Source organism: Myxine glutinosa, chromosome 5 (assembly GCF_964187855.1).
Source record: "Myxine glutinosa chromosome 5, kmMyxGlut1.1, whole genome shotgun sequence".
Taxonomy (NCBI): domain Eukaryota; kingdom Metazoa; phylum Chordata; class Myxini; order Myxiniformes; family Myxinidae; genus Myxine; species Myxine glutinosa.
The window spans coordinates 110,053,261-110,125,349 of record NC_136265.1 but is presented as its reverse complement, the minus strand read 5'-3'; the positions used below and the strand labels follow the sequence as shown (position 1 = coordinate 110,125,349).

Genomic DNA, 72,089 nt, shown 5'->3' with positions numbered 1-72,089 from the left:
AAGACCTCCGGAGGAGGATATAATTGGTGATGCAGAAACGGGTAGATTACACGGTAAGAGGTAAAGCACAGAAAAGATGGGCACTTAGACACAGTCTTATCTTATCCCCGACAGACCACAGACAAACGGGACAAGACTGACTTACACAGGGATTGATGGCAAGGAAGGGCAGGCAGTCGATAGCACAAGGTGCACCTTGGCTCAGGGGCAGAATCAACACGGTCCGGTCCAGAGATGCGGGGAGGTATTGTCGCGCTCGGAGGTGGCGTCCTTCTCTCTCCAAGCTGAGGCGCATCTCACGTCACCTCCCTCTTCCTGCGCATGCCCAGCGGGGAGGGACACGCCCTCGGCTCGTTAGCTCCGCCCCAGATGGAATCGGTCCGCCGCTTCTATTGGGTGCGGGGGGTTACCGGGCTCCGCCCTTGACGAGGAGCTGACAGCGAGCCCCTGCGTGGTAACCCCGTCGGAGCACATGTTCAATGGCGGCTAACCAAGCCGGAGTGAGGACGCACACTCCCCGCGCCGCTGTTGTTGTTGTTGTTGTTGTTGTTGTTGTACCATGAGGAAGAGCTGCGGGGAGGTATTGGGAGGTCCTAAACTTTCTAACGGTGCCATACAATCACATTCTGGTGCAACGAAGAGTCAGAATTAATGGAAACGAGTCCTTAACTGACATAGACTAAGAATAACTAGCAGGATGTCCTATAGTTGTCTACGTGAGATGCGGTGGACCTGGATGCGACATTTAATGGGGGAAATAGGGGGAGGTCGGGGCTACAGAGTGTTGTTTACAGAAAATGGGACTAGGGAATGGGGGATTGGGGATAGTTGGGAAGTATTGGGGAAATAGGGGAATATTTACAAGCGGATATGGATGGATCCAAATCCCATATCCGCAACAATATATATATATATACAGTGGGGAGAACAAGTATTTGATACACTGCCGATTTTGCAGGTTTTCCCACTTACAAAGCATGTCAAGGTCTGTAATTTTTATCATAGGTACACTTCAACTGTGGAAGACGGAATCTAAAACAAAAATCCTGAAAATCACATTGTATGATTTTTAAGTAATTAATTTGCATTTTATTGCATGAAATAAGTATTTGATACATCAGAAAAACAGAACTTAATATTTGGTACAGAAACCTTTGTTTGCAATTACAGAGATCAGACGTTTCCTGTAGTTCTTAACCAGGTTTGCACACACTGCAGCAGGGATTTTGGCCCACTCCTCCATACAGATCTTCACCAGATCCTTCAGGTTTCGGGGCTGTCGCTGCGCAACACAGACTTTCAGCTCCCTCCAAAGATTTTATATTGGGTTCAGGTCTGGAGACTGGCTAGGCCACTCCAGGACCTTGAGATGCTTCGTACGGAGCCACTCCTTAGTTGCCCTGGCTGTGTGTTTCGGGTCGTTGTCATGCTGGAAGACCCAGCCACGCCCCATCTTCAATGCTCTTATTGAGGGAAGGAGATTGTTGGCCAAGATCTCGCGATACATGGCCCCATCCATCCTCCCCTCAATACGGTGCAGTCGTCCTGTCCCCTTTGCAGAAAAGCATCCCCAAAGAATGATGTTTCCACCTCCATGCTTCACGGTTGGGATGGTGTTCTTGGGGTTGTACTCATCCTTCTTCTTCCTCCAAACACGGCGAGTGGAGTTTAAACCAAAAAGCTCTATTTTGGTCTCATCAGACCACATGACCTTCTCCCATTCCTCCTCTGGATCATCCAGATGGTCATTGGCAAACTTCAGACGGGCCTGGACATGCGCTGGCTTGAGCAGAGGGACCTTGCGTGCGCTGCAGGATTTTAATCCATGACGGCGTAGTGTGTTACTTATGGTTTTCTTTGATACTGTGGTCCCAGCTCTCTTCAGGTCATTGACCAGGTCCTGCCGTGTAGTTCTGGGCTGATCCCTCACCTTTCTCATGATCATTGAGGCTCCACGAGGTGAGATCTTGCATGGAGCCCCAGACCGAGGGAGATTGACTGTCATCTTGAACTTCTTCCATTTTCTAATAATTGCGCCAACAGTTGTTGCCTTCTCACCAAGCTGCTTGCCTATTGTCCTGTAGCCCATCCCAGCCTTGTGCAAGTCTACAAATTTGTCCCTGATGTCCTTAGACAGCTCTCTGGTCTTGCCCATTGTGGAGAGGTTGGAGTCTGATTGATTGAGTGTGGACAGGTCTGGAGACGGCTTTGCGGTCGGTCTTTGTGGTCGGAGACGGTCTGGAGACGTCTTTTATGCAGATAACGAGTTCAAACAGGTGCAGTTAATACAGGTAATGAGTGGAGAATGGGAGGGCTTCTTAAAGAACAAACTAACAGGTCTGTGAGAGCCGGAATTCTTACTGGTTGGTAGGTGATCAAATACTTATTTCATGCAATAAAATGCAAATTAATTACTTAAAAATCATACAATGTGATTTTCAGGATTTTTGTTTTAGATTCCGTCTTCCACAGTTGAAGTGTACCTATGATAAAAATTACAGACCTTTACGTGCTTTGTAAGTGGGAAAACCTGCAAAATCGGCAGTGTATCAAATACTTGTTCTCCCCACTGTATATATATATATATATATATATATATATATATATTGTTGAGGATTTGGGAATTGTGTGTGTAATTTGATGTAAAACTTGTTGTAAATATCACCCTCTGTAGTATCAAGGTCAAAGGTCGCCCTTAGTTAATCCATCGCACACACGTAGCAAATCATAGATTTCCCCTCGGTAGTTATGTCCTTAATATATGTCAGTATAAGGCTCTGTGGTCCACTAATTCATTGCGTTGCATCAATTAAATAAGATAGGTCCCTCCGATGCCCCGATGGCATCTTCAAAGTGCCAGGTTTGCTGGGTTTGCTGCATTCGCCCTCCATTAGCCACGAGGTAAGCTCGGAGAAGAAGGGGGAGGAGCCACCTTACGGGCGTAGCCCGCACCTCGTCATCAAGGGTGGGGCCCCGAACGACCAACGACAGGCTCGGTGGGTATGGCTTGGAAAGGCGTGGCATAAAACCCGCGACGACGCCCCCGACAAGAGAGATGCGGACACGAATGGTTACGTGCGCGGACTGCCTCGCCGTGCTGCCCCCTTGCTCTGGAGCTTGCGCCGCCTCGTGTCGTCTTGGGCCCTGCTGACTGCGGAATCGACGCGGGAGAAACCAGCATCACGCCACCGGCCCCGACACCTTCTCGAAGCAACCTCTCTGGACCGTGCCCCGTCCTACCGGCATTCAATCCCATCTGCAATTTCCCTATCGTGTGAGTCTGCCCGTTTGTCCGTCTTTCATGTTGTCTTGGGGTTACTAAGTAAGCTTGTATAGTTACGTTAATATTTGCACTGTGTCTCCTTGCTTCTTTCTGTCCAGTTATTTTCTTATCCTTCCTCCTCCTTGGTTCTTTTGATGATTTGTATATAATTAATAATAAACCATGTTATTCCCTACTTTGCCTTCTTCTTCTTCCTCTTCTTCTTCTTCTTCTTCTTCTTCTTCATGCTCGTTCGGTCGCTTTAGAGGTTTCCAAATTGAGTACGTGGCGTGATTCGGCCGACGCACAGGAATCGGGTTTAGTTGTGATAAACGGCTCACGCCGCAGTTCGCTTCGCTCGGCGCAAACAATCCATTACGCTGCGGCCGTGAGCGGGAGTATTTCCTCGCGTGCCGGGAGGCGCTGGTAATTAGGTCATAGGACAGTTGGGCCTAATACCCTACCCAGCGCCGACCGAGCGTGGCGTCATACCCCCGGGACCACGTCGGTCAGTCATAGGACGAGGGGATTAATCCCCCCTCGATAAGGGGGAAGAGGCCGACGTTGGGTTCCGTAACTATATACTGTATATATATATATATATATATATATATATATATATATATATATATATATATATATATATATATATATATACATACAGTGGAACCTTGACTTACGAGTGCCCCAACTTACGAGTTTTTCGAGATACGAGCCGTCGCTCGGGCGGTTTATTGCTTTGAGATGCGAGCCGAGATCTGAGTTACGAGCTTTCGCCACCCGGTCACGTGGTTAGCTTACCGTGCAAGTACAGTATCTCTGCCGTATAGCGCTGCATTTTTGTTTTCGCATGTTGGTTATTTTGAGTTTACGCCACCAGGTGGGTTCCGGTTACGTGGTTATCTTGCCGTGCAAGTACAGTATCTCTGCCGTATAGCGCTGCATTTTTGTTTTCGCATGTTGGTTATTTTGAGTTTACGCCACCAGGTGGGTTCCGGTCACGTGGTTATCTTGCCGTGCAAGTACAGTATCTCTGCCGTATAGCGCTGCATTTTTGTTTTCGCATGTTGGTTATTTTGAGTTTACGCCACCAGGTGGGTTCTGGTCACGTGGTTATCTTGCCATGCAAGTACAGTATCTCTGCCGTCAACTTGTTCAGAGTGCCGGCGATAGCTCGCCTTCTCTTTGTGGAAAACACGGTACTGAGAAGAAGAAGAAGAGGATGATGTGCTTGGATATAAAACACGCAATCGTCGAAAAACATGAGCGAGGTGTCGAGGAGGACGTATATAACGGCAGAGGAGAAGAGCATGCCAGGCCACAACTTGTGGATATAAAACACGCAATCGTCGTGTTTTATATAAAACTTGTGCTTGGATATAAAACACGCAATCGTCGAAAAACATGAGCGAGGTGCCGAGGAGGACGTATATAACGGCAGAGGAGAAGAGCATGCCAGGCCACAAGTTGTTCAGAGTGCCGGCGATAGCTCGCCTTCTCTTTGTGGAAAACACGGTACTGAGAAGAAGAAGAGGATGATGTGCTTGGATATAAAACACGCAATCGTCGAAAAACATGAGCGAGGTGTCGAGGAGGACGTATATAACGGCAGAGGAGAAGAGCATGCCAGGCCACAACTTGTGGATATAAAACACGCAATCGTCGAAAAACATGAGCGAGGTGCCGAGGAGGACGTATATAACGGCAGAGGAGAAGAGCATGCCAGGCCACAACTTGTTCAGAGTGCCGGCGATAGCTCGCCTTCTCTTTGTGGAAAACACGGTGAGATCCTTAACATCCAACAACTAATGGGACGCAAACGGGGCGCCCAGTTTAGCGGTACACACATTGATGAATCACCCTGCCTGTGATTCACCCATGACAGGTTATAGCTGGGTCGGGATTCAAACCCAGGCTGGACAGTTTAGACTTTAGAGTCAAGTGTGCGTACCTCCAGTCCAGGCCATCCTGCCAACTTGTATGCTGCATACAGGTGAAATATAAAGCGCGAGATATTTTTATATATACTGTATATTTTTTTAAAAATTGGTGTGGTTTTTGGCGGGCTGGAATGGATTAATAGCATTTCAATGCATTTTAATGGGGAAATTTGATTTGAGAAACGAGCAATTTGAGTTACGAGCTCGGTCACAGAACGAATTAAACTCGTAAGTCAAGGTTCCACTGTATATATATATATATATATATATATATATATATATATATATATATATATATATATATATATATATATATATTGCAGTGACCTCAATGGAATACTGTTCCCCCCTCTGGGCTGGTGCTCCTGCTCCTGCCTCACACCAAGCTCGTCTTCACGCTGTTGAAACCAAATCGTTCAGAATCATTGGAATCTCCCGCGATGAAGCTACCTCCGAGGGCCTTTCACTTACCGCAGGCAGGTTGGTGGTCTTTGTCTTCTACCGACTCCTCTCCGGCCTTGCTCCACCAGCTCTCTCTGGGCTCTGTCCCCCAAATATTCCTACAGGTCGCACAAGATCTGCCTGCAACCCTCTTATGGTTAAACTGCCAAAATCAAGACTCTCACCTTCACTCCTTCATTCCTCTTTTCTCCTGCCTCTGGAACAAACTCCCTCACTCTCTTCAATCCCACTCCTCCCTCCAGGTCTTTAAAACAGCTGTTCACCACCATCTCTTATCTTCCCACATCCAAAACCTTGATGTTTTCTACCCCTGCTAATTTCATCCAAAATCCACTTTTTTGAAATACCAACTTCTTTCCTGGAAGTTCCTGGTGTCCTTGTGTTTATACTTCTCCCCCCCCCCCCCCCCCTTCCCACGCCACCTCCCCCCAAGCCCTCTCCCTCCCACACAATCCCGATGTCCCTGCTCTCAAATGTTGTGTTTATGTGCTTCCCCTTCTCTCCCCATCTTGTCTACCGCTCCCCTTTTTATATATGTACTTTGTTTGTTTGTCTCTGATTTCTTTTTGTGATAAATGTTAGCTTTCACGAGCCTCGATTCTGTATACAAAATATATATATATATATATATATATATATATATATATATATATACATCTGTATCTGTGCAGCGTCTGTGTTGTGTTGTGTTGTGTTGTGTTGTCACTGAACTACTTTCTCAAACCTTTGTGAAATCCTAACCAAACTTCTGGTATGCACATATCTCTCCCGTCGGTATGTCCTAAGGGTATTTTTTTTGAAAAAGTTTTTCTTTTTTCTTCTTTTTTTTTTGGAAATCTTTTTTTTCCCAACTTCAATTGTTTATAAAATGTGATATCACGTATATTACAAATACAGTTGTGCAAAATAATTGTTTGAATTATGATTGGTTTAAACCATGACAAAACGGCAACTCGGTACAGTCATTTATCTCTATCTACACATCTGGGCAGTGTCTGTGTTGTCACCTAACGACTCCCTCAAACTTTTGTTTCCGTGGTTGTGAAGTGTTTTTAATAACGTTGTGGTGGTTTTGAATCACGTGGTGGTGAGGTATTTTGAATTATGTGGTGGTGAGGTGTTTTTAAATCACATGGTGGTGGGGTGTTTTGATTTACGTGGTGGTGAGGTATTTTTAATTATGTGGTGGTGAGGTGTTTTGAATTAGTTGGTGATGAGGTGTTTTGAATTAGTTGGTGATGAGGTGTTTTGAATTACATGGTGGTGAGGTGTTTCGAATTACTTGGTGCTGAGGTGTTTTTAAATGACGTGGTAGTGTGTTTTTAATTTTGTGGCTGTGAGGTGTTTTTATTTCGTGTTTTATGGCTGTGAGGTGTTTTTATTTCGTGTTTTATGGCTGTGAGGTGTTTTTATTACGTGTTTTATGGCAGTGAGGTGTTTTTATTACGTGTTTTATGGCTGTGAGGTGTTTTTATTTCGTGTTTTATGGCTGAGGTGTTTTTATTTCGTGTTTTATGGCTGTGAGGTGTTTTTAATTTTGTGGTGGTGAGGTATTTTTATTACGTGTTTTATGGCTGTGAGGTGTTTTTATTTCGTGTTTTATGGCTGTGAGGTGTTTTTATTACGTGTTTTATAGCAGTGAGGTGTTTTTATTACGTGTTTTATGGCTGTGAGGTGTTTTTATTTCGTGTTTTATGGCTGAGGTGTTTTTATTTCGTGTTTTATGGCTGTGAGGTGTTTTTAATTTTTTGGTGGTGAGGTATTTTTATTACGTGTTTTATGGCTGTGAGGTGTTTTTATTACGTGTTTGATGGCTGTGCGGTGTTTTTAATTTTGTGGTGGTGAGGTGTTTTTATTACGTGTTTTATGGCTGTGAGGTGTTTTTATTACGTGTTTTATGGCAGTGAGGTGTTTTTATTACGTGTTTTATGGCTGTGAGGTGTTTTTATTTCGTGTTTTATGGCTGAGGTGTTTTTATTTCGTGTTTTATGGCTGAGGTGTTTTTATTACGTGTTTTATGGCTGTGAGGTGTTTTTATTACGTGTTTTATGGCTGTGAGGTGTTTTTATTACGTGTTTTATGGCTGTGAGGTGTTTTTATTACGTGTTTTATGCCTGTGAGGTGTTTTTATTTCATGTTTGATGGCTGTCAGGTGTTTTTATTTCGTGTTTTATGGCTGAGGTGTTTTTATTTTTGTGGTAGTGAGGTGTTTTTATTACGTTTTATGGCTGTGAGGTGTTTTTATTACGTGTTTTATGGCTGTGAGGTGTTTTTATTACGTGTTTTATGGCTGTGAGGTGTTTTTAATTTTGTGGTGGTGAGGTATTTTTATTACGTGTTTTATGGCTGTGAGGTGTTTTTATTACGTGTTTGATGGCTGTGCGGTGTTTTTAATTTTGTGGTGGTGAGGTGTTTTTATTACGTGTTTTATGGCTGTGAGGTGTTTTTATTTCGTGTTTGATGGCTGTGAGGTGTTTTTAATTTCGTGGTGGTGAGGTGTTTTTATTTTGTGGTGGTGAGGTGTTTTTATTTCGTGTTTGATGGCTGTGAGGTGTTTTTAATTTTGTGGTGGTGAGGTGTTTTTATTTCATGTTTGATGGCTGAGGTTTTTTATTTTGTGCTGGTGAGATGTTTTTAATTTCGTGGTGGTGAGGTGTTTGATGGCTGTGAGGTGTTTTTAATTTCGTGGTGGTGAGGTGTTTTTATTTCGTGGTGGTGAGGTGTTTTTATTTCGTGTTTGATGGCTGTGAGGTGTTTTTAATTTCGTGGTGGTGAGGTATTTTGAATTACGTGGTGGTGAGGTGTTTTTATTTCGTGGTGGTGAGGTGTTTTTATTTCGTGTTTGATGGCTGTGGGGTGTTTTTAATTTCGTGGTGGTGAGGTGTTTTTATTTCGTGTTTGATGACTGTGGGGTGTTTTTAATTTCGTGGTGGTGAGGTGTTTTTATTTTGTGTTTGATGGCTGTGGGGTGTTTTTAATTTCGTGGTGGTGTGTTTTTATTTCGTGGTGGTGAGGTGTTTTTAATTTCGTGGTGGTTAGGTATTTTGAATTACGTGGTGGTGAGGTGTTTTAATTTCGTGGTGGTGAGGTGTTTTTATTTCGTGTTTGATGGCTGCGAGGTGTTTTTAATTTCGTGGTGGTGTGTTTTTATTTCGTGGTGGTGAGGTGTTTTTAATTTCGTGGTGGTGTGTTTTTATTTCGTGGTGGTGAGGTGTTTTTAATTTCGTGGTGGTGAGGTTTTTATTTCGTGGTGGTGAGGGATTTTTTATTTCGTGGTGGTGAGGTGTTTTTATTTTCGTGGTGGTGAGGTGTTTTTATTTCGTGTTTGATGGCTGTGGGGTGTTTTTAATTTCGTGGTGGTGAGGTATTTTGAATTTCGTGGTGGTGAGGTGTTTTTATTTCGTGTTTGATGGCTGTGGGGTGTTTTTAATTTCGTGGTGGTGAGGTGTTTTTATTTCGTGGTGGTGAGGTGTTTTTATTTCGTGTTTGATGGCTGTGGGGTGTTTTTAATTTCGTGGTGGTGAGGTGTTTTTATTTCGTGTTTGATGACTGTGGGGTGTTTTTAATTTCGTGGTGGTGAGGTGTTTTTATTTTGTGTTTGATGGCTGTGGGGTGTTTTTAATTTCGTGGTGGTGAGGTTTTAATTTCGTGGTGGTGAGGTGTTTTTATTTCGTGTTTGATGGCTGCGAGGTGTTTTTAATTTCGTGGTGGTGTGTTTTTATTTCGTGGTGGTGAGGTGTTTTTAATTTCGTGGTGGTGAGGTGTTTTTATTTCGTGGTGGTGAGGTGTTTTTAATTTCGTGGTGGTGAGGTGTTTTTATTTTGTGGTGGTGAGGGATTTTTTATTTCGTGGTGGTGAGGTGTTTTTATTTTCGTGGTGGTGAGGTGTTTTTATTTCGTGTTTGATGGCTGTGGGGTGTTTTTAATTTCGTGGTGGTGAGGTATTTTGAATTTCGTGGTGGTGAGGTGTTTTTATTTCGTGTTTGATGGCTGTGGGGTGTTTTTAATTTCGTGGTGGTGAGGTATTTTGAATTTCGTGGTGGTGAGGTGTTTTTATTTCGTGGTGGTGAGGTGTTTTTATTTCGTGTTTGATGGCTGTGGGGTGTTTTTAATTTCGTGGTGGTGAGGTATTTTGAATTTCGTGGTGGTGAGGTATTTTGAATTTCGTGGTGGTGAGGTTTTTATTTCGTGGTGGTGAGGTGTTTTTATTTCGTGTTTGATGGCTGTGGGGTGTTTTTAATTTCGTGGTGATGAGGTGTAATCGTCCCAAACTTCCAGTCTGCACCTACCCCTCCCCGATACTATGTGCTGAGCATGTCCCCTATACTATGTGCTGAGCATGTCCCCTATACTATGTGCTGAGCATGTCCCCTATACTATGTGCTGAGCATGTCCCCTATACTATGTGCTGAGCATGTCCCCTATACTATGTGCTGAGCATGTCCCCTATACTATGTGCTGAGCATGTCCCCTATACTATGTGCTGAGCATGTCCCCTATACTATGTGCTGAGCATGTCCCCTATACTATGTGCTGAGCATGTCCCCTATACTATGTGCTGAGCATGTCCCCTATACTATGTGCTGAGCATGTCCCCTATACTATGTGCTGAGCATGTCCCCTATACTATGTGCTGAGCATGTCCCCTATACTATGTGCTGAGCATGTCCCCTATACTATGTGCTGAGCATGTCCCCTATACTATGTGCTGAGCATGTCCCCTATACTATGTGCTGAGCATGTCCCCTATACTATGTGCTGAGCATGTCCCCTATACTATGTGCTGAGCATGTCCCCTATACTATGTGCTGAGCATGTCCCCTATACTATGTGCTGAGCATGTCCCCTATACTATGACAGGTGTAACAACAGAGACACACACACACAGAGACACACAGGCACACACACACACAGACCTATACTATGTGTGTGCTGAGGGGTTCTTTCTTGGAAAAATAAACATTCAACCTAAATTGCCTATAAAAATGTAATATCACAAACACAACAAATACATTTGTGCAAAATAATTGTTTGTATTATGATTGGTGTAAATCATGACAACACAGCAACTCAGGTACAATCATTATCCTCAGCTAAAATAAGCCCGTTCCACAGTAAAAACGCTTGGTGAGGCGAGCGCAGCGATCCGAGCCAAGCTAGTATGTATATATATATATATGTATATATACACGCGCTATTGTTCCTAACTTCGGGTACAAATATAACTTTGTGTGGGGGAAGCAGGCTCGGTGGCTGCAGCCTGTGGGGCTGTGGTGGGACAGAGGGGAGTAAATTCTCAATGTAAATGTGTACCGTGTAGCGCCACCTGGTGGTGGAGGCAGAGGGTATTACATTTTCGTATTTTACCTGGGCAATGCTGAGGTTATAAAGCACTCTTGGCATGGTTACATTTATCCCCCTCCCCTCACCCTTGCTCCCTTCCCATCTCTCCCTCGCTTCCTATCTCTCCCTGCCATCCCATCTCTCCCTGCCCTCCCATCTCTCCCTCGCTTCCTATCTCTCCCTGCCCTCCCATCTCTCCCTCCCTTCCTATCTCTCCCTCCCTTCCTATCTCTCCCTCCCTTCCTATCTCTCCCTCCCTTCCTATCTCTCCCTCCCTTCCTGTCTCTCCCTCCCTTCCTATGTCTCCCTCCCTTCCTATGTCTCCCTCCCTTCCGATGTCTCCCTCCCTTCCGATGTCTCCCTCCCTTCCGATGTCTCCCTCCCTTCCGATGTCTCCCTCCCTTCCTATCTCTTGCTCCCTTCCTATCTCTTCCCCTGCCCCCCCTTCCTATCTCTCCCTCCCTTCCTATCTCTCCCTCCCTTCCTATCTCTCCCTCACTTAGTCTCTCCCTCACTATCTCTCCCTCACTATCTCTCCCTCTCTTCCTATCTCTCCCTCCCATCCTATCTCTCCCTCCCTTCCTATCTCTCCCTCCCTTCCTGTCTCTCCCTCCCTTCCTGTCTCTCCCTCCCTTCCTATCTCTCCTTCCCTTCCTATCTCTCCCTCCCTTCCTATCTCTCCCTCCCTTCCTATCTCACCCTCCCTCACTATCTCTCCCTCCCTTCCTATCTCTCCCTCCCTTCCTTTCTCTCCCTCCCTTCCTATCTCTCCCTCCCTTCCTATCTCTCCCTCCCTTCCTGTCTCTCCCTCCCTTCCTATCTCTCCCTCCCTTCCTATCTCTCCCTCCCTTCCTATCTCACCCTCCCTTCCTATCTCTCCCTCCCTTCCTATCTCTCCCTCCCTTCCTATCTCACCCTCCCTTCCTATCTCTCCCTCCCTTCCTATCTCACCCTCCCTTCCTATCTCTCCCTCCCTTTCTATCTCTCCCTCCCTTCCTGTCTCTCCCTCCCTTCCTATCTCTCCCTCCCTTCCTATCTCTCCTTCCCTTCCTATCTCTCCCTCCCTTCCTATCTCACCCTCCCTTCCTATCTCTCCTTCAACAAATGATTGAATTACATTTTTTGTTTTCCTCCAAAGGTCTTCGCCCCCGATTAAGTTGACACTACGAGAGATGCAAAGCAAGGCAGAGAGCCATTCGCCGAGTCACCACACCACACTTGTGCCCACATCTGGCGTGGCGAGCCCCAGAAAGACGACCACAGATATTTCCCTGGCTAATGTTTTTGTGCCCCTTGAATCCATCAAACCAAGTCAGTTCTTCTTTAATTGTGCATTATTATAAACTCTCGCTGCAATGCCAACACGCACTGTACATTATTATAAACTCTCGCTGCAATGCCAACACGCACTGTACATTATTATAAACTCTCGCTGCAATGCCAACACGCACTGTGCATTATTATAAACTATTGCTGCAATGCCAACACGCTCTGTGCATTATTATAAACTATTGCTGCAATGCCAACACGCTCTGCATTATTATAAACTCTCGCTGCAATGCCAACACGCACTGTACATTATTATAAACTCTCGCTGCAATGCCAACACGCACTGTACATTATTATAAACTCTCGCTGCAATGCCAACACGCACTGTACATTATTATAAACTCTCGCTGCAATGCCAACACGCACTGTGCGTTATTATAAACTATTGCTGCAATGCCAACACGCTCTGTGCATTATTATAAACTATTGCTGCAATGCCAACACGCACTGTACATTATTATAAACTCTCGCTGCAATGCCAACACGCACTGTACATTATTATAAACTCTCGCTGCAATGCCAACACGCACTGTGCATTATTATAAACTATTGCTGCAATGCCAACATGCACTGTACATTATTATAAACTATTGCTGCAATGCCAACACGCTCTGTACATTATTATAAACTCTCGCTGCAATGCCAACACGCACTGTACATTATTATAAACTCTCGCTGCAATGCCAACACGCACTGTGCATTGTTATAAACTCTCGCTGCAATGCCAACACGCACTGTACATTATTATTAACTCTCGCTGCAATGCCAACACGCACTGTGCATTATTATAAACTCTTGCTGCAATGCCAACACGCACTGTACATTATTATAAACTCTCGCTGCAATGCCAACACGCTCTGTGCATTATTATAAACTCTCGCTGCAATGCCAACACGCACTGTACATTATTATAAACTCTTGCTGCAATGCCATCATGCACTGTACATTATTATAAACTCTCGCTGCAATGCCAACACGCACTGTGCATTATTATAAACTCTCGCTGCAATGCCAACACGCTCTGTGCATTATTATAAACTCTCGCTGCAATGCCAACATGCACTGTGCATTATTATAAACTCTCGCTGCAATGCCAACACGCTCTGTGCATTATTATAAACTCTCGCTGCAATGCCAACACGCTCTGTGCATTATTATAAACTCTCGCTGCAATGCCAACATGCACTGTGCATTATTATAAACTCTCGCTGCAATGCCAACACGCACTGTGCATTATTATAAACTCTTGCTGCAATGCCAACATGCACTGTGCATTATTATAAACTCTCGCTGCAATGCCAACACGCTCTGTACATTATTATAAACTCTCGCTGCAATGCCAACACGCTCTGTGCATTATTATAAACTCTCGCTGCAATGCCAACACGCACTGTGCATTATTATAAACTCTCGCTGCAATGCCAACACGCACTGTGCATTATTATAAACTCTCGCTGCAATGCCAACACGCTCTGTGCATTATTATAAACTCTCGCTGCAATGCCAACATGCACTGTACATTATTATTAACTCTCGCTGCAATGCCAACATGCACTGTACATTATTATTAACTCTCGCTGCAATGCCAACACGCTCTGTGCATTATTATAAACTCTCGCTGCAATGCCAACACGCTCTGTGCATTATTATAAACTCTCGCTGCAATGCCAACATGCACTGTACATTATTATTAACTCTCGCTGCAATGCCAACATGCACTGTACATTATTATAAACTCTCGCTGCAATGCCAACACGCACTGTGCATTATTATAAACTCTCGCTGCAATGCCAACATGCACTGTACATTATTATAAACTCTCGCTGCAATGCCAACATGCACTGTACATTATTATAAACTCTCGCTGCAATGCCAACACGCACTGTGCATTATTATAAACTCTCGCTGCAATGCCAACACGCACTGTGCATTATTATAAACTCTCGCTGCAATGCCAACATGCACTGTACATTATTATAAACTCTCGCTGCAATGCCAACACGCACTGTGCATTATTATAAACTCTCGCTGCAATGCCAACATGCACTGTACATTATTATAAACTCTCGCTGCAATGCCAACACGCTCTGTTCATTATTATAAACTCTCGCTGCAATGCCAACACTCATTGTGCATTATCTTTCTTGGAATGGTACGTGAGTCATTGCTTCATTTATGGCTACCGGGCGGGTCCGGTCAGTCTTGAATGCAAGTGGTACTCCCACCCCTTCATTGGCCTTCCCTTTGCAGGTAGCTCATTGCCGGTGACCGCATACGATGGTCACGGGCTCCGCGTGTTGCTGCATTTTGCGCGGGAACCTCCGCTCGGCCGGTCCGATGTTCTCGTTGTCGTCCTCTCCTTGCTCAGCACAGCGCCGCTCTCAGTCCAACGGCTTCTCTTCCAGGCTGCAGTTCCGAAGGTAGCCATGGATGTTCTGTTTGTTTGTTTTTTGCCTAGAGGTTTCCAGGTGTGCTTTAGTTTTAAATTCATTTTTCCTTGAAATTCCAAACTCATTTTGTCATTGTTTGTGGAACAATGGTTGATTGTGTTGATCATCCTTTTATTTTCTTTGAGTGATTTGAGTATTATGTCTGCTCGTTAAAATACTTTCCAATTCAATGTTTTTTGTCTTCTTTACACTTTTATAGTTGTCCAGTTTTTGTCTCAAACGCAAAGAACATTTTGATTTGGAATTTAAAATGTTATTCATATCCTAGATGACAAAAAGACAAAGGAAAAGGTGAATCTACCGAGTTCAAACGCACTGGCATTTGCTCCCGTATTTCCAGGACAAACTTCCCACTGATACCAAATGATAATGGCAGGTGTGCCTGGTATACAGTTGTGGCCAAACATATTGGCACCCTTGCACTTTTTTCAAATAATGCACCATTTCTTCCAGAAAATTGTTGAAATTTTAAAATCTTTTTGTATCCACATTTGTATTTTTTTGGTTTGCAATGGATCAAAACAAATAAAAGCTGAAAAAACAACAATCTTTGCTTATTCCACATAGAAATCCTAAAATGGCCCGGACAATATTATTGGCACTTTTTAGAAGTTGTTCGAAATAATTAAATTTCAAGCAGGTGATTCTCCTTTACTTTGGAAATGAACTCACCTGTGATGAGTTGCATGTGCCTGCAATATAAAAATAACTCATTCAACCAGTTTGAAAGGAGAAAAGGAGTCGTTCTGCTGTTTTGTGTCACTGTGTGCACCGCAATGAGCATGGAGAAAAGAAAGAAAACCAGAGAATTGTCTGAGGAGGTCAGACAAGATTGTAGCCAAGCATGGACCATCTCAAGGCTACAAGTCCATCTCCAGAGACCTTGATGTTCCTGTGTCCACCGTACACAATGTTATCAAGAAGTTTAAGGCGGCCCATCGCACTGTAGCCAACCTCCCTGGACGTGGCCGCAAGAGTAAACTTGATTGAAGATTGCAGCGAAGGATTGTTCGATTGGTGGAGAAAGCACCTTGATCAACTGCCAAACAGATTCAAGCTGACCTTCAGACACAAGGTATGACAGTTTCAACTCACACCATCCGTCGCCAACTCAAGGAAAGGGGGTTCTATGGTAGGAGACCCAGGACGACCCCATTGCTGAGAAAGCCCAACTGGAGTTTTCCAAAACACACCTGAACAAGCCAAACTCCTTCTGAGAGAATGTCCTGTGGACAGATGAGACCAAATTAGAGCTTTTTGGTAAAGCACATCATCTCCATGTTTACAGAAAACAAAATGAAGCCTTCCAAGAAAGGAACACCTTCCCTACAGTCAAACATTGAGGAGGTTCAGTGATGTTTTGGGGTTGCTGTGCTGCCTCTGACACTGGGTACCTTGAATGTGTGCATGGCATCATGAAATCAGGAGATTACCAAGGAATTTTGGAGCACAATGTTGAACCCAGTGTCGGAAAGCTGGGTCTCCATCAAAGGTCATGGGTCTTGCAGCAGGACAATGACCCCAAACACACTTCAAAAAGCACCCAGGAATGGTTCAAGACAAAACGCTGCACTGTTCTGAAGTGGCCAGCAATGAGTCCAGATCTAAATCCCATTGAACACCTGTGGGGAGATCTGAAAACAGAATTTGGGGGAAGGCAACCTTCACATCTGAGAGAACTGGAGCAGTTTGCACAAGAAGAGTGGGACAAACTGCCAGTAGAGAGGTGGAGGAAGCTCATTCATGGCTATAGGAAGCGCTCGACTGCCCTTATTTTGTCCAAAGGCTGTGATACCAAATATCAAGTCTGCGGTGTCGAAACAATTTTGTCAACGCCATTTTGTTATTTTCTGATTTAAAAGGATATATTGAGTTCTGAATCAAAAACAGGTTCTGTAATATTAACAGTGAAATAAAGAATTGTGGAGACCAAATACTTTTGTCATTTTCAACTTATTTTTAGAGAAAGTTGAGTTATTCGAAAAAAAGTGCAAAGGAGCCAATATCTTCAGCCGTGACTGTACATCTGAACAAGGTATTGCTACTGACGAGATGAATGGAGAATCTCTACCAATTTTGACCCAGGTGTTTCACATGCAGGGCGATACTTGGGTATGCCATCCCTCGGATAGACGTCAAACTGGACTTCCCTTCTGCTAGTATTTGTTTGTGGATGCTAAGGATTTCCATGGCATGTTTCATGAAGAGGAGACGAGTTATCGCCAACAACATGACCAAATTACAAGCTCCTGCACCATCGTTTGACTTTCGTCCATTGGAGTGGTAACCCATTCGCATCCGGAATTGTAACTGTGTGTGTGTGTGTGTGTGTGTGTGTGTGTGTGTGTGTGTGTGTGTGTGTGTGTGTGTGTGTGTGTGTGTGTGTGTGTGTGTGTGCGCGTGTGTGTCACAGAGCATGAGAGTGAAACTGCAACCTCCCTCGGGGACTGAGCTGCCTCCTTTCAACCCTCTTGTTCCTCCTTCTGCAATAACCCAGGTCATGCTCCTCGCTAACCCAAACAAGGTTTGTTGTTACTTACTATTTGAAGAAATGTGCCGACGCTCAAATATTTGTCACATTTGTGACGGAACGGTGACAATGCACTGCTCAGCCATTCATAAGGAGGAAACTTGGAGCTTTTGTTGTTATTGTTGTTTAATGTACAGTGTAAATTGGTCTGACGGAGAGGTGTGCAATTGGAGTAAATCAAATATCCACGTGAATATAAACTATGAAACATTCAACAGGTGTGAATGGCTCACAAAGGTTCTTCCCTTATTCACACCAAATTTGTGTCGTAAGGTAAAAGCAAGCGCCAAAATGAAGAATGTACGAAATGTAGCGCCTGGCGTGTACAGATCCGTGGGACAAAGTTGAAGATCAGCTTGCATTCTTTTTGCCAATACTTTCATTCTGTCCTCACATAGGAGAAAGTGCGATTGCGTTACAAGTTAACTTTCCTGCTTGGGGAAGAGTCGCACAGCGAGGTCGGTGAGGTCGACTCTTTCCCCGTCACGTCCGACGAAGGTTGAGTCCCATGAATGATGCGACCGTGCGTTGGTGCTCGATTCCTGCACTAGAATGACCCCACGATTGCTATGCGGAGCTCGATGGGGGGAGAGGGGGAGGTCTGTCGTGTGGAACCACGTGCTCGAGGACTCGAGCAAGGCTGATCTTGCTCCTGCTGCTGCGCTTCCTGGCTAAGTAGGGATCTGCTTCTGAGACCCATAAAGAAAACTGATTAATGAGATCTGCCTTCAATCCCCACCACATCCCCTCTGTTTGTTTTCAAGGTTTGTTTAACGCTTCTGCTTGCACTTCTTTCATTCTCGAGTGAATAGTTTCCTGTTTTAATTGGGAATTTTTTTGCCATATAAATATATATAAAGATGTATACGATAGTGAGCGGGAATTGGCTGTGAACGAATGGTAACGATGTTTCCGAACTCTCAACTCGTATACCCCGTTTGTCATTTCTGTGAAGGATGTTTGGATTGCTTTGCTTACCTGCTGTTGAAGCCTCCATTTGGAATGGCCAGGCCCAGATTGAAAGCTTATTTTTTGATTTGAATGTCCCTTTTTTTGTGAGTTCTGCATCCATTACAAGATGTTGCTGTTTACCTACGTTGGTGTAAATGTTGAGATGAGTTGATGACTTGTCGTCATCCGACTCGTTTTGGTAATATCAATCTCTGTGATCATAACTTAATCAATTGATGCATCTTTGTGCTTTGACTTAAACGTTTTTTGTCTTTATCTGGGTGCATACTTCAGGATATGTAATTATTTTGATTTTATTGTTTTGTTTTCGAAGAGAGAGAGCGAGAGATTTGCCATAAATTTGTGGAGTTGGTGGTTTGTACGTCAAATGAGTAAGTTTGCTTTTTTGACTCTTCGTAAGTCATTGTCCATGAACACTCACGAGATGCTGGAGAGGTTACTAGTAAGGCTCGAGATGCTGGAGAGGTTACTAGTAAGGCCCGAGATGCTGGAGAGGTTACTAGTAAGGCCCGAGATGCTGGAGAGGTTACTAGTAAGGCTTGAGATGCTGGAGAGGTTATGAGTAAGGCCCTAGATGCTGGAGAGGATACTAATAAGGCTCGACATGCTGGAGAGGTTACGAGTAAGGCTCGTGATGCTGGAGAGGTTACGAGTAAGGCTCGAGGTGCTGGAGAGGTTACTAGTAAGGCTCGAGATGCTGGAGAGGTTACGAGTAAGGCTCGAGATGCTGGAGAGGTTATGAGTAAGGCTCGAGGTGCTGGAGAGGTTACTAGTAAGGCTCGAGATGCTGGAGAGGATACTAGTAAGGCTCGAGATGCTGGAGAGGTTACGAGTAAGGCCCGAGATGCTGGAGAGGTTATGAGTAAGGCCCTAGATGCTGGAGAGGTTACGAGTAAGGCTCGAGATGCTGGAGAGGTTATGAGTAAGGCTCGAGGTGCTGGAGAGGTTACTAGTAAGGCTCGAGATGCTGGAGAGGATACTAGTAAGGCTCGAGATGCTGGAGAGGTTACGAGTAAGGCCCGAGATGCTGGAGAGGTTATGAGTAAGGCCCTAGATGCTGGAGAGGTTACTAGTAAGGCTCGAGATGCTGGAGAGGATACTAGTAAGGCCCGAGATGCTGGAGAGGTTACGAGTAAGGCTCGAGATGCTGGAGTGGTTACTAGTAAGGCTGTGTACATTGCACTCAAATAATTATATGGTCGTTTCTGTGATCCTTGATCGCCGTGACCGTTCCAGCATCGTTTGGTTCACTCCCGCATCCATCGACTTTTTCTCAGGCAATCCGGCAGAAGCCTTTGCTCTTTCTTGCATGGGTGAACCCACACTCTGACTATTGTCCTCTTCCTGGCAGCTCTGCTATGAAAGTGTACATATTGCATATCCCGTTAGGAGAAGCGGTGAATCTGTAGCACGATTGGAATATCCTCTTCAACTGGAATAACCTTTTTCTCTTTTCTCCCTCTATCCCTTTTTGTTCCACCACCTCTCTTTTTTGAAATGGGTTTAATATGCCGTGTACAAGTTCTTCCGGTTTTTTTTTTTTTTTCAATAAAGAGTATCGCAAGCTTTCTTGATGAGTTAACGGGTTTTGAGTTCAGATACACAATCCCACAGTAGTGACGGCTGGGTGTGCACGCCTTTGCAGTTGTGGGAATGGTCAAGCACTTGTCCCGGCTTTGCATAAGTAGTACGATTATTGGGCTTCTGGAAAAAGCACTTCTGAGACACTATACCAAAAATGGTACATTTTCTGCTCAAGGTACGTTTCTTCCCACAGTTTCTATGGTACTTTCACTTGTAATTACTAGTTTTCTGAGGCAAAATTCATTTAAATTTTTTTTTTAATACTGTCGCGTCCCTTGCGATTAAGATCAGCTGAGACGGATCATCGAACCAGCTTACTCCTGAGGTGACCTCCCGATTATGGCGGTTAATTTGTGCTAGCGAGATGGGAAGGGACACGAAGGCGTATTCTCACAAAACACGGGTTTATTCCGAAACCCACGAAATCGAAACGTGACAAATAAAATGCGACAATAATCTATCTATTGTTACGTGCTCCTCCCCAAACCCCCTGGTCACGGTGTACCTCCCTCCGAGCCCCGAGAGGAGTCACGGCAGAAAAATGTGTTATTCTGTATGTCAAAGATCAATGGAGAAGCCACACCAATTGTTACCAACAAACAAATATTGTATTAAGATTACACAAGAATAACAGTACAACAATAGTAATCAATATTGTACAACCACTATATATTTCCTATGGTGGTACCATCAGGTTTGTACAATATAACTCACCGTGCTCCAAGTGAGCGAAAAGAAGAACAATCCCCAATGTCTCTATTCCGGCATCAAGCCCAAGTCGATCTGCTCCAGCGATCGTCAGAACGATGTCCAATCGAGACCAGAGTCCCTTTCGGATGACAGTCAGTCACGCGGCCAAAGCTGCGCAAAGGTGCCCTCAAGGCGACGGGGAAATCCAAAGGCGCCCTCCAGGCGACTGGTAAATCACACCCTCGGGTCTGGACGTTTCCCGGCTCCAAACCGGCGAACCGCAGATTTACTTTCAAAATCCACGACGCACACACACCAGATAAACGTCTGGATGCGGTGAAAATGGTTGAAGCGAAGCGAAAAACCTTGCGCGAAGCGCAAAGCGCGCGAGTCAAAACGGCCGACGGCCCGTTCTCGAGGCGTAACGGCACGACGATGATTCTCCTTGGAATCGACCGCCAAAACCTGACACGCAGGTTGATCTGTCACAGCGATAACAACTCTGTCGCAAGAATCCCTTTCCCGGGAAACCCGAAGTTCGCTAGTGACCTCCGTTCGTCAACATTTGCTCCAGACCTCGAAGCAGCTCGGCTTCTTCCCCGACTCACTCGCTCCGCCTTCTTCTCCTCCTCTTCCTCTTCATCGTCGTCCGGTTCCGGTTTCATTTAAAACATTGACGTTTTATACCTTTTGAAAATAGTAATATCTATTTCCCTTGAACGACAACAATAATAGTACATGGAATCAAAAATGTTTACAGTGGATGAAAACTACAACAATGGAAGTGACGAATCCGTAACTATAGATATATATAATATAAAGTTTTTGTTTGTTTGTTTGTTTGTCTGCACGTGCTAATTTCCTGAATGGTGAAAGATAGGTGTAAACCTCTAAAACAAAAAATGTCGGGACGGGCCCCGGGAAGGTCATAGGCTAGGTGGTTAGGTTGGTCGAGGCCGCCTCGGCCAGGCTGGGCCCATTTCACAATTAAAAGCTGAGCTGAATTATAGTAGTCAATCTTCTATGGCCGTGAGTAAAAACTGAATTATAGTAGTAAATTCATTCAAAAAGAACCCAGGCAACGCCGGGTGCATTCGGCTAGTGTTATAATAAAAATAAGGCGTGGAATGAAAATATCGGAAATGAAACTGAGGTAAAATAGCTACTTCGAGGATCCTCCACACACTGACACAACCACAACAACGGGGAAAGAGTAATAAAATAAATCCCCCTGGCTGACACTTAGCTTCGGCCCAAAATGGGTCCTTTTTGGAAGGTTGGTGGCAGTGACGAAGCTTGGAGCCTTGTGCCACCAGTGTGGAAGTGCCCAAAATGGCGGCAGCACCACACCTCAAAAGCGCCCAGGCATGAGGCAAGTCGCGAAGACGGCCCTCTCGGTGTTCACTGTTGAGGGGGAGGGGGGGGGGGGACAGCGTGGCCTCCAGCTCCCCCAACGAAAAAGACAGCAGTCGCTGCTCATCCCGACCACCACAGAAAACAACACTCTCCTTCAAGTACGAACAAAATGGCCAGTGTGTCCTTCATCCTGTACCAACTACCTTCTTCCTCGCGAGCTCCCTCTTGACGTCACGCGGCTGCGTCACTCCAGGGGCGTGGCGTGCTGGCCTTCTTCTCCGCCTACTTCACCACTGTCAGCTCCGCCTCTTCTGGGCGGGTCCTTTGTGCAGCAAGTGTCCATAGGGCGGGCCTTAGCTTGACCGGCGGTTGTTATAATTGTTAGGGATGACCACAGAGGGTTGTTCACACCTTAAACTCAACTAATTAACATGTCATCATCCCTCCTATGATGAACATGTAAACACAACCTTAAGCTACATTTTCCCTGCTTATGGACATCGAAATGCTCCTATGCGTCACAGTCCATGCTATTTCTTTACAATTTTACCTTTCCTCCTGTATTCTCTTACCTACCCCCATAAACATAACAATACTTTATATAAATTCCTATATTTTCATTCAAAGAAGAAAGTATCATGATTTGCTGACATACATTGTTCATTTTTACAATTTGTTTATCCCCCATTAATTAACAAATAAATTATATTATAGACCATCTAATTAACAACGACCAGACCCTTTAGGACAAAGTTGGTGAAGGAATCACTCTTTTTTTTTTTACCTCATTGTTTACCTCTTTTTGCTTGTGTTGGCTGCTTTCCCAGAGCCTTGTTTTTATGTTGCTAAGCAATGTCCTTTGCTCAGCTAGACATATTAATGTGGCAAGAATTCCCATTGACTCATCCAAGGGAAACAAAGGGCGATTATTTTATTGTAAAACACAGTGCTATATTAAACTAGCAGGTACCCATGGAACGTCCGTGCAATATCAAAGGGAGGCGCAAAGCACCACTCCCTTTATATGGGACGGTTTCTCTGTTTGCAACTTTAATATGGGGACTGAAAATTTGTTTCTCGGCTTCTGGTATATTGTATATATAAATAAACATATATACACTTTGTAACCCTTTAAAACAGTGGTTCCAAACCTTTTTTCTGTCGTTTCCCCCTTCAACCAGTTCAACCGTCTGGATTTCCCCCCACCACTCCCCCCCACCCCCTTATATATATATATATATATATATATATATATATATATATATATATATATATATATATATATATATATATATATATATATATATATATATATATATCTAAGGATCCGGGGGACAGCACTCCCGTTAGCAAGGGGGGTTTAATCCCCTTGTCTTGTTAAGCTGGCTGTCCGACCGGTCCTGGGGGTATGACATCATGCCCGGTCAGCGCTGAATAGAGTAGTAGGCCAATCCTTCCTATGACCTAAGTACCAGCGCCTTCCGGTACGCGAGGAAATACTCCCGCCCGAGCCGCAGCATAATTGATGGATTGTGCCGAGCGAAGCGAGCCGCGACGCGGGCCGTTGACAGACTAAACCCGATTGTAAGCGGTTCTGCTGAAATCGCGCCACAGGTACTCAATCGGGAAATCACTAAAGCGATCGGACGAGAAAGAAGCCAAAGAATAATAAGGAACAGGGATTTATTAACTATTTACAAAACCAAAGAAACCAAAGGAGAAACAAAAGCAATATATGGAAGAAGAAGAAAGCGCAATTCTTAAACACTTACTTATTCCCAGGGACAAGACAAACAGAACAAACTCACGTACACTAATGGGGTTTTGCAGGCAGGAATGGCGGGAAGGATGAGAAGGGCAGACGGTCCACAGGGCTGGTGGCAGGGAGGTTCGGGAATCGCGGCACGCCATCGGTGCCCCGCGTGAGCGTCCATGCTCCGGTGCAGTGGCGAAAACCCGGTCGTCAGTGCTGGTTGGTAACGCGTCTCTCTCCAGTGCTCCTTTCTCATGAACCTCCTTCCGCGTCTCTCTCCAGTGCTCATTTCTCATGAACCTCCTCCCGCGTCTCTCTGGTGGGGGCCTCGCGCCCAGGGTTTTATAACCACGCCCGTGGAACTCTCTCGAACTCACCAGACGTTTATTGCCTCGCCCTTGGAACCCTCTCGAACTCTCAATGTTTCTTGCCACGCCCTATCAAGCCATGCCCACCGAACCCTGGTTGGTCGTTAGGGGCTCTCTGGCTCCACCTTTGATGACGAGGTGGGGCCACGCCCTTCTCAGATCCAGGCCTCGTGGGCAATGGAGTTTTGGCGGTGTAATGCCAACGAAACAGCCCAACTGTCACTGGCACTTGGCAGAGGCGATTGGGGAAAATTGAAAAGGGGACCTATCTTATTTGATTGATGCAACGTAGAGTCAACTATTGGAAACACAGCCTTACCTGAAACACATATTAATGACATAACTATTGAGAGGTCCGATGGTGTCCTACGTGTTGTACATGGACTAACTAAGGTGCAATCTTTAATTAACAGCCAATTAAGGGGAAATGTACACAGGGGTCTACTAAATTTACATGTGAAGGTTCTAAAAAGTGTAACACAGCACCCTCATTCCTCACGGCACGTCTCGGCCTGAAAAAAAACTAACTTCGTGTGATACGCAGGTGTAATATCCCTCTACTATTAACCTTGCCCTTGAGTGCGACCGTTTTAAAACACAATTAAGTATGTCCCGCCTGCTACGCTGCATCCTGCCTAACAGATTCGCACCCACAATTAACCGAATTGCGGAATTAATTCTCAAACTACACATTGACGGTGGGGAGCATTCTTTACAAGACACTATTTGTATTTACATGCAACCCAGGACCTGTCATTTGTTTTGGGAAACAAAAAGAACCCTGTGGGAGGGAGGAAAAAGCATGCACTGCATCGATACACCACCTCTACATGCCCGGGGATGCAGGATTGATATTGCAATGCATCCCCGAGCATGCGAGCACCAAAGAACCAATAAGCACCATCAAGCACCATCCAGTGCTACATTGCACACACAATAAAACAAACTGATGGTCTTCTCTCTTGTCAGCTCCTGCTCTGCTGGCCGATGTTTCCTCCAGATGTTGTCGTTCTTTCTTCAGGCTTGCTGCCTATTTGCAATAATAATAAAAAGGCACAGAAACGCGTCCATTTTTTATTTATGGCCCACAGGGGCCAACTATGGGTGGTCCACCTGTAGGGCAAAAGGGGCCACTTCTCCGTGGTCAGCAAGCAAGATCTTTTTCTGGCCAACCTGGCCGGTCCCAGCAGAGGGGTCAGGCCCCAACACGTGGGGTGCTCGGCCACAGTACCGTGGTCCATAGGGGTGTGGTGCTTAGTCACAAACGTGTGGTCCATAAAGTGGTGCATCGATCCAGGCAGCTGGCAGCGGGAATGCGGGCGCACAGATGCGGCTCCCGCACGCTCTCCCTCAGTGCCCAGAGAGCACGGTCCATGGATGGGGAGGAAGACAAAGCAGAGTCAGCGAGGGCAAGGGCGCAAGGGTACACATCAATAAAGGCAATGCAGAGGTGAGGTGCGTCTGGAGATCGAGCGGAGAAAGCTCGTCCCTAACGTACGTCACCCCCCCCCCCCCCGCCGCCTCCCCCCCCCCCCCCCCCCACCCGTCACCTACTCTACCCTCGCCCCTTACCCCGTATTTACACAACAATTTACATTTACAAATTCCGTCACTATCGTCTCATCTTCCCCACATCTCCCCTAATCCAAATTCGTACCAATCCCTCTAACCAAATTTGCCATCACCCAATTCATCATCAATCCCTCTTAAGGAGGAAGAGATGGAACAACAACACAATGTCACACCCACGTCATGATGCGTCTCACATTCCCAAAAACATCCGCACAAAAATATACCATGGCATGGTGTGGAGCACTGTCGTCACCTTAGGTGAGTGGGTGTAGATGGTGCGAGGAGATTTTTAATCCTAACTACTTTCGAAATGACATTAACACACTTTACACATACCTGGGGTCTTTCCCTGCAAAACCATTGGCCATCTTACTATATGCGGTTCTAAAAACCAAACTCCCATTGCACATACTGTGGCGCTCTCCAATTTGGGGTCTCACTCCCCCGATTCAACTCCCTGTGCCTTCGCACAATTTCGGGGCTGAGTCGTGTGGCTCCCCTAGCAGGTCTACTCACCTGCACACCTCCGCCACTGCAGTTGCCTCCGAGCTTACCTGCTCCTTATCCTAACCTATCTAACTGGGGAAGGCCCTCCCTGGCACTTACCCCCTCGGTGCCCTCTCTGGCACTGGGCTACCCGGGTCCGTCCTCCGGATCCTCAGGCCCCATACACAACTCTACCGGCTCCCAGAGCCCACCTGCGGCCTCACCTGGCCGACATCCTCTCAGTGGAGGAGTGCCCATCTAACCATACACACTAACAGGCCACACGTCCAGCCATTTCCACGTCACTAATGCACCCATCCAAACACCATTCTACCACACGCACCACAGATGCCAATGAATGAATGATCGTTTTAAAGGCCATTTTTCCCCGCTAGAGCGGGGGTTAGGTTTGCAGGCCCCATGACAATCATGGTTCCCTGTTTGAGGCAATGTTTTTATGGCCGGATGCCCTTCCTGATGCCAACCCTTGGTCGCCTCTTACGATGCGCAGGGATACGGTGTACCTATTCTGAATCGGGGTACACACCGTGATCATTCATCCCAGCAAGCTGGTACTCAATTTGCCGACCTCAGAAGGATGACAGGCTGAGTCGACCCCCCTGGCGTTAATTCAGCCATCGACCGGGATTCGAACCCAGGATCCTAGGATCCCAAGCCGGCGCACTAACCACTAAGCCAACACCAGGCTCACCATCACCAACACCAGGCACCACAGATGCCAATATCCACCACAATTTACCTACCCCCTCTACCTAACTCTTAAACTACCCTCCCCGGGTATTCGTGATAGGGGTCCATCTTTCCCATCCACTCCCTTCGCACCAACTACTCCACTCCACGTTTTCCACACTACTCACTCCACACCATCCATTCCGCACTCCATTCCATATTAGCTATTTCACACAACCATTCTTCATACACCTGTTCGTCACTTGCACACCTGTGCTCACACACACCTGGTGGCTCTTGCACCCTCCTTTCCTCCCAGGCTTCTTCATTCACTACAATGCCATTCACCCACACTCACAATACTCTGCTCAATACTTTTTCTACACACACATACACAGCATCATCTGATCTAACTACTCCCTTCTAAAACTCGCGCTTCCCATCGCCCCTTATACTATTGTGCTCCCTCGTCATTATCATCCAACTAATCTACCTACGTCCCCTACTACAGGTACATGTCGCTACTTAACCCTACAGTTACCTATTGTCATCTTTAGGTCCCTATACAATTATCCAAACCCTCCCTCGGCGAGCTTACACTGCCAAACCCCATAAACTATAGCTCATGTGCCCGGTTTGATGTGAGGGATGGTGGATTTGCCATCCCTCCACATCGGCTATCTCTCACTATTAATTTCGCCCATCCAATTCTTGCCAATTAAATTTGCCAATCATTACTGCCAATCATTTTTACTATTCCCAATTTCGAATCCAAACACTTATCATCACAGTCCACTCACTTGAGCCTCTCGGTGCGTCATTCCATTCTCAAAGCGCGGCTTCGCAAAGCCGAGCAATGAACGCGGGTGGTTCGTCCACCGCGGTTGGATCCGTCCGGCATTCGGTTCAGGGGAGGGGGTTTACTCGGGCCGAGATTCCCAGGTCCACCTCGGCGCAGAGCCTTCCGGTCTCCCGCCTGATGGACCAATCTTGCCCGGCCGGAACGCCGCAACCACAAGGGAGCGCCGTGCCGACCCTTCCTACCTTCCCTCGAACCGGGCCGCCCGCTCCACTTAGCAGAGCGCGGACGCGACCGTGCAGGGCTCGGCCCGGGTCGCGCACGGCGGTTCTTTTGAAACCGCCGTGATTACGACCCCCGCCAGTACCCGAAGCCCGGCACGGACCGAGGGCTCGCGTCGGCGAAACGTCGGTCTAACCGCTGCTCCGTTTAACGTCGATGCTTCACTTGCATGCTCACACCACGCGTTCCGTTCCTTAATCACACATCCAGGTGTCTCCATACACTTCGTTATTGTACTTTCTCTTACACACCACCCAGGTACACTCATTCCGCTCACAGACTTCATTACACACCTGACCACCGCACACCTTGGCACACACTCGTCGTTCGCACACTTCAACACACCTCCAACACCTCCTCGCGCCCACTCCTCAGTCACATCCTCTGTGACAACCATGGGTGTGCACTCGTTTGCACACCCAATCACGCGCTTCAATGTGCACTCCCACACCCGCGCCACCACCAACTCACTCTCCGTGTCACTCTCACCACCACACTCTGTCGTGCGTTCACTCTCACTCTCGACATCACACTCACTCCTCGGCGCACACTTTTTCCTCACACACACCTCTGTTCCACACCTTTCTTGCGCACTCTCTCCTGGTACATACTCCGTACCACTCATGGGGGTGCATTCTTGCACACACCCGATCACCGCCGCACACCCTGGCTCACAAATACTTTCCGCACTCCCCATAGTCGGACATCCTCGCACACCTCCTCTTTCCACGCACTCTGCACCAGTCGCACACCTCACCAGCGGCCTTTCACGAACGCCCGGGTCTAGACCAATACCCAAGCTCACTGAATCTCCCCTCACACCATATACATTCCCGAGCATATCGCCACTCACCTCGGCACCTCTTCTCTTCCGCTCCTCCTCCGCCACCTGCAAACTCTTTATTTTGTCAGTAAGCACATCATCACGCTGTGAGCACAAACCTTGCACCAACTCCATCACCTCCTCCTTTATCTCCTTCTTAGTCTCCCTCCGTCTCTTCTTAATTTCACTTACCCCCTCTTCCACTTCCTCTAATTTTTGTCTCACCTCCTTTATTTCCCGGTGCGCCCCTTCAATTTCTCCCTTTAAGGCCACCTTGGTCGTTTCTATGTGAGTCCTGACTTCCCGTTCCTTCGTCTCCATTGTCTGTCACCTCGTCCAACCTCTTTGTCAACCCCTCGTGTACCATCTGACATTCTTTCTTTGTCGCTATTAATTCCTTCTTTATCTCCTTTTGCGTCGCTTTCAACCCCCCTATTACCACCGTGTTCTTTTCCACCTGCTCCCCTAACTCCTTTTGTCCCACTGTCAGCTGCTCTACTCCCCGCGTCAGGTCTTCTATGCCCCTTGTAACCTAGCCATACTGTTCCTCACCTCTTTCTCCATGTTCTCCTCACCCCGCTTTACCTCCTCGCGTACCCCCGCGACCTCTTCGCTCACCCCGCGCCTTATATCCTCCCCCATCTCTCCTATTTCCTTTGTAGATGCCGCCCTCATCTGCTCCAAATCCCCCTTGTGGGTGTCCAATTTGGTTTCTAACCCGATTTTTACCTCCTCTATCTGATCCCCCATTTGTTTAATTTCCCGGCGGATTGCTCCCCTATTTCCCTCAATTTGCCTTCTATATTGGTCTCTAACCCATTCTTCACCCTTTCCATTTGGTCCTCCTGGACGGCCGTTCTATTTTCCAACCCCGTTAACCCATTCTTCATTTCCCCGATTTGGTTACCCACGTCCTCCAGTTGCCCCCCCCCAATTTACCTTCTAGCCCCCCAATTTTGCCGTCGAGCCCCCCGATTTGGCTTCCCATGTCGTTCCTCAATTCCCCAATTTGATTTTCTAACTTCCCAATTTGGTTGTTGGTACCCCTTGCTTCATCCCTCATTGCCCCAATTTGGCCTCCCAATTTCTCCCCCAGCTTATTACTCCGAGCATCCATTTTATTTTCCCTTTGCTCACCCATCTTGACCATAAGGGCCTCCATTTGCATCATGAAGAGGTTCAAATCCACCGGTGCTGCGGGTGTGGCTGCCGCAGCCACGTGTGAGGCGCCATTTTGTGCGCCTCTAACCTCATGCGCGAGGCCGCCATCTTGTGCACCTGAAATCCCCTCTACTGCATTCTCATTGCTCTCCTCCTCCAATTCCTCCCTGGGGTCCTGGGTTACCTCCAACTCTTCTTCTACCCCCACCGGCATCCGACCGCCTTGATCATCTATGGCACGATTTAAAAATTTAGATGTTTTAATAAAATTTCGGCCGCTCGTAAATTTTGACCAAATTTTTAGATGTTTTTAAAATTTGGTTCGGGTCCAAATCCCACTCCCAGACACCAATTGTTACGGAACCGGGGGACGGCACTCCCGTTAGCAAGGGGGGTTTAATCCCCTTGTCTTGTTAAGCTGGCCGTCCGACCGGTCCTGGGGGTATGATGTCACGCCCGGTCAGCACTGAATAGGGTAGTAGGCCAATCCTTCCTTTGACCTATGTACCAGCGCCTTCCGGTACGTGAGGAAATACTCCTGCCCGAGCCGCAGCGTAATTGATGGATTGCGCCGAGCGAAGCGAGCCGCAACGCGGGCTGTTAACAAAAGACTAAACCCGATTGTAAGTGGTTCTGCCAAAATCGCGCCACAGGTACTCAATCGGGAAATCACTAAAGCGATCGGACGAGAAAGAAGCCAAAGAATAAGAAGGAAGAGGGATTTATTAACTATTTACAAAACCAAAGAAACCAAAGGAGAAACGAAAGCAATATACGGAAGAAGAAGAAGACAGCACAATTCTTAAACACTCTGACTTATTCCCAGGGACAAGACAAACAGAACAAGCTCACGTACACTCATGGGGTTTTGCAGGCAGGAATGGCGGGAAGGATGAGAAGGGCAGACGGTCCACAGGGCTAGTGGCAGGGAGGTTCTGGAATCGCGGCACTCCGTCGGTGCCCCGCGTGAGCATCCACACTCCGGTGCAATGGTGAAAACCCGGTCGTCAGTGCTGGTTGGTAACGCGTCTCTCTCCAGTGCTCCTTTCTCATGAACCTCCTCCCGCGTCTCTCTCCAGTGCTTCTTTCTCATGAACCTCCTCCCGCGTCTCTCTGGTGGGGGGCCTCGCGCCCAGGGTTTTATAACCACGCCCGTGGAACTCTCTCGAACTCACCAGACGTTTCTTGCCACGCCCTTGGAACCCTCTCAAACTCTCTGGATGTTTCTTGCCACGCCCTATCAAGCCATGCCCACCGAGCCCTGGTTGGTCGTTAGGGGCTCTCTGGCTCCACCTTTGATGACGAGGTGGGGCCACGCCCTTCTTCTCCGATCCTGGCCTCGTGGGCAATGGAGTTTTGGCGGTGTCATGCCAACGAAACAGCCCAACTGTCACTGGCACTTGGCAGAGGCGATTGGGGAAAATTGAAAAGGGGACCTATCTTATTTGATTGATGCAACGTAGAGTCAACTATTGGAAACACAGCCTTACCTGAAACACATACTAATGACGTAACTATTGAGAGGTCCTATGGTGTCCTACGTGTTGTACATGGACTAACTAAGGTGCAATCTTTAATTAACAGCCAATTAAGGGGAAATGTACACAGGGGTCATTTATAAGGGAATTTACTACTAAATTTGCATGTGAAGGTTCTAAAAACCGTAACAATATATATATATAATATATGAACAAGGAAAAAAGTAGCCAAAACACAAAATTTATTCTCTTAATTACATAAATAACATAATAAATAAAATTAAAATATAGCAACACACCCACCCACTCCTACACATACATACAAACCTACAAGTTTCCCCCCTGGAATCCTAAAATTTCCCCCAGGTTGGGAAATGCTGCTTTAAAACATTAAAAAAATAATTCTAATGTGCTGGCTCAATGGCTGAATGGATAAAGCATCAGTCTCCCAAGCTGGAAAGTGTGGGTTCAAATCCCGTCTGGGTTGAGTATTTTTCTTTCCCCTTACTTTTTCCAAGTCTTTTATATCGTTTTGAATAAAGTCTTGTACAATAAACAAATGCATTTTGTTCGTATTTAAAATGTATCTTGTGAAAAATACCATAGAAAAGACCCCTTCATATGGGATGTGCCATGTGGCAAACTATAGAAAAGATGGGACATGCCATAGCTTGTAGAAAATGCCAAACAATACAAAATAAGGGGCATTCAAAAAATCTCGTGTGCATGCTGGACTACCCTTGTGTTCTTCGGAGGAACCACGTAATGCTCTCGAAACGTTCATATAAAGGCAAATAAAATACATTTACTTATTTTTTTTATCTGTATGAATCAAATTGTTGACCCTTTGTGAGGGGGTCATGACCGCCTCATTTGGGCACATTGGTTCATGACCTCCTCAAAATACCCTCATTGGGCACATTGGTTCATGACCTCATCATAACATCCTCATTGGGCACATTGGTTCATGACCTCATAACACCCTCATTGGCTCATGACCTACTCATAACATCCTCATTGGGCACATTGGTTCATGACCTCCTCATAACAACCTCATTGGCTCATGACCTACTCATAACATCCTCATTGGGCACATTGGTTCATGACCTCCTCATAACACCCTCATTGGGCACATTGGTTCATGACCTCCTCATAACACCCTCATTGGGCACATTGGTTCATGACCTCATAACATCCTCATTGGGCACATTGGTTCATGACCTCCTCATAACACCCTCATTGGGCACATTGGTTCATGACCTCCTCATAACACCCTCATTGGGCACATTGGTTCATGACCTCCTCATAACACCCTCATTGGGCACATTGGTTCATGACCTCATCATAACATCCTCATTGGGCACATTGGTTCATGACCTCCTCATAACACCCTCATTGGGCACATTGGTTCATGACCTCATAACACCCTCATTGGGCACATTGGTTCATGACCTCATAACACCCTCATTGGCTCATGACCTACTCATAACATCCTCATTGGGCACATTGGTTCATGACCTCCTCATAACACCCTCATTGGCTCATGACCTACTCATAACATCCTCATTGGGCACATTGGTTCATGACCTCCTCATAACACCCTCATTGGGCACATTGGTTCATGACCTCCTCATAACACCCTCATTGGGCACATTGGTTCATGACCTCATAACATCCTCATTGGGCACATTGGTTCATGACCTCCTCATAACACCCTCATTGGGCACATTGGTTCATGACCTCATAACACCCTCATTGGGCACATTGGTTCATGACCTCCTCATAACACCCTCATTGGGCACATTGGTTCATGACCTCCTCATAACACCCTCATTGGGCACATTGGTTCATGACCTCATAACACCCTCATTGGGCACATTGGTTCATGACCTCCTCATAACATCCTCATTGGGCACATTGGTTCATGACCTCATAACATCCTCATTGGGCACATTCGTTCATGACCTCCTCATAACACCCTCATTGGGCACATTCGTTCATGACCTCCTCATAACACCCTCATTGGGCACATTGGTTCATGACCTCATAACATCCTCATTGGGCACATTGGTTCATGACCTCCTCATAACACCCTCATTGGGCACATTGGTTCATGACCTCCTCATAACACCCTCATTGGGCACATTGGTTCATGACCTCCTCATAACACCCTCATTGGGCACATTGGTTCATGACCTCATCATAACATCCTCATTGGGCACATTGGTTCATGACCTCCTCATAACACCCTCATTGGGCACATTGGTTCATGACCTCATAACACCCTCATTGGGCACATTGGTTCATGACCTCATAACACCCTCATTGGCTCATGACCTACTCATAACATCCTCATTGGGCACATTGGTTCATGACCTCCTCATAACACCCTCATTGGCTCATGACCTACTCATAACATCCTCATTGGGCACATTGGTTCATGACCTCCTCATAACACCCTCATTGGGCACATTGGTTCATGACCTCCTCATAACACCCTCATTGGGCACATTGGTTCATGACCTCATAACATCCTCATTGGGCACATTGGTTCATGACCTCATAACACCCTCATTGGCTCATGACCTACTCATAACATCCTCATTGGGCACATTGGTTCATGACCTCCTCATAACAACCTCATTGGCTCATGACCTACTCATAACATCCTCATTGGGCACATTGGTTCATGACCTCCTCATAACACCCTCATTGGGCACATTGGTTCATGACCTCCTCATAACACCCTCATTGGGCACATTGGTTCATGACCTCATAACATCCTCATTGGGCACATTGGTTCATGACCTCCTCATAACACCCTCATTGGGCACATTGGTTCATGACCTCCTCATAACACCCTCATTGGGCACATTGGTTCATGACCTCATAACATCCTCATTGGGCACATTGGTTCATGACCTCCTCATAACACCCTCATTGGGCACATTGGTTCATGACCTCCTCATAACACCCTCATTGGGCACATTGGTTCATGACCTCCTCATAACACCCTCATTGGGCACATTGGTTCATGACCTCATCATAACATCCTCATTGGGCACATTGGTTCATGACCTCCTCATAACACCCTCATTGGGCACATTGGTTCATGACCTCATAACACCCTCATTGGGCACATTGGTTCATGACCTCATAACACCCTCATTGGCTCATGACCTACTCATAACATCCTCATTGGGCACATTGGTTCATGACCTCCTCATAACACCCTCATTGGCTCATGACCTACTCATAACATCCTCATTGGGCACATTGGTTCATGACCTCCTCATAACACCCTCATTGGGCACATTGGTTCATGACCTCCTCATAACACCCTCATTGGGCACATTGGTTCATGACCTCATAACATCCTCATTGGGCACATTGGTTCATGACCTCCTCATAACACCCTCATTGGGCACATTGGTTCATGACCTCATAACACCCTCATTGGGCACATTGGTTCATGACCTCCTCATAACACCCTCATTGGGCACATTGGTTCATGACCTCCTCATAACACCCTCATTGGGCACATTGGTTCATGACCTCATAACACCCTCATTGGGCACATTGGTTCATGACCTCCTCATAACATCCTCATTGGGCACATTGGTTCATGACCTCATAACATCCTCATTGGGCACATTCGTTCATGACCTCCTCATAACACCCTCATTGGGCACATTCGTTCATGACCTCCTCATAACACCCTCATTGGTTCATGACCTCCTCATAACATCCTCATTGGGCACATTGGTTCATGACCTCATAACACCCTCATTGGGCACATTCGTTGATGACCTCCTCATAACACCCTCATTGGGCACATTGGTTCATGACCTCCTCATAACACCCTCATTGGTTCATGACCTCCTCATAACATCCTCATTGGGCACATTGGTTCATGACCTCCTCATAACACCCTCATTGGGCACATTGGTTCATGACCTCCTCATAACACCCTCATTGGGCACATTGGTTCATGACCTCCTCATAACACCCTCATTGGGCACATTGGTTCATGACCTCATAACAGCCTCATTGGGCACATTGGTTCATGACCTCCTCATAACATCCTCATTGGGCACATTGTTTCATGACCTCCTCATAACACCCTCATTGGGCACATTGGTTCATGACCTCCTCATAACACCCTCATTGGGCACATTGGTTCATGACCTCCTCATAACACCCTCATTGGGCACATTGGTTCATGACCTCCTCATAACACCCTCATTGGGCACATTGGTTCATGACCTCCTCATAACACCCTCATTGGGCACATTGGTTCATGACCTCCTCATAACACCCTCATTGGGCACATTGGTTCATGACCTCCTCAAAATACCCTCATTGGGCACATTGGTTCATGACCTCTTCATAACACCCTCATTGGGCACATTGGCTCATGACCTCCACATAACACCCTCATTGGGCACATTGGTTCATGACCTCATCATAACATCCTCATTGGGCACATTGGTTCATGACCTCCTCATAACACCCTCATTGGGCACATTGGTTCATGACCTCATAACACCCTCATTGGGCACATTGGTTCATGACCTCATAACACCCTCATTGGCTCATGACCTACTCATAACATCCTCATTGGGCACATTGGTTCATGACCTCCTCATAACACCCTCATTGGCTCATGACCTACTCATAACATCCTCATTAGGCACATTGGTTCATGACCTCCTCATAACACCCTCATTGGGCACATTGGTTCATGACCTCCTCATAACACCCTCATTGGGCACATTGGTTCATGACCTCATAACATCCTCATTGGGCACATTGGTTCATGACCTCCTCATAACACCCTCATTGGGCACATTGGTTCATGACCTCCTCATAACACCCTCATTGGGCACATTGGTTCATGACCTCCTCATAACACCCTCATTGGGCACATTGGTTCATGACCTCCTCATAACACCCTCATTGGGCACATTGGTTCATGACCTCATAACACCCTCATTGGGCACATTGGTTCATGACCTCCTCATAACATCCTCATTGGGCACATTGGTTCATGACCTCATAACATCCTCATTGGGCACATTCGTTCATGACCTCCTCATAACACCCTCATTGGTTCATGACCTCCTCATAACATCCTCATTGGGCACATTGGTTCATGACCTCATAACACCCTCATTGGGCACATTCGTTGATGACCTCCTCATAACACCCTCATTGGGCACATTGGTTCATGACCTCCTCATAACACCCTCATTGGTTCATGACCTCCTCATAACACCCTCATTGGGCACATTGGTTCATGACCTCCTCATAACACCCTCATTGGGCACATTGGTTCATGACCTCCTCATAACACCCTCATTGGGCACATTGGTTCATGACCTCCTCATAACACCCTCATTGGGCACATTGGTTCATGACCTCATAACATCCTCATTGGGCACATTGGTTCATGACCTCCTCATAACACCCTCATTGGGCACATTGGTTCATGACCTCCTCATAACACCCTCATTGGGCACATTGGTTCATGACCTCCTCATAACACCCTCATTGGGCACATTGGTTCATGACCTCCTCATAACACCCTCATTGGGCACATTGGTTCATGACCTCCTCATAACACCCTCATTGGGCACATTGGTTCATGACCTCCTCATAACACCCTCATTGGGCACATTGGTTCATGACCTCCTCATAACACCCTCATTGGGCACATTGGTTCATGACCTCCTCAAAATACCCTCATTGAGCACATTGGTTCATGACCTCTTCATAACACCCTCATTGGGCACATTGGTTCATGACCTCCACATAACAACCTCATTGGGCACATTGGTTCATGACCTCATCATAACATCCTCATTGGGCACATTGGTTCATGACCTCCTCATAACACCCTCATTGGGCACATTGGTTCATGACCTCATAACATCCTCATTGGGCACATTCGTTCATGACCTCCTCATAACACCCTCATTGGGCACATTGGTTCATGAACTCCTCATAACACCCTCATTGGCTCATGACCTACTCATAACAGCCTCATTGGGCACATTGGTTCATGACCTCCTCATAACACCCTCATTGGGCACATTGGTTCATGACCTCCTCATAACACCCTCATTGGGCACATTGGTTCATGACCTCCTCATAACACCCTCATTGGGCACATTGGTTCATGACCCCCTCATAACACCCTCATTGGGCACATTGGTTCATGACCTCCTCATATCACCCTCATTGGGCACATTGGTTCATGACCTCCTCATAACACCCTCATTGGGCACATTGGTTAATGACCTCCTCCCAGCATTTGCTTTTGCACTAAAAATGGTGAAGAATACTTTGGGAGGAGAACAAATCCTCACATAAACTGTTCAACAAGTTAGAAATGAAGAATCCATTGGATATACAGAATGTTGTGTGAAGGATCTTTTCTTTTTTTTCTCATTTATTTAAAAAAAAAAATTCAAACAGGTACCAAAATCGAACACTATAAATGCAAACAAAGAATAAGCGATACAAAATTCAAGAAGATGAGGTGGTCATTGGTCACTTGGTACAACCTGTACGCCTCGTAAGGTGTGAGTGGAATATTTCAGGTTTAATCCAATGGAAAGCTGTAAATCTGACCAAATCGCAACTGCAGGCACTTCAATGGTCAATTTTTTGATCCCTCCAGAACACCTGACGTACTGCAAACCTTTCGCGAACAATGATGCAAGATTGATTTCAGATTTCACTTCTCTAACGTTTAAACAATATGACAGTCAGGATATTGATCCGTAAATGCTGGAAGGGGATGAGAGGGTCCAATCGGTGGACATGTGCACAAGACATGATCACAGGGTCTCGTGTAAATCAAGTTACGAAATGCCATTTTTCCTCAACACCGGAGGTCTTCAACGGTTCCCCGCTGAAATCAAGACGTACATCACCAGAAACCGTTGAAACAATTCATGGAGCCCTTGTGGACTATTGCAGAAATTGCAAACCCATGACGACCACGGCAATTGCACAGGCCACGGCGGCCATTGCGTTGGAGGGAAACTTCCTGGAGTTATTATCTGTGGTTTGTGATGTGTCCTTCCCAAGCAAACCTGGAAAACAGTTACAATCCGATCAATCATCTGCAGCACATGTGCATCATGCTTGAAATAGCAGTGTTGGAGTCTCGTCTCAAGTTGAAACACTTCGTGGGCATGTCCATGCCAACCTGAATTTTTATTTTGCCAATTTAGTTCCCCCCCCCCCCCCCCCCCATCCCCCCATTAATTGCCTGAGTTCACCTTAAATGGGAGATGGTATTTAAAGTGTCCATTTCCATTTGTCAACCTGGAAATGACCATCAAGTCACTGGTTTAAAAATTTGACCCCAACGTTTGAGTTTCAGCTCCTGTGGAGTATTTGGTCCCGAGATGTCACAAGTCCGAAAGATGTATAAATCTAGTGCCCTTGACCCGCTCCCAACATGAGGGAAACCTCCCTCAATCCACACATGGCCCTTGCAATTCGATCCAGTCCCTTTAACCTTTCACCTGTGCCCAACACGTTATGACCCTCCCTCCGCCTACAGTTCTTCCATTTGCTATGATGTTGGACTAATGCTCAACAACAGCTGCAGATCATTTCCTATGGTGGTCAGCACACGCTTATGGTGGTCAGCACACGCTTATGGTGGTCAGCACTCACTTATGGTGGTCAGCACACGCTTATGGTGGTCAGCACACGCTTATGGTGGTCAGCACTCACTTATGGTTAGCACACGCTTATGGTTGTCAGCACACGCTTATGGTGGTCAGCACACGCTTATGGTTAGCACACGCTTATGGTGGTCAGAACACGCTTATGGTTAGCACACGCTTATGGTGGTCAGAACACGCTTATGGTGGTCAGCACTCGCTTGTGGTTAGCACTCGCTTGTGGTGGTCAGGACACGCTTATGGTGGTCAGAACACGCTTATGGTGGTCAGCACTCGCTTGTGGTGGTCAGAACATGCTTATGGTGGTCAGCACACGCGTATGGTGGTCAGCACACGCTTATGGTGGTCAGAACACGCTTATGGTGGTCAGCACTCGCTTGTGGTTAGCACTCGCTTGTGGTGGTCAGGACACGCTTATGGTGGTCAGCACTCGCTTGTGGTGGTCAGAACATGCTTATGGTGGTCAGCACACGCGTATGGTGGTCAGGACACGCTTGTGGTGGTCAGCACATGCTTATGGTGGTCAGCACACGCTTATGGTGGTCAGCACACGCTTATGGTGGTCAGCACACGCGTATGGTGGTCAGGACACGCTTATGGTTAGCACTCGCTTGTGGTGGTCAGGACACGCTTATGGTGGTCAGCACACGCTTATGGTCAGCACTCGCTTGTGGTGGTCAGGACACGCTTATGGTGGTCAGCACACGCTTATGGTGGTCAGCACACGTGTATGGTGGTCAGGACACGCTTATGGTTAGCACAGGCTTGTGGTGGTCAGCACTCGCTTATGGTGGTCAGCACTCGCTTATCTTCAGCACATGCTTATGGTGGTCAGGACACGCTTATGGTTTGCACACGCTTATGGTGGTCAGGACACGCTTATGGTTAGCACACGCTTATGGTGGTCAGCACACGCTTATGGTGGTCAGCACTCGCTTATGGTGGTCAGGACACGCTTATGGTTAGCACACGCTTATGGTGGTCAGCACATGCTTATGGTGGTCAGCACTCGCTTATCTTCAGCACATGCTTATGGTCAGCACTCGCTTGTGGTGGTCAGCACACGCTTATGGTCGTCAGCACTCGCTTATGGGCAGCACTCGCTTATGGTCAGCACTCGCTTGTGGTGGTCAGCACTCGCTTATGGGCAGCACTCGCTTATGGGCAGCACACGCTTATGGTCGTCAGCACTCGCTTATGGGCAGCACTCGCTTATGGTCAGCACTCGCTTATGGTGGTCAGCACACGCTTATGGTCAGCACTCACTTATGGTGGTCAGCACATGCTTATGGTGGTCAGCACACGCTTATGGTGGTCAGCGCACGCTTATGGTCGTCAGCACACGCTTATGGTGGTCAGCACTCGCTTGTGGTGGTCAGCACACGCTTATGGTCGTCAGCACACGCTTATGGTGGTCAGCACACGCTTATGGTGGTCAGCACACGTTTATGGTGGTCAGCACACGCTTATGGTGGTCAGCACACACTTATGGTGGTCAGCACACGTTTATGGTGGTCAGCACATGCTTATGGTGGTCAGCACACGCTTATGGTCAGCACTTGCTTAAGGTGGTAATTTAAATAATTCTCATTTCCGAATCCATATTCAGATCTTCACCAAATTTGAATCAATTCTTCCTCGTCACACACACAACCTGTCCAACAAGTTTCGTCCAAATCCGTCCACAACTTTTTGAGATATCCTGCTATGTATCGTTTTTGACCCGATCTCCCAATGGTGAAGAATCACTTTTAAAATTCTACAAGCCGGATCCGAATCCGGATCTTCAAAAAATCGAATCATGTCGTCCTTGTCACATCTGCTACATCTCTGACAAATTTCGTCCCAATCCGTCCAAAACTTTTTTTGAGATATTTTGTTCACAAGCAAACAGACAAACGGGCAATCAGACAGACAGACAGGGGAGAAAACATAACGACCGTCCACCTTTGGTGAAGTAGGTAATTAGAGCTTTTTACAACTGTAAATTGTTGCCTATTAGTAAGGTAATCTTTAAACCATTCAAGAGCACAACCACTAACACCATAAAAATCCAATTTGGAAAGTAGGATATTGTGATCAATGGTATCAAAGTCTTTGGACAAATCAATGAAAACACCAGCGATATACAATCTGTTAGAGAGGGAATTAGAAATAAAACCCGTCATATGAACAAATATAACCCGTCATATGAAGAAATAAAATCCGTCATATGAAGAAATAAAACCCGTCGTATGAATACATAAAACCCGTCGTATGAATAAATAAAACCCGTCGTATGAATAAATAAAACCCGTCGTATGAATAAATAAAACCCGTCGTATGAATAAATAAAACCTGTCGTATGAATAAATAAAACCCATCGTATGAATAAATAAAACCCGTCGTATGAATAAATAAAACCTGTCATATGAATAAATAAAACCCGTCATATGAATTAATAAAACCCATCATATGAATAAATAAAACCCGTCATATGAATAAATAAAACCCATCATATGAATAAATAAAACCCGTCATATGAATAAATAAAACCCATCATATGAATAAATAAAACCCATCATATGAATAAATAAAACCCGTTGTATGAATAAGTAAAACCTGTCATATGAATTAATAAAACCCGTCATATGAATAAATAAAACCCGTCATATGAATTAATAAAACCCATCATATGAATAAATAAAACCCGTCATATGAATAAATAAAACCCATCATATGAATAAATAAAACCCATCATATGAATAAATAAAACCCGTCATATGAATAAATAAAACCCATCATATGAATAAATAAAACCCATCATATGAATAAATAAAACCCGTTGTATGAATAAATAAAACCCGTCATATGAATAAATAAAACCCATCATATGAATAAATAAAACCCATCATATGAATAAATAAAACCCGTTGTATGAATAAATAAAACCCATCGTATGAATAAATAAAACCCATCATATGAATAAATAAAACCCGTCGTATGAATAAATAAAACCCGTCGTATGAATAAATAAAACCTGTCATATGAATAAATAAAACCCATCATATGAATAAATAAAACCCGTCATATGAATAAATAAAACCCGTCGTATGAATAAATAAAACCAGTCATATGAATAAATAAAACCTGTCATATGAATTAATAAAACCCGCCAAATTAATAAATAAAACCCGTCATATGAATAAATAAAACCTGTCATATGAAGAAATAAAACCCGTCATATAAAGAAATAAAACCCGTCATATGAAGAAATAAAACCCATCATATGAAGAAATAAAGCGTCATATGAAGAAATAAAACCCATCATATGAAGAAATAAAACCCGTCATATGAAGAAATAAAACCCGTCATATGAAGAAATAAAACCCGTCATATGAAGAAATAAAACCCGTCATATGAAGAAATAAAACCCGTCATATGAAGAAATAAAACCCGTCATATGAATAAAAGCCATATCTGGAGAGTGTTTTACGACGAAAGCCAAACTGATGATCAAAAATAATATTACATTTGGAGAGAAATTTGCTTAGACGGTTATAAACAAGTGTCTCCAAATTTTTAGAATAACATGAAAGAACAGATATGGGTTTGTGATTGTGTACGACATGACGATTACTCTGTGATTGTGAATGACATGATGATTATTCTGTGATTGTGAATGACATGATGATTATTCTGTGATTGTGAACGACATGACGTTTATTCTGTGATTGTGAACGACATGATGATTATTCTGTGATTGTGAACGATATGATGATTATTCATCTGATTGTGAACGACGTGATGATTATTCTGTGATTGTGAACGACGTGATGATTATTCTGTGATTGTGAACGACATAATGATTATTCTGTGATTGTGAACGATGTGATGATTATTCTGTGATTGTGAACGACGTGATGATTATTCTGTGATTGTGAACGACGTGATGATTATTCTGTTATTGTGAACGACGTGATGATTATTCTGTGATTGTGAACGACGTGATGATTATTCTGTGATTGTGAATGACATGATGATTATTCTGTGATTGTGAACGACATGATGATTATTCTGTGATTGTGAATGATGTGATGATTATTCTGTGATTGTGAACGACATGATGATTATTCTGTGATTGTGAACGGCATGATGATTATTCTGTGATTATGAACGACATAATGATTATTCTGTGATTGTGAACGACATGGTGATTATTCTGTGATTGTGAACGACATGATTATTCTGTGATTGTGAACGACATGATTATTCTGTGATTGTGAATGACATGATTATTTTGTGATTGTGAACGACATGATGATGATTCTGTGATTGTGAACGACATGATTATTCTGTGATTGTGAACGACATGATGATTATTCTGTGATTGTGAACGACATGACTATTCTGTGATTGTGAACGACATGATTATTCTGTGATTGTGAATGACATGATTATTTTGTGATTGTGAACGACATGATGATGATTCTGTGATTGTGAACGACATGATTATTCTGTGATTGTGAACGACATGATGATTATTCTGTGATTGTGAACGACATGACTATTCTGTGATTGTGAACGACATGATGATTATTTTGTGATTGTCAACGACATGATGATTATTCTGTGATTGTGAACGACATGATGATTATTCTGTGATTGTGAATGACATGATGATTATTCTGTGATTGTGAACGACGTGATGATTATTCTGTGATTGTGAACGACATGATGATTATTCTGTGATTGTGAATGACGTGATGATTATTCTGTTATTGTAAACGACGTGATGATTATTCTGTGATTGTGAATGACGTGATGATTATTCTGTGATTGTGAATGACATGATGATTATTCTATGATTGTGAACGACATGATGATTATTCTGTGATTGTGAATGATGTGATGATTATTCTGTGATTGTGAACGACATGATGATTATTCTGTGATTGTGAACGGCATGATGATTATTCTGTGATTATGAACGACATAATGATTATTCTGTGATTGTGAACGACATGGTGATTATTCTGTGATTGTGAACGACATGATTATTCTGTGATTGTGAACGACATGATTATTCTGTGATTGTGAATGACATGATTATTTTGTGATTGTGAACGACATGATGATGATTCTGTGATTGTGAACGACATGATTATTCTGTGATTGTGAATGACATGATGATTATTCTGTGATTGTGAACGACATGATTATTCTGTGATTGTGAACGACATGATTATTCTGTGATTGTGAATGACATGATTATTTTGTGATTGTGAACGACATGATGATGATTCTGTGATTGTGAACGACATGATTATTCTGTGATTGTGAACGACATGATGATTATTCTGTGATTGTGAACGACATGACTATTCTGTGATTGTGAACGACATGATGATTATTTTGTGATTGTCAACGACATGATGATTATTCTGTGATTGTGAACGACACGATTATTCTGTGATTGTGAACGACATGATGATTATTTTGTGATTGTGAACGACGTGATGATTATTCTGTGATTGTGAACGACATGATTATTCTGTGATTGTGAACGACATGATGATTATTCTGTGATTGTGAACGACATGACTATTCTGTGATTGTGAACGACATGATGATTATTTTGTGATTGTCAACGACATGATGATTATTCTGTGATTGTGAACGACATGATTATTCTGTGATTGTGAATGACATGATGATTATTCTGTGATTCATGATGATTATTCTATGATTCTGTACAAGGAAAAAAGATGAAGTTTTGGGGTTGTGTGCTAATAGTCGCTGAAGTTCGTGTTAGTTGGTGGGATTTTATTAGCTAGTGAAGCGCCGATGTTAGTGCAATAAGAATTGAAGGAGTTAGCAATACCTGGGATTGGAGTAAACCTCCTGCCCATCGGAACAATTTTCTGAAATATCCACTTTATTACCTTTACCAATAATTTTATTAATTTAACGCCAAGTATTTTTATGCCTCCGCCGACGAATTCGTCGGAGGCATTATGTTTTCACGTTGTCCGTCCGTCCGTCCTGATAGGTTTTCGTTACCACGATAACTTGTGAACGGCTAAAGGGATCCTGGTCAAATTTGGCACAGGTATGTATAATGATGTAAACATGAACTGATTACATTTTGGGGTCAATAGGTCAAAGGTCAGATGTCATGTCAGGTAAAAATGTGATAAATTTGGTGCAGCTGAATGGATTTAAATCAAACTTGATACAAGTATTATAATGATGTAATAATGTGGGCGGAGGCATATCGGTCGACGTCGTGACGTCAAAGAGTTCCGTTCTCGTTAAGTGATATTTCACCATTGAGAGATAGGGCCAAAAAGTTATGGATTGCGTAGATTCGGACGAAACTTGGTGGACATGTTGGGTGTGTGAATTGTTCGATTTTGGTTCAGGTCCAGATTTGGCCTATCAGTGGGATTCAAAACATAAACTGCTCAGTCTGGGGGGGGGTATGTGCTCTACCGAGTGCGGTTCTATTTCATAAGGTGTTGGATAACTGTCATTTTCTAAATACTAGGGCATTGCCCGTACGTGGGTGCCCGTTCCGTGGCCAAAAAAAAAAAAAAACGCTACCCGTACGCTCTACCCCGCCCGTACGCCCGTAAACAAAAAAAGCAACGCTCTTCGCTTCCGCCCTTCGCTCTGACTGAATTGGGAGAAATAATGCGCATAAGAAATCGAATTACGTACCGTAATGGCGGTCAGCTCGTAACGCGCTCAGCTCCGCTCGTCTCACATCGGCCACGCCTACGCAACAGAGCGTTCTGTGATTGGCTGCCGGAAGATAAGTCGTCACTGTCCGGAAGTTCGCAAATCGCAGTTAGGATGAATCGTTTTAATTTAATCGCAGTTTGAAAAGAGGGGAAAAAAGAAAAGCCTTGCCTTGCTGCAAACAGCTGCTGCAAACAACAACAACATGGAAGGCTGCACTGTCCGGAAGTTGGCATATCGCAGTTACGATTATTTTAGTGTTAATGGCCAATTATTCAATTAGCGCCAACGTATTTTGGCTGTTTGCAATTTAATCGCAAGGAAAAGTAGAAAGAGAAGAGGGAAAAAAAGAAAAGCCTTGCATTAACGCATTAACGCTTGCATTGCATTAACGGTTCGGCACACGTGATAGCTCGCTGCTCTCTGATTGGTTGAAGCGTTTTTTGGACATATCTCGGTAGGTACTTGTCCGATTAATTACAAACCTTGAAAAGGCACATCCTCGGGTCCCCAGCAATATACCTGGCAAGTTTCAAGTATATCGGACCCGTGGTTGTCGAGAAACAGCGGTCACAGACAAACACACAGACACACAGACACACAGACAGACACACAGAGATTGCTGGAATTATAGATAGATAAAGTGATTTCATTAGATTGTGCAAGTACTTGCGAAGGATAGAGATTTTTTGAAATCTGGGTAGCAACAGCTGATGTGATCAAACTGGAAACACATGGGTCAAAGTTCAAAAACATCACATTAGGAATTGCACCGTACCTTGATACTTGAGGGCTTCTGATTCTGTTGTAGGAGAAATCCGTTTGCTCTCTTCAAGCTCTGCAAACACCTGGATGTAGAATTAACAACAAAATCTCACTCAGGATTGGGTGGGCCTTCTGGTCAAAAGGTGATGAGCAAAAAGAGAATGTAATTGTGAAAAAAAATACAAAAACAAAAGGAGGAAAGACAGGAGAGTGTTGAGAGTATGGATTTATGGGAGAGAGGGGAAGAGGAAGGAGTCAAAGCTCTGCCATTTTTGCACAGGTAACATGTTGATTGCTCTTATTTTATGATCATGCCTGGGATGTTGAGGGAGACCGAGTCATATTTGCATTGGGGTTGTCAATTTTATTCAAAATGTAAGCGCTCCTCACCTCCATATTGAAGTTGAATGCTCGGTTGGCCTCCTCCACGATGCTTTCACTCATCTCTTTGTCCACATCAATGACATTGAGACGTGAACGGTACAACTGCTTGAAACCGGCATGACTCGAGATCTGTGGAAAAGAGAAGAACTCGACGCCTTCACCTGAAGCGGGGAGCTTGAGCGCCCTCTGTGCCACCTTCTTCAACACCTGGCCCCCGGAAAGATCCCCAAGGTAGCGGGTATACGCGTGCGCCACCAGCAGAGTCGGCTCCGTTTGACCGACGGTGTGGAGCCGCTCCACGTAACGTCGAGTCGCAGGTGAGGGTTTCATCTCTGGGTGTTGACGCCATTCTGGTCCCAGCAGGAAAGCTAGGTCCTGCTCGATGGCGTTCTTGCGATGCAGCTCGGTAGGGAAATACAGAGGAGCTAGGGCCGGATGGTCTTGGTTCTTGTCTAACTCTTCTTCCATGGCGGAGTAGATGAAGTAGAGAGCGACCGCCACACACTGCAGAAAACGTAGTCGTATGATGAAGGCAATTTTGTATGACATAAACTTCCGTCGTCATCATCCTCATCATCATCAGCAGCAGCAGCAGCCCGGCAAGTCATTACAGAATCATCATCATCCTCATCCTCATCATCATCAGCAGCAGCATCAGCCAGGCAAGTCATTACACAATCATCATCATCCTCATCATTATCATCATCATCAGCCAGGCAAATCATTACAGAATCATCATCATCATCAGCCAGGCAAGTCATTACAGAATCATCATCATCACCATCATCATCATCATCAGCCAGGCAAGTCATTACAGAATCATCATCATCATCCTCCTCATCATCATCAGCAGCAGCATCAGCCAGGCAAGTCATTACAGAATCATCATCATCCTCATCCTCATCATCATCAGCAGCAGCATCAGCCAGGCAAGTCATTACAGAATCATCATCATCCTCATCCTCATCCTCATCATCAGCAGCAGCATCAGCCAGGCAAGTCATTACAAAATCATCATCATCCTCATCATTATCATTATCATCAGCCAGGCAAGTCATTACAGAATCATCATCATCATCATCCTCATGATCATCATCATCAGCCAGGCAAATCATTACAGAATCATCATCATCCTCATCCTCATTATCATCATCAGCCAGGCAAATCATTACAGAATCATCATCATCCTCATCCTCATTATCATCATCATCAGCCAGGCAATCATTACAGAATCATCATCATCATCCTCATGATCATCATCATCAGCCAGGCAAATCATTACAGAATCATCATCATCATCATCATCATCAGCCAGGCAAGTCATTACAGAATCATCATCATCATCATCAGCCAGGCAAGTCATTACAGAAACATCCTCATCATTATCATCATCATCAGCCAGGCAAGTCATTACAGAATCATCATCATCAGCCAGGCAAGTCATTACAGAATCATCATCATCATCATCATCAGCCAGGCAAGTCATTACAGAATCATCATCATCATCATCACCATCATCAGCCAGGCAAGTCATGACAGAAACATCCTCATCATTATCATCAGCCAGGCAAGTCATTACAGAAACATCCTCATCATCATCATCAGCCAGGCAAGTCATTACAGAAACATCCTCATCATTATCATCATCATCAGCCAGGCAAGTCATTACAGAATCATCATCATCATCATCAGCCAGACAAGTCATTACAGAATCATCATCATCATCAGCCAGGCAAGTCATTACAGAATAATCATCATCATCATCACCATCATCAGCCAGGCAAGTCATGACAGAAACATCCTCATCATTATCATCAGCCAGGCAAGTCATTACAGAAACATCCTCATCATCATCATCAGCCAGGCAAGTCATTACAGAAACATCCTCATCATTATCATCATCAGCCAGGCAAGTCATTACAGAATCATCATCATCATCATCATCATCAGCCAGGCAAGTCATTACAGAATCATCATCATCATCATCATCAGCCAGGCAAGTCATTACAGAATCATCATCATCCTCATCATTATCATCATCAGCCAGGCAAGTCATTACAGAATCATCATCATCATTATCATCATCATCAGCCAGGCAAGTCATTACAGAATCATCATCATCATCATCATCATCATCATCATCATCAGCCAGGCAAGTCATTACAGAATCATCATCATCATCAGCCAGGCAAGTCATTACAGAATCATCATTATCATCATCATCAGCCAGGCAAGTCATTACAGAATCATCATCATCCTCATCATTATCATCATCATCAGCCAGGCAAGTCATTACAGAATCATCATCATCATCCTCATGATCATCAGCAGCCAGGCAAATCATTACAGAATCATCATCATCATCAGCCAGGCAAGTCATTACAGAATCATCATCATCAACATCATCATCCTCATCATCATCATCATCAGCCAGGCAAGTCATTACAGAATCATCATCATCATCCTCATCATCATCATCCTCATCATCATCAGCCAGGCAAGTCATTACAGAATCATCATCATCATCCTCATCAGCCAGGCAAGTCATTACAGAATCATCATCATCATCCTCATCAGCCAGGCAAGTCATTACAGAATCATCATCATCATCCTCATCAGCCAGGCAAGTCATTACAGAATCAGAATCATCATCATCATCATCAGCCAGGCAAGTCATTACAGAATCATCATCATCATCATCAGCCAGGGAAGTATTACAGAATCATAATCATCATCATCATCATCATCATAAGCCAGGCAAGTCATTACAGAATCATCATCAGCAGCAGCATCAGCCAGGCAAGTCATTACAGAATCATCATCATCATCCTCATCATCCTCATCATCATCATCAGCCAGGCAAGTCATAACAGAATCATCATCATCAGCCAGGCAAGTCATTACAGAATCATCATCATCAGCCAGGCAAGTCATTACAGAATCATCATCATCAGCCAGGCAAGTCATTACAGAATCATCATCATCCTCATCATCATCATCAGCCAGGCAAGTCATTACAGAATCATCATCATCATCATCATCAGCCAGGCAAGTCATTACAGAATCATCATCATCAGCCAGGCAAGTCATTACAGAATCATCATCATCATCATCAGCCAGGCAAGTCATTACAGAATCATCATCATCATCATCAGCCAGGCAAGTCATTACAGAATCATCATCATCATCATCAGCCAGGCAAGTCATTACAGAATCATCATCATCATCATCATCGTCCTCATCATCATCATCATCAGCCAGGCAAGTCATTACAGAATCATCATCATCATCATCATCATCAGCCAGGCAAGTCATTACAGAATCATCATCATCATCATCATCGTCCTCATCATCATCATCATCATCAGCCAGGCAAGTCATAACAGAATCATCATCATCCTCATCATCATCATCATCATCAGCCAGGCAAGTCATTACAGAATCATCATCATCAGCCAGACAAGTCATTACAGAATCATCATCATCATCATCAGCCAGGCAAGTCATTACAGAATCATCATCATCATCATCAGCCAGACAAGTCATTACAGAATCATCATCATCATCATCAGCCAGGCAAGTCATTACAGAATGCTCCTCAAAACAAAGGTGTGTAAACATCTGGAAAAAGGAAAGGTACATACCTTGAAATCATCCATGGAAAGTTCACCCTTCAGGAAACCCTTCATGAAATTGGTATTTTCTGCCTTCGAGTGAGATTCCTTGGTGCCAAACTTCAGCTTTTCCGATAAGTCGCTGCCAGACACACAGTAAATCACATAAAACCATCAAAAGTTATGGTTTTTCACATATCGTTAATTAAATATCAAAGAATGTATCGTCTACATTATTTGATGGGATCATCATTGTGTGGGATCATCTCCCCCTCTCCCCCTCTCCCCTGTGTGGGATCATCTCCCCCTCTCCCGTGTGTGGGATCCTTCTCCCACTCTCCCCTGTGTGCGATCATCTCCCCCTCTCCCCTGTGTGGGATCCTCTCCCCCTCTCCCCTGTGTGGGATCCTCTCCCCCTCTCCCCTGTGTGGGATCATCTCCCCCTCTCCCCTGTGGGATCTCTTCCCCCTCTCCCCTGTGTGGGATCCTCTCCCCCTCTCCCGTGTGTGGGATCCTCTCCCACTCTCCCCTGTGTGCGATCATCTCCCCCTCTCCCCTGTGTGGGATCCTCTCCCCCTCTCCCCTGTGTGGGATCATCTTCCCCTCTCCCCCTCTCCCCTGTGTGGGATCATCTCCCCCTCTCCCCTGTGTGGGATCATCTCCCCCTCTCCCCCTCTCCCCTGTGTGGGATCATCTCCCCCTCTCCCCCTCTCCCCTGTGTGGGATCCTCTCCCCCTCTCCCCTGTGTGGGATCATCTCCCCCTCTCCCCTGTGGGATCTCTTCCCCCTCTCCCCTGTGTGGGATCCTCTCCCCCTCTCCCGTGTGTGGGATCCTCTCCCACTCTCCCCTGTGTGCGATCATCTCCCCCTCTCCCCTGTGTGGGATCCTCTCCCCCTCTCCCCTGTGTGGGATCATCTCCCCCTCTCCCCCTCTCCCCTGTGTGGGATCATCTCCCCCTCTCCCCTGTGTGGGATCATCTCCCCCTCTCCCCCTCTCCCCTGTGCGGGATCCTCTCCCCCTCTCCCATGTGTGGGATCCTCTCCCCCTCTCCCCTGTGTGGGGGCCTCTTCCCCTCTCCCCTGTGTGGGATCCTCTCTCTTGTGCAGTCTGCGTGATGTGGGAGGGAGAGGTTTTGAAATCACATTTTCCATGAGATGTAATTACACATTTCAAACTATTTCCCATGTGCACGCACTTGCATTCACATGTTTAATATCAGAAGTAAATATATTGAGTAGATTACATTATTTGTGCATCTGATAAATTGCCAGTAACCAGTTTGTAAAACTTCATGTGCAGGTGCAGCATCGAACTCAATATGCCCAAATGTCACACACGTCCATGCCCGTGGGATTCCCACGGGTGACCCCCTCGTATGCTTTAATTAGTCTGTGAGAGTAGATGGTGTTTTCAAGACAAAGCACGTTTCAATAGGCTGAAACAAAATGGCGGCTTAAGAACTCAGCGAGGTCACAGAGCGCTGACCAAGATGGCGGACCACGATTTTGGTAACATCGAGTTTATTTAGGTTTTTTTGTTACGAGCACCCATTAATTATCTTCAAAAAGGGTGTTTTAACACACCCACAAACCCAGGTGTCATCCATGCGCTCCCTTGGCGTTCGAGAAGTATACATGCAAAGTTTGGGGCCGCTAGGTTTCATGGTTTTGGAGTTATGGAGTAGATGCATACACTGACACACACACACACACACACACACACACACACACACACACACACACACACACACACAATGCCTGTTATTATTATCGATATGTCTGTTTGTCGCTTATGTTTCCAAACCTCTGCCAATTTACCTGAAATTTATTGTACCGCATTATTTTCACAATCAGAAGAACAATATCACAGTAAAAACTTTTAATTATTAATCAAATCGATGTAAAACCACGAAATAACTTCACTTTGGGCAAGAAGCCATCATATGTCACGTGACTCCCTCTGCGGAGTTAGGACTGCACCTGGAGCTTGGGCTGTACCTGCCGTTCGAGAGTTGATGCTTTGTCGGGAATCAAACCTTTTATATTTAAATATATATTTCCATGTGCAGAATAAAAATTAATATACAAAGGGCGTGGTTAACACTGAGTCTAACGAATGGTCACCTGATCCCGTACAGCTTTCCTGAAAAAATGGCATGAGGAGGACATTTGGGCTTTCACTGCCATTCCTCCAAGTTCCCTGTGTTATATTCCTCTAACCTGCTATTGTTGTTTCCCTCCTCTCCACTGAATTCCTCCAAGTTCCATCTGTTATATTCCTCTAACCTGCTATTGTTGTTTCCCTCCTCTCCACTGAATTCCTCCAGGATCCCTCTGTTATATTCCTCTAACCTGCTATTGTTGTTTCCCTCCTCTCCACTGAATTCCTCCAAGTTCCCTCTGTTATATCCCTCTAACCTGCTATTGTTGTTTCCCTCCTCTCCACTGAATTCCTCCAAGTTCCCTCTGTTATATTCCTCTAACCTGCTATTGTTGTTTCCCTCCTCTCCACTGAATTCCTCCAAGTTCCCTCTGTTATATCCCTCTAACCTGCTATTGTTGTTCCCCTCCTCTCCACTGAATTCCTCCAAGTTCCCTCTGTTATATCCCTCTAACCTGCTATTGTTGTTTCCCTCCTCTCCACTGAATTCCTCCAAGTTCCCTCTGTTATATCCCTCTAACCTGCTATTGTAGTTTCCCTCCTCTCCACTGTCATTCCTCCAAGTTCCCTGTGTTATATTCCTCTAACCTGCTATTGTTGTTTCCCTCCTCTCCACTGAATTCCTCCAGTGTTCCCTCTGTTATATTCCTCTAACCTGCTATTGTTGTTTCCCTCCTCTCCACTGAATTCCTGCAAGTTCCCTGTGTTATATTCCTCTAACCTGCTATTGTTGTTTCCCTCCTCTCCACTGAATTCCTGCAAGTTCCCTCTGTTATATTCCTCTAACCTGCTATTGTTGTTTCCCTGCTCTCCACTGAATTCCTCCAAGTTCCCTGTGTTATATCCCTCTAACCTGCTATTGTTGTTTCCCTCCTCTCCACTGAATTCCTCCAAGTTCCCTGTGTTATATCCCTCTAACCTGCTATTGTTGTTTCCCTCCTCTCCACTGAATTCCTCCAAGTTCCCTCTGTTATATTCCTCTAACCTGCTATTGTTGTTTCCTTCCTCTCCACTGAATTCCTCCAAGTTCCCTCTGTTATATCCCTCTAACCTGCTATTGTTGTTTCCCTCCTCTCCACTGAATTCCTCCAAGTTCCCTCTGTTACATCCCTCTAACCTGCTATTGTTGTTTCCCTCCTCTCCACTGAATTCCTCCAAGTTCCCTCTGTTATATCCCTCTAACCTGCTATTGTTTTCCCCCCTCTCCACTGCCATTCCTCCAAGTTCCCTGTGTTATATTCCTCTAACCTGCTATTGTTGTTTCCCTCCTCTCCAGTGAATTCCTCCAAGTTCCCTGTGTTATATTCCTCTAACCTGCTATTGTTGTTTCCCTCCTCTCCACTGAATTCCTCCAAGTTCCCTCTGTTATATCCCTCTAACCTGCTATTGTTGTTTCCCTCCTCTCCACTGCCATTCCTCCAAGTTCCCTGTGTTATATTCCTCTAGCCTGCTATTGTTGTTTCCCTCCTCTCCACTGAATTCCTGCAAGTTCCCTCTGTTATATCCCTCTAACCTGCTATTGTAGTTTCCCTCCTCTCCACTGTCATTCCTCCAAGTTCCCTGTGTTATATTCCTCTAACCTGCTATTGTTGTTTCCCTCCTCTCCACTGAATTCCTCCAAGTTCCCTCTGTTATATCCCTCTAACCTGCTATTGTTGTTTCCCTCCTCTCCACTGCCATTCCTCCAGGTTCCCTGTGTTATATTCCTCTAACCTGCTATTGTTGTTTCCCTCCTCTCCACTGAATTCCTCCAAGTTCCCTCTGCTATATCCCTCTAACCTGCTATTGTTGTTTCCCTCCTCTCCACTGCCATTCCTCCAGGTTCCCTCTGTTATATCCCTCTAACCTGCTATTGTTGTTTCCCTCCTCTCCACTGAATTCCTCCAAGTTCCCTCTGTTATATCCCTCTAACCTGCTATTGTTGTTTCCCTCCTCTCCACTGCCATTCCTCCAAGTTCCCTGTGTTATATTCCTCTGGCCTGCTATCGTTGTTTCCCTCCTCTCCACTGAATTCCTCCAAGTTCCCTCTGTTATATCCCTCTAACCTGCTATTGTTGTTTCCCTCCTCTCCACTGCCATTCCTCCAGGTTCCCTGTGTTATATCCCTCTAACCTGCTATTGTAGTTTCCCTCCTCTCCACTGCCATTCCTCCAAGTTCCCTGTGTTATATTCCTCTAACCTGCTATTGTTGTTTCCCTCCTCTCCACTGAATTCCTCCAAGTTCCCTCTGTTATATCCCTCTAACCTGCTATTGTTGTTTCCCTCCTCTCCACTGCCATTCCTCCAGGTTCCCTGTGTTATATTCCTCTAACCTGCTATTGTTGTTTCCCTCCTCTCCACTGAATTCCTCCAAGTTCCCTGTGTTATATCCCTCTAACCTGCTATTGTTGTTTCCCTCCTCTCCACTGAATTCCTCCAGGTTCCCTGTGTTATATTCCTCTAACCTGCTATTGTTGTTTCCCTCCTCTCCACTGAATTCCTCCAAGTTCCCTGTGTTATATTCCTCTAACCTGCTATTGTTGTTTCCCTCCTCTCCACTGAAATCCTCCAGGTTCCCTCTGTTATATTCCTCTAACCTGCTATTGTTGTTTCCCTCCTCTCCACAGCCATTCCTCCAAGTTCCCTCTGTTATATTCCTCTAACCTGCTATTGTTGTTTCCCTCCTCTCCACTGAATTCCTCCAGGTTCCCTGTGTTATATTCCTCTAACCTGCTATTGTTGTTTCCCTCCTCTCCACTGCCATTCCTCCAAGTTCCCTCTGTTATATTCCTCTAACCTGCTATTGTTGTTTCCCTCCTCTCCACTGAATTCCTCCAAGTTCCCTGTGTTATATTCCTCTAACCTGCTATTGTTGTTTCCCTCCTCTCCACTGAATTCCTCCAGGTTCCCTCTGTTATATTCCTCTAACCTGCTATTGTTGTTTCCCTCCTCTCCACAGCCATTCCTCCAAGTTCCCTCTGTTATATTCCTCTAACCTGCTATTGTTGTTTCCCTCCTCTCCACTGAATTCCCCCAGGTTCCCTGTGTTATATTCCTCTAACCTGCTATTGTTGTTTCCCTCCTCTCCACTGCCATTCCTCCAAGTTCCCTCTGTTATATCCCTCTAACCTGCTATTGTTGTTTCCCTCCTCTCCACTGAATTCCTCCAGGTTGCCTGTGTTATATTCCTCTAACCTGCTATTGTTGTTTCCCTCCTCTCCACTGAATTCCTCCAAGTTCCCTGTGTTATATTCCTCGAACCTGCTATTGTTGTTTCCCTCCTCTCCATTGTTCATGTATTCATAACTTTGCTTATAATAAAGTAATTTAATCGTTTTCCTCAATTCAGCACCTTGTGTCTATTGGCAAAAATTATATATACAAAACATGTATAATGTATATACTGTGACGATGTCTCTCCGAAAAGACCGACTGGGCATCCTCCGTCGTGCGAAGTCCTTCCTTGGCACACCTGAGCTCCTCACCACGTACAAGGCTTTCATCCGCAGCTCAATGGAATACTGTTCCCCCCTCTGGGCTGGTGCTCCTGCCTCACACCTAGCTCGTCTTCACGCTGTTGAAACCAAAGCGTTCAGAATCATTGGAATCTCCCGCGAGGAAGCTAACTCCAAGGGCCTCTCACTCACTCACCGCAGGCAGGTTGGTGGTCTTTCCGTCTTCTACCGACTCCTCTCCGGCCTTGCCCCCCCCCCCCCCCCCCCCAGCTCTCTCTGGGCTCTGCCTGCAACCCTCTTATGGTTAAACTGCCAAAATCAAGACTCTCTGCTCACCTTCACTCCTTCATTCCTCTTTTCTCCCTCCTCTGGAACAAACTCCCTCACTCTCTTCAATCCCACTCCTCCCTCCAGGTCTTTAAAACAGCTGTTCACCACCATCTCTTATCTTCCCCCATCCAAAACCTTGATCTTTTCTACCCCCGCTAATTTCACCCCAATCCCCCTTTTTGAAATACCAACTTCTGTCCTGGAGCGCCTTGGTGTCCTCGTGTTTTATACTTCTCCCACCACCCCCCCCCCCCCCACCCCCCAGCCCCTTCCCACGCCTCATCCCCCAAGCCCTCTCCCTCCCACGGATCTCCCGATGTTCCTGCCCTCAAATGTTGCGTTTGTGTGCTTCCCCTTCTCTCCCCATCTTGTCTGCCGCTCCCTCTTTTAATATATTTTGTTTGTCTGTTCGATTTGTTTATGTGATTGATGTTCGCGCTTTCACGAGCCTCGATTCTGTTTACAAGAAAAACAAAACCTTGTTCAATGATTCACATGAAATTATTGTTATTATTAACTTAAAATAAATTAAACTAATACTTTACACAACATACATTTACTAAAGTGTGAAGTGACAATTTGTAACTAGATTTTTGAAGTCTGACACTTTGACGAGGCCTGGAGGGCAGAGCCAGTTGCACAACAGGAAATGAAGCATCCAGTGCTTTGTTCCTCATGCAACCACAAATACCCAATGTCAACAACAAGTTAACAACAACTCGACACCTGGCTGGGTGTGTTCCTCATGCAACCACAAATACCCAATATCAACAACAAGTTAACAACAACTCGACACCTGGCTGGGTGTGTTCCTCATGCAACCACAAATACCCAATATCAACAACAAGTTAACAACAACTCGACACCTGGCTGGGTGTGTTCCTCATGCAACCACAAATAGCCAATGTCAACAACAAGTTAACAACAACTCAACACCTGGCTGGCTGTGTTCCTCCTGCAACCACAAATACCCAATGTCAACAACAAGTTAACAACAACTCGACACCTGGCTGGGTGTGTTCCTCATGCAACCACAAATACCCAATATCAACAACAAGTTAACAACAACTCGACACCTGGCTGGGTGTGTTCCTCATGCAACCACAAATACCCAATGTCAACAACAAGTTAACAACAACTCGACACCTGGCTGGGTGTGTTCCTCATGCAACCACAAATACCCAATATCAACAACAAGTTAACAACAACTCGACACCTGGCTGCGTGTGTTCCTCATGCAACCACAAATAGCCAATGTCAACAACAAGTTAACAACAACTCGACACCTGGCTGGGTGTGTTCCTCCTGCAACCACAAATAGCCAATGTCAACAACAAGTTAACAACAACTCGACACCTGGCTGGGTGTGTTCCTCATGCAACCACAAATAGCCAATATCAACAACAAGTTAACAACAACTCGACACCTGGCTGGGTGTGTTCCTCATGCAACCACAAATAGCCAATGTCAACAACAAGTTAACAACAACTCGACACCTGGCTGGCTGTGTTCCTCATGCAACCACAAATAGCCAATATCAACAACAAGTTAACAACAATTCAACACTTGGCTGGGTGTGTTCCTCATGCAACCACAAATAGCCAATGTCAACAACAAGTTAACAACAACTCAACACCTGGCTGGGTGTGTTCCTCATGCAACCACAAATAGCCAATGTCAACAACAAGTTAACAACAACTCGACACCTGTCTGGGTGTGTTCCTCATGCAACCACAAATAGCCAATGTCAACAACAAGTTAACAACAACTCGACACCTGGCTGGCTGTGTTCCTCATGCAACCACAAATAGCCAATGTCCACATCAAGTGGGTGTGCTCCTCATGCAACCACAAATAGCCAATGTCCACATCAAGTTAACAACAACTCGACACCTGGCTGGGTGTGTTCCTCATGCAACCACAAATAGCCAATATCAACAACAAGTTAACAACAATTCAACACTTGGCTGGGTGTGTTCCTCATGCAACCACAAATAGCCAATATCAACAACAAGTTAACAACAATTCAACACCTGGCTGGGTGTGTTCCTCATGCAACCACAAATAGCCAATATCAACAACAAGTTAACAACAACGCGACACCTGGCTGGGTGTGTTCCTCATGCAACCACAAATAGCCAATATCCACAACAAGTTAACAACAACTCAACACCTGGCTGGGTGTGTTCCTCATGCAACCACAAATAGCCAATGTCCACATCAAGTTAACAACAACTCAACACCTGGCTGGGTGTGCTCCTCATGCAACCACAAATAGCCAATGTCCACATCAAGTTAACAACAACTCGACACCTGGCTGGCTGTGTTCCTCATGCAACCACAAATAGCCAATGTCAACAACAAGTTAACAACAACTCAACACCTGGCTGGGTGTGCTCCTCATGCAACCACAAATAGCCAATGTCCACATCAAGTTAACAACAACTCGACACCTGGCTGGGTGTGTTCCTCATGCAACCACAAATAGCCAATATCAACAACAAGTTAACAACAATTCAACACTTGGCTGGGTGTGTTCCTCATGCAACCACAAATAGCCAATATCAACAACAAGTTAACAACAATTCAACACCTGGCTGGGTGTGTTCCTCATGCAACCACAAATAGCCAATATCAACAACAAGTTAACAACAACTCAACACCTGGCTGGGTGTGTTCCTCATGCAACCACAAATAGCCAATATCCACAACAAGTTAACAACAACTCAACACCTGGCTGGGTGTGTTCCTCATGCAACCACAAATAGCCAATATCAACAACAAGTTAACAACAACTCAACACCTGGCTGGGTGTGTTCCTCATGCAACCACAAATAGCCAATATCAACAACAAGTTAACAACAATTCAACACCTGGCTGGGTGTGTTCCTCATGCAACCACAAATAGCCAATATCAACAACAAGTTAACAACAACTCAACACCTGGCTGGGTGTGTTCCTCATGCAACCACAAATAGCCAATATCCACAACAAGTTAACAACAACTCAACACCTGGCTGGGTGTGTTCCTCATGCAACCACAAATAGCCAATATCCACAACAAGTTAACAACAACTCGACACCTGGCTGGGTGTGTTCCTCATGCAACCACAAATAGCCAATGTCCACAACAAGTTAACAACAACTCAACACCTGGCTGGGTGTGTTCCTCATGCAACCACAAATAGCCAATGTCCACAACAAGTTAACAACAACTCAACACCTGGCTGGGTGTGTTCCTCATGCAACCACAAATAGCCAATATCCACAACAAGTTAACAACAACTCGACACCTGGCTGGGTGTGTTCCTCATGCAACCACAAATAGCCAATGTCCACAACAAGTTAACAACAACGCGACACCTGGCTGGGTGTTTGAAACCTGATCACTGTGATTATATGATCAGGGCTTTTCGGGTTAATGTTGAACTCTAGTTGATGATTCAATACGGGTCGAGACTCCTCGTTTGAGTTCAATTGGTTACACATGTTTGGTTAACGATTACTAGTACGGGGAAAACCAAATCCAAGCAACTCTCTCTCTCTTCCCACCACCTAATTCTCGGCCCTAATCACTAACCTGGCATCAGCATTCGGAGCGACATGACCCCCAGACTTTTCCTTGGCTCCTGTGCCAAACTCGTCTGATTTCCCATGAGTTGTCATCGTCGGCTTTGCGAAGGGAACTGGTGAAGCTCTGCGAGTCTTGGGCCACGAGGAAGTTCCAGCTGCTTCCCACGCCGTGGAGTGCCCTTTATAAGCATCCAACTTTCCACTCTGTCATCCCCCACACCCTCCCCTCCTCCCTCCCCCATCCCTCTTTGGCTTCCTGCCCTCAAAGCAGCAGTACAAAGTACAGCAGCAGGCATGACACAGCAACATGTGGGGTGGGGTTGAATCACGTGAAAGCAACGCCCTGTGCCCACCCCACCACTCCCAACCGAAGCCTTTCCAGCAGACTCGATGACAAAGCAGTTTTCACACATGGAAGGGTCACCTGATTGCTGAGTGGTCACGTTGCTGTGTTTCTGCGAGTCATGATGCAAACTTCCTCCGAGTTATGTGAGTAATGGTCCTGATGTTTGCCTTATAAATCAGGAGCTTGTGGAAATGATGCCCGAAGGTTTGAAAAATATATCCAACTTGCAGCAAAAGAAGCCAGGTGTTCGCTTAACCGTTAAGGTGGTTACCCTGAGATCTTAGGGTCCTGAGTTTGAGCCCCTGTTGTGCTGTTCAAATAACACCAGGTGGGTTGATTCAGCTGATTCCTTCTGAGGTTGGAAAAATAAGCACCAGCTTACTGGTAACAGGGGCACTGCATCAGCGGCACAATCACGTGTCCAGAAAATGATGCAGCCGCAGGCTGCACAAAAACCACCAGCACCACCACCACCAGCACCTACACCACCACCAGCACCTACACCACCACCAGCACCACCACCAGCACCACCACCACCACCAGCACCACCACCAGCACCAACACCACCACCAGCACCACCACCAGCACCAACACCACCACCAGCACCACCACCACCACCAGCACCACCACCACCACCAACACCACCACCAGCACCAACACCACAATCAGCACCTACACCTACACCACCAGCACCACCACCTGCACCAACACCACCACCAGCACCAACACCACCACCAGCACCAGCACCAACACCACCAGCACCAGCACCAGCACCAACACCACAACCAGCACCACCATCAGCACCTACACCACCACCAGAACCACCACCACCACCAGCACCAACACCAGCACCACCACCAACACCACAACCAGCACCACCATCAGCACCTACACCACCACCAGCACCACCACCAGAACCAAAACCACCACCAGCACCAACACCACCACCAGCACCACCAGCACCAACACCAGCACCAGCACCACAACCAGCACCACCACCAGCACCACCAACACCAACACCAGCACCAACACCAGCACCAACACCACCACCACCACCAGCACCACCACCAGCACCAACACCAGCACCAGCACCAACACCACAACCAGCACCACCATCAGCACCTACACCACCACCAGCACCAACACCACCAGCACCAACACCAGCACCAGCACCAACACCACCAGCACCAGCACCAGCACCAACACCACAACCAGCACCACCATCAGCACCTACACCACCACCAGCACCACCACCAGAACCACCACCACCACCAGCACCAACACCACCACCAGCACCACCACCAACACCACAACCAGCACCACCATCAGCACCTACACCACCAGCAGCACCACCACCAGAACCAACACCACCACCAGCACCAACACCACCACCAGCACCACCAGCACCAGCACCAACACCAGCACCAGCACCACCACCAGCACCACCACCAGCACCACCACCACCACCAACACCAACACCAGCACCAACACCACCACCACCACCAGCACCACCACCAGCACCAACACCAGCACCAGCACCAACACCACAACCAGCACCACCATCAGCACCTACACCACCACCAGCACCAACACCACCAGCACCAGCACCAGCACCAACACCACAACCAGCACCACCATCAGCACCTACACCACCACCAGCACCATCACCAGCACCAACACCACCACCAGCACCAACACCACCACCAGCACCACCACCACCAGCACCACCACCAGCACCAACACCAGCACCAGCACCAACACCACAACCAGCACCACCACCAGAACCACCACCAGCACCACCAGCACCAACACCACCACCAGCACCACCACCACCACCACTACCACCAGAGCAAAAGTGAACCCTCTTTGATTAAATAAAGAAATGGGGGCTGAGTAAAGAGAAACCGGTTAGGCAGAGATCGGATGATTACAGATTACAGATTCAAATCAAATTGTCAATAATATACTGATCATGCAGAGGATTCTAATTATCATTCTGTATCTATTATAATAGTGATGGATAACAATGTAATTATCACTTAATCTACTATACTGATCATGCAGAGGAATCTAATTATCACTCTGTATCTATTATAATAGTGACGGATAACAATGTAATTATCACTTAATCTACTATACTGATCATGCAGAGGAATCTAATTATCACTCTGTATCTATTATAATAGTGACGGATAACAATGTAATTATCGCTTAATCTACTACACTGATCATGCAGAGGAATCTAATTATCATTCTGTATCTATTATAATAGTGATGGATAACAATGTAATTATCACTTAATCTACTATACTGATCATGCAGAGGAATCAAATTATCACTCTGTATCTATTATAATAGTGATGGATAACAATGTAATTATCGCTTAATCTACTATACTGATCATGCAGAGGAATCTAATTATCACTCTGTATCTATTATAATAGTGACGGATAACAATGTAATTATCGCTTAATCTACTACACTGATCATGCAGAGGAATGTAATTATCATTCTGTATCTATTATAATAGTGATGGATAACAATGTAATTATCACTTAATCTACTATACTGATCATGCAGAGGAATCTAATTATCACTCTGTATCTATTATAATAGTGATGGATAACAATGTAATTATCGCTTAATCTACTATACTGATCATGCAGAGGAATCTAATTATCACTCTGTATCTATTATAATAGTGATGGATAACAATGTAATTATCGCTTAATCTACTATACTGATCATGCAGAGGAATCTAATTATCACTCTGTATCTATTATAATAGTGATGGATAACAATGTAATTATCGCTTAATCTACTATACTGATCATGCAGAGGAATCTAATTATCACATCTGTATCTATTATAATAGTGATGGATAACAATGTAATTATCGCTTAATCTACTATACTGATCATGCAGAGGAATCTAATTATCACTCTGTATCTATTATAATAGTGATGGATAACAATGTAATTATCACTTAATCTACTATACTGATCATGCAGAGGAATCTAATTATCACTCTGTATCTATTATAATAGTGATGGATAACAATGTAATTATCACTTAATCTACTATACTGATCATGCAGAGGAATCTAATTATCACTCTGTATCTATTATAATAGTGACGGATAACAATGTAATTATCGCTTAATCTACTATACTGATCATGCAGAGGAATCTAATTATCACTCTGTATCTATTATAATAGTGATGGATAACAATGTAATTATCGCTTAATCTACTATACTGATCATGCAGAGGAATCTAATTATCACTCTGTATCTATTATAATAGTGATGGATAACAATGTAATTATCGCTTAATCTACTATACTGATCATGCAGAGGAATCTAATTATCACTCTGTATCTATTATAATAGTGATGGATAACAATGTAATTATCACTTAATCTACTATACTGATCATGCAGAGGAATCTAATTATCACTCTGTATCTATTATAATAGTGATGGATAACAATGTAATTATCACTTAATCTACTATACTGATCATGCAGAGGATTCTAATTATCACTCTGTATCTATTATAATAGTGATGGATAACAATGTAATTATCGCTTAATCTACTACACTGATCATGCAGAGGAATCTAATTAATCATTCTGTATCTATTATAATAGTGATGGATAACAATGTAATTATCACTTAATCTACTATACTGATCATGCAGAGGAATCTAATTATCATTCTGTATCTATTATAATAGTGATGGATAACAATGTAATTATCGCTTAATCACCTATACTGATCATGCAGAGGAATCCAATTATCATTCTGTATCTATTATAATAGTGATGGATAACAATGTAATTATCACTTAATCTACTATACTGATCATGCAGAGGAATCTAATTATCACTCTGTATCTATTATAATAGTGATGGATAACAATGTAATTATCGCTTAATCTACTATACTGATCATGCAGAGGAATCTAATTATCACTCTGTATCTATTATAATAGTGATGGATAACAATGTAATTATCGCTTAATCTACTATACTGATCATGCAGAGGAATCTAATTATCACTCTGTATCTATTATAATAGTGATGGATAACAATGTAATTATCGCTTAATCTACTATACTGATCATGCAGAGGAATCTAATTATCACTCTGTATCTATTATAATAGTGATGGATAACAATGTAATTATCGCTTAATCTACTATACTGATCATGCAGAGGAATCTAATTATCACTCTGTATCTATTATAATAGTGATGGATAACAATGTAATTATCACTTAATCTACTATACTGATCATGCAGAGGAATCTAATCATCACTCTGTATCTATTATAATAGTGATGGATAACAATGTAATTATCGCTTAATCCACTATACTGATCATGCAGAGGAATCTAATTATCACTCTGTATCTATTATAATAGTGATGGATAACAATGTAATTATCGCTTAATCTACTATACTGATCATGCAGAGGAATCTAATTATCACTCTGTATCTATTATAATAGTGACGGATAACAATGTAATTATCGCTTAATCTACTATACTGATCATGCAGCGGAATCTAATCATCACTCTGTATCTATTATAATAGTGACGGATAACAATGTAATTATCGCTTAATCTACTATACTGATCATGCAGAGGAATGTAATCATCACTCTGTATCTATTATAATAGTGACGGATAACAATGTAATTATCGCTTAATCTACTATACTGATCATGCAGAGGAATCTAATTATCACTCTGTATCTATTATAATAGTGATGGATAACCATGTAATTATCACTTAATCTACTATACTGATCATGCAGAGGAATCTAATTATCACTCTGTATCTATTATAATAGTGATGGATAACAATGTAATTATCACTTAATCTACTATACTGATCATGCAGAGGAATCTAATTATCACTCTGTATCTATTATAACAGTGATGGATAACCATGTAATTATCGCTTAATCTACTATACTGATCATGCAGAGGAATCTAATTATCACTCTGTATCTATTATAATAGTGACAGATAACAATGTAATTATCGCTTAATCTACTATACTGATCATGCAGAGGAATCTAATTATCACTCTGTATCTATTATAATAGTGATGGATAACAATGTAATTATCGCTTAATCTACTATACTGATCATGCAGAGGAATCTAATTATCACTCTGTATCTATTATAATAGTGACGGATAACAATGTAATTATCGCTTAATCTACTATACTGATCATGCAGAGGAATCTAATCATCACTCTGTATCTATTATAATAGTGATGGATAACAATGTAATTATCGCTTAATCTACTATACTGATCATGCAGAGGAATCTAATTATCACTCTGTATCTATTATAATAGTGATGGATAACAATGTAATTATCGCTTAATCTACTATACTGATCATGCAGAGGAATCTAATCATCACTCTGTATCTATTATAATAGTGATGGATAACAATGTAATTATCGCTTAATCTACTATACTGATCATGCAGAGGAATCTAATTATCACTCTGTATCTATTATAATAGTGACGGATAACAATGTAATTATCACTTAATCTACTATACTGATCATGCAGAGGAATCTAATTATCACTCTGTATCTATTATAATAGTGATGGATAACAATGTAATTATCACTTAATCTACTACACTGATCATGCAGAGGAATCTAATTATCACTCTGTATCTATTATAATAGTGATGGATAACAATGTAATTATCACTTAATCTACTACACTGATCATGCAGAGGAATCTAATTATCACTCTGTATCTATTATAATAGTGATGGATAACAATATAATTATCACTTATTCTACTACACTGATCATGCAGAGGAATCTAATTATCACTCTGTATCTATTATAATAGTGACGGATAACAATGTAATTATCGCTTAATCTACTATACTGATCATGCAGAGGAATTTAATTATCTCTCTGTATCTATTATAATAGTGACGGATAACAATGTAATTATCACTTAAGCTACTATACTGATCATGCAGAGGAATCTAATTATCACTCTGTATCTATTATAATAGTGATGGATAACAATGTAATTATCACTTAATCTACTATACTGATCATGCAGAGGAATCTAATTATCACTCTGTATCTATTATAATAGTGATGGATAACAATGTAATTATCGCTTAATCTACTATACTGATCATGCAGAGGAATCTAATTATCACTCTGTATCTATTATAATAGTGATGGATAACAATGTAATTATCACTTAATCTACTATACTGATCATGCAGAGGAATATAATTATCACTCTGTATCTATTATAATAGTGATGGATAACAATGTAATTATCGCTTAATCTACTATACTGATCATGCAGAGGAATCTAATTATCACTCTGTATCTATTATAACAGTGATGGATAACAATGTAATTATCACTTAATCTACTATACTGATCATGCAGAGGAATCTAATTATCACTCTGTATCTATTATAATAGTGACGGATAACAATGTAATTATCACTTAATCTACTATACTGATCATGCAGAGGAATCTAATTATCACTCTGTATCTATTATAATAGTGATGGATAACAATGTAATTATCACTTAATCTACTATACTGATCATGCAGAGGAATCTAATTATCACTCTGTATCTATTATAATAGTGACGGATAACCATGTAATTATCGCTTAATCTACTATACTGATCATGCAGAGGAATCTAATTATCACTCTGTATCTATTATAATAGTGATGGATAACCATGTAATTATCACTTAATCTACTATACTGATCATGCAGAGGAATCTAATTATCACTCTGTATCTATTATAATAGTGATGGATAACAATGTAATTATCGCTTAATCTACTATACAGATCATGCAGAGGAATCTAATTGTCACTCTGTATCTATTATAATAGTGATGTCGAACAATGTAATTAATCCTGCGCAGTCAACTTGGTGTAAACCAACTCTTCTCTTTTTGAACATTTTTTTTCTTTGATCCAATATGGCTGCCAGACCACGTGAGCGATGACATCATAAATAAATATTCTCTAATATAATTGGTGCATAGATCATGCTCAATACAATTCAAACTGATCAGACTAAGCGTTGTCCCTGTCGAATTATGACGTCATAATTATGGCACCAATGACGTCATCATTAACAACGCCGATTCCCCATATGGAGTTCTTTACAAGGTGTAACGATTTTCCAAGATGGTGTCCATACCACGTGACCTATGACGTCATAATTATGAAGAAAAAAACTTATACAGGGGGAGGCGCTTCTATGGTAAAATTTCGTATGGAGTTCTTTACAATGAGCCATGTTTCAAATTTTTCCATGCAGTGGTTTTGGAGAAATAGAGGTGCAACATTTTTCGATTTTTCCAAGATGGCACCTGTACCACATGACCTATGACGTCATGATTATCATTAAAATATTCTACAGGAGGAGGCGCTCCTATGGTGAAAATTTCGTGCCCATCAGACCAACAGTTGGTGAGAAAAAAAATTCACAATGATCGGATAAGTGTTGTGCTTGCCGAATTATGATGTCATAACGAAGGCACCGATGAGATCATCATTAACATACCTTATTCCCCAAGGGAAGTACTTGACAATGAGCCATGTTTCAATTTTTCCCATGGAGCGGTTTCGGAGATATAGTGGTGCAACTTTTTTCGATTTATTCCAAGATGGCGTCTGTACCACGTGACCGATGACGTTATAATCATCATTAAAAAATTCTACAGGAGGAGCTGCACATTTTCTGAAAATTTAGTGTCCATTGGTCTAACAGGTGCAGAGGAATTTTTGTTTTATTCATGCTGATCAGATCAAGCATTGTACTTGTCGAATTATGACGTCATAATTAAGGCACTGATGACATCACCATCAACATATCTTATTCCCCATGGTGAGTACTTGACAATGAGCCATGTTTCCATTTTGTCCATTGAGCGGGTTGGGAGATATAGAGGTGTTACGTTTTTCCAAGATGGCACCTTACCACGTGACATATGACGTCATAATTATGAATTAAACAATTCTAAAGGGTGGAGGCGCTTCTATGGTAAAAATTTCGTGTCAATCGGACCAACGGTTGCTGAGAAAGTGAATTTTTAAAATGCAGACACGTATGGCACACGACACACGTACGCAACTGAATGCTTAACCCTGCTTTTCGCTTCGCCAGCGCAGGGTAATGACCAGCTGAGTCGGTGGTCCCGCGTCCTCTCTACTTGCAGAAGGTTATGTATGATGTGCTTGGGATGATCAGACAACTGGGTTTGCCAACGCGGTTCCTAACTCTGTGAGCAGCTGACATGGTGGGCAGACGTCATCCAGACAATTGCTCGACAGTATGGTAACGTCCTCACAGACGAAGACGCGAAGTCAATGCCTTTTGAGGAAAAGAGCAAATGGCTGAAGCAAAACACAATCACAGCAGCTGGCACTTTCAGTGCTGCCGAAACACCTTCTTTCAAGCGTTCCTGAAGAGCAAAGCCAATCCTCTTGGTGAATTGGTTGAATATGCAATTCGATTCGAGTTCCAGGCAAGAGGCTCCCCCATGATCGCAGCATTCTTTGGATAAAGGATGCACCAAAGTTTGGTGAGGATTCTGATGAGGATGTTTGTGACTTCATTGACCGGTATGTCAGCTGCAACATTCCTCAAGATGCTGACTTAGCACAACTACTCTCTAAAGTCCAGGAGCACAGACATTCGGCTACTTGCAGGAGGGGTGGTTATTGCAGATTCCACTATCCCCGCCCTCCAAGCCCTTACACATTACTTACTCATTTTTGTGAACCTGGAATATGTTCTACAGAATTTGTTGATGCTAAAGCAGCCCTGATTGCTGTTAGAAAGATTATCGATGACAGACACTCCAGACGATTTTTTTTTCTTCTTTTTTTCTTGTATAATTTCTTGTAATCGAGGCTCGTGAAAGAGCTAACATTTATTTCACAAACAAATCAACCAGACAAACAAAATATCAAGGAAGAGGGAGCGGAAAACAAGATGGGGAGAGAAGGGGAAGCACACAACCACAACATTTGAGAGCAAGGAGACGTGTGGGAGGGAGAGGGCCCAGGGGGAGGAGGCGAGGGAAGGGGGTGGGGGCGGGAGAAGTATAAAATACAAGGACACCAAGGACTTCCAGGACAGAAGTTGGTATTTCAAAAGAGTGGATTTGGGGTGAAATTAGCGGGGGTATAAAAGATCAAGGTTTTGGATGGGGGACGATAAGAGATGGTGGTGAACAGCTGTTTTAAAGACCTGGAGGGAGGAGTGGGATTGAAGAGAGTGAGGGAGTTTGTTCCAGAGGCGGGAGAAAAGAGGAAAGAAGGAGTGTTGGTGAGCAGAGTCTTGATTTTGGCAGTTTAACCATAAGAGGGCTGCAGGCAGATCTTGTGCGACCTGTAGGAATATTGGGGGGGCAGAGCCCAGAGAGAGCTGGGGGGGGCAAGGCCAGAGAGGAGTCGGTAGAAGACGGAAAGACCACCAACCTGCCTGCGGTGAGTGAGTGAAAGGCCCTTGGAGTTAGCTTCATCGCGGGAGATGTCACTGATGCGGGAGACGATGTCACTCTAGATGACCAACTGGACAAAGTTGAAGTTTCCCTCAACACTTGCGTTGAAGAACTGATGATCTGATCAAAAGGACACAATGTTGTGATGCGATGAAAGCCATCAGAATGTTGGATGAACACCTACACAATCCCGATGTTTTCACTGGATGGAAGGCTAACATGGATCTTAGAGCCATATGCATTTGTCATGTGCATATATAGCTTCCCACATGCTAAAGGGTGAAAAGAATGGGTGAGCTTCTTAAGCAAGTGTCAAAAGAATGTAGGTGTGAGCAAATCAGAATCAAGGTGTGAGTAAATCAGAGTCCATGTGTGAGCAAATCAGAGTGCATGTGTGAGCAAATCAGAGTCCAGGTGTGAGCAAATCAGAGTCTGTGTGTGAGCAAATCAGAGTGCATGTGTGAGCAAATCAGAGTCCAGGTGTGAGCAAATCAGAGTGCATGTGTGAGCAAATCAGAGACCAGCTCCGACGTCTACGGTCAGTAATTCTCAACCACCGTGAAGTCAGTGCTCAAGAAAATGTTTATATGATCCTCTCACTTCCCCTCAAACAGCTCAGCAGGAAAGTGATCCTGGTTAATACTGGATCAAAGCAGGATAGGGTATCCCTCTCAAAGCCCATTGAGCTGGTTTCATACAACATACATCAAACCAGCTCAATGGTATTGTGTTGCCTTGGCGGATGTGTTGCCATGGCGGATCTGTTGGTTTAGCGGATGTGTTGGTTCAGCGGATGTGTTGCCTTGGCGGATGTGTTGGTTCAGCGGATGTGTTGCCTTGGCGGATGTGTTGGTTCAGCGGATGTGTTGCCATGGCGGATGTGTTGGTTCAGCGGATGTGTAGGTTCAGCGGATGTGTTGCCTTGGCGGATGTGTTGGTTCAGCGGGTGTGTTGCCTTGGCGGATGTGTTGGTTCAGCGGATGTGTTGCCTTGGCGGGTGTGTTGCCTTGGCGGATGTGCTGGTTTAGCGGATGTGTTGCCTTGGCGGGTGTGTTGCCTTGGCGGATGTGTTGGTTTAGCGGGTGTGTTGGTTCAGCGGATGTGTTGCCTTGGCGGATGTGTTGGTTTCGCGGATGTGTTGGTTCAGCGGATGTGTTGGTTCAGCGGATGTGTTGCTTTGGCGGGTGTGTTGCCTTGGCGGATGTGTTGGTTTAGCGGGTGTGTTGGTTCAGCGGATGTGTTGCCTTGGCGGATGTGTTGGTTTAGCGGATGTGTTGGTTCAGCGGATGTGTTGCCTTGGCGGGTGTGTTGGTTTAGCGGATGTGTTGGTTCAGCGGGTGTGTTGGTTCAGCGGATGTGTTGGTTCAGCGGATGTGTTGGTTCAGCGGATGTGTTGGTTCAGCGGATGTGTTGGTTCAGCGGGTGTGTTGGTTTAGCGGATGTGTTGGTTCAGCGGATGTGTTGGTTCAGCGGATGTGTTGGTTCAGCGGGTGTGTTGGTTTAGCGGATGTGTTGGTTCAGCAGATGTGTTGGTTCAGCGGATGTGTTGGTTCAGCGGATGTGTTGGCTCAGCGGATGTGTTGGTTCAGTGGGTGTGTTGGTTCAGCGGATGTGTTGGTTCAGCGGATGTGTTGGTTCAGCGGATGTGTTGGTTCAGCGGGTGTGTTGGTTTAGCGGATGTGTTGGTTCAGCGGGTGTGTTGGTTCAGCGGATGTGTTGCCTTGGCGGGTGTGTTGGTTTAGCGGATGTGTTGGTTCAGTGGGTGTGTTGGTTCAGCGGATGTGTTGCCTTGGCGGGTGTGTTGGTTCAGCGGATGTGTTGCCTTGGCGGGTGTGTTGGTTTAGCGGATGTGTTGGTTCAGCGGATGTGTTGCCTTGGCGGATGTGTTGGTTTAGCGGATGTGTTGGTTCAGCGGATGTGTTGCCTTGGCGGATGTGTTGGTTCAGCGGATGTGTTGCCTTGGCGGATGTGTTGGTTTAGCAGATGTGTTGGTTCAGCGGGTGTGTTGGTTCAGCGGATGTGTTGCCTTGGCGGGTGTGTTGGTTTAGCGGATGTGTTGGTTCAGCGGATGTGTTGCCTTGGCGGATGTGTTGGTTCAGCGGTTGTGTTGGTTTAGCGGATGTGTTGGTTCAGCGGATGTGTTGGTTTAGCGAATGTGTTGGTTCAGCGGATGTGCTGCCTT

The 72,089-nt window shown here is 44.6% G+C and overlaps 3 protein-coding genes across 4 annotated transcripts in view; 2 read left to right on the top strand and 1 right to left on the bottom strand.

Annotated features, from left to right (window-relative positions):
• The window catches only part of LOC137414062 (ADP-ribosylation factor-binding protein GGA1-like), a 98,191-nt gene extending 79,543 nt beyond the window's left edge, over positions 1–18,648 (top strand). Inside the window, exons 12-15 of the mRNA XM_078777403.1 lie at positions 12,145–12,317; positions 14,586–14,755; positions 17,199–17,309; positions 17,714–18,648. Of these exons, the coding sequence (XP_078633529.1) occupies positions 12,145–12,317; positions 14,586–14,755; positions 17,199–17,309; positions 17,714–17,818 (559 nt within the window). The 3' untranslated portion in view covers positions 17,819–18,648. The remainder of the gene's footprint in view (positions 1–12,144; positions 12,318–14,585; positions 14,756–17,198; positions 17,310–17,713) is intronic.
• Positions 18,649–18,666: 18 nt separating this feature from the next.
• LOC137414070 (uncharacterized) lies at positions 18,667–19,856 on the top strand. Of its 2 annotated transcripts, none has more exons than XM_078778526.1 (2): positions 18,667–18,782; positions 18,813–19,856. In XM_078778526.1, the coding sequence occupies exon 2, from the start codon at positions 18,846–18,848 to the stop codon at positions 19,476–19,478; it is 633 nt and encodes a 210-aa protein (XP_078634652.1). In that variant the 5' UTR covers positions 18,667–18,782; positions 18,813–18,845; the 3' UTR covers positions 19,479–19,856. The 2 variants fall into 2 exon arrangements, with proteins under 2 accessions (XP_078634652.1, XP_067955642.2); XM_068099541.2 differs by having other exon boundaries at positions 18,709–19,424; positions 19,455–19,624.
• Positions 19,857–37,749: 17,893 nt separating this feature from the next.
• Positions 37,750–60,249, bottom strand: LOC137414069 (heme oxygenase 2). Its single transcript, XM_068099540.2, has 5 exons — positions 60,027–60,249; positions 50,552–50,663; positions 46,914–47,411; positions 46,537–46,606; positions 37,750–38,432 (listed from the first exon to the last, which is right to left on the bottom strand). Exons 1-5 carry the CDS (start codon positions 60,110–60,112, stop codon positions 38,308–38,310), a joined length of 891 nt encoding a protein of 296 aa, XP_067955641.1. The 5' UTR covers positions 60,113–60,249; the 3' UTR covers positions 37,750–38,307.
• Between the last annotated feature and the right edge of the window lie 11,840 nt (positions 60,250–72,089).

Coding starts and splice junctions, on each gene's coding strand:
- LOC137414070 (XM_078778526.1), top strand. CDS start 18,846: ATGAGTAAGGCCCTAGATGCTGGAGAGGATACTAATAAGGCTCGACAT.
- LOC137414069 (XM_068099540.2), bottom strand. CDS start 60,112: ATGACAACTCATGGGAAATCAGACGAGTTTGGCACAGGAGCCAAGGAA. Junction 50,664..60,026: donor GCTCCGAATGCTGATGCCAG/GTTAGTGATTAG, acceptor TGTGTCTGGCAG/CGACTTATCGGAAAAGCTGA. Junction 38,433..46,536: donor AGAAGCCCTCAAGTATCAAG/GTACGGTGCAAT, acceptor ACTGTTTTCCAG/GTTTGCTTGGGAAGGACACA.